The following is a 60948-nucleotide window of genomic DNA, read 5'->3' as shown; positions in this document are numbered from 1 at the left end:
AAATTAACATTCTCATAAAAGTAAAAGTTTTTTGTGTATAAAATATTTCCTAAGTATGATGAATTTTTTTTAAAATATATGTTTCTTTACTTTTAAATATAATAATTATTTTTATTATATTTATATTATTTTTAAAATAAATAAATAAATAGAATATTATAAATAAATTTAATTTGAAATATAAATGAAAATTGTTTTTTAATATTTATTTATTACTATTTTTTACTTTATATATATATATATAACATAATCACATGTTCAACGATAAAAAAATGAAAAGTTTGTAAGTATGATTTTTTTTTTCAACTCCAATTGAATTCAATTCAATTAGTTTTCAAACACACCAAAAAAATACAATAATTGAACATATCAACTTACAATAAAATACAACTTGGCAGCATTTTAACTTATCAATGCAATTATGCAATCTTTATCATCCTTGCATAACATATCATCTTCTCAACTTTTCAACACAACATATGAATTAACACATCAACTCACAACTTAAAAACACAACAACTTAGACAACACTGCTACATGGTAACATAAAAACACAATGTGTTATCACTCATTTCAACTAAGGGGTCTCTTATAACACAGCTACGCAATCTAATTAACTTGACAAACCAACTTAACAACACAATCTTTTTAGACCTGCTAAATCAACAACAAATTTAGATATTAATCTACAACATATCATGATTTCTCAAATTTTGTCACTTAAGTTAGAAAAGTCCAGTACCGATCATCAAGAATAATATAGTTTGGGTATGAATCTATCACGATATTGGCATACATTAACTAGGTCACCTATTGGTACAACCCACTAACATCATCACGATACCACACATCTTTTTAGTAATTAGTTAAGAATATTCACTTTGGAGTCTTTTACCAAGTTTGTTCCTTCATGCACAATTCTTAGCTTCTCCTAATATGTCTTTTGTTGTGGTGTGTTCTCTAACTTTGTCATATTCAGTTATGCTTAGAGCATAAGTTGGATAGAATTTTGTTTTTGCATTTAGAAAGCATCTTGCTTTCTCTTCATCATTTCACTTGTTTTGGCTTGGTTATTATAACTCATGTATCCAATGTTTTTAATGGTATATATGGCCCTTTTTCTACTATTTCTAATAGATCTGCATCTTGTGAGTCCATATATAACTTCATTCTATCTCTCAAATAGTAGTAATCTTTTCCATCAAAGCTAAGAGATATATTTGTTAAGGCTCCTCAAGGAATGAACATGGCTAAGAGTTGCATAACCATCACTTCTTCAAGATCTTTTCTCCTACATTGTTAAGTGTGCTTAATTCTAGGAGTCAAGCTCTAATGCCAATTGAATTGAATATCAAAATACAAGAAGAAGGATTGAATTGTTTCTTTTTAAAAACATTCTTTAGTCGATTTCTCATAAAGCAAGTCATTTGAGTAAAGATAATTTTGATAATAAATGTATTTTATTGAAATAGTTTCTGAATTAACTTGTTTATGATTCAAAATATATATGTAGTGATATAACAGTAAGTGCAATAAGCTTAATAAACAATTAAAGAAATAAGAAAGAAAAGGATAGGCACAAGATTCATACTAGTTCACCCCAACTAAGTTACATTTAGTTCTCACACAATCTTGTGAGATTTTTCACTAAAACCACAACCAATTGTTGCAACAAATTCAGTCACCTACTAATACAACAATTGCTTCACAGCCACCTACTGTTAAAAACAACACTCAACCACCTGCTGAGAAACTTCACTCAACCACTAGTTGAGAAAGACAATCTCACAACCACTTGTTGTGAGACTAAACACAACACTATTGTGATTTTTCTAATCTTTAATACACCATTTTACTTACAGTACTGGCTAGGAAATGTTTCTAAGAAAGGATTCTTGTGTTCTTGTAGAGAGCAAAGATCACAAATCAATCTTCTACAATGGAGCTTCTGCTAATGAAGATATCTCACTTATTTTTCTATTACAAATCAAAATTACAAATATGAAGTGGATTTCTTTAAAAGATCAAAGGATAAAGCAACAAATAGTATAGCTTGTTGAGCTTGAGTGATTATTCTTTTTCTTTGTTCTTGATTACTTCAAAACGAGACCAATGTCTTCTCTTTATAGGCACTCAACAAATAGATTCATTAAAGTTTGCCTTGCTCTTTTCATTTGATGCTAACATCATTATCTATCACTTATATTTGTCAATCTTTACAAATGAAGTGCCTTCTAAATCATTCTTCAAGTCAAGTCTTTTGAACCAGGTCTTCAAGACAAGTCTCTTGAGAATAATTGTTTTAGTTTAAGTATTTTGTTCAACAACTTGGGATGGACATCGTTATTGGTGCTAATTATCATTCCTTAACATAATTTTAATTTCTTCTCAAGATGTCATAAGGATGATCTTGTGAATCTTTCTTTTTGCTTAAGAAGAATACCATAACTTACAACCTTTACAACCTTCTAATCAGCCTCATTAATTTTTTTGTGAAACACTTGAACATAATTATTAGCATACAAATAGGTACTCTTATTTCTAAATTGAAGACTAAGAATTTATTATTATTAAAATCAAGATAAGGTAGGATTGAACAAAAACGAGTGTTTGATCATTCTGGCAAATTAAGAAGTAGAAAATTTAATCAAAATGTGTTAAATGACTTTATATTTATGATGATAATAGAACATGATCTCCTAGACTTTTTTTGCAGAATGTAAGAGATTTAAAGAGTTGATACAATGTTTGCATCCTGATGTTAAGATACCCTTTAGGTGTGTTGCCACATCAAATGTGAATAAAATGTATGATAATGGAAAGAAAAAATTGAAACACATCTTATATAAACTTCTTGGTAGAATAAACTTGACTTTAGATGTGTGGACTTCTTGTACTATAGATGATTATATTTCATTGATTGCACACTTGTTGATCAAAATTGGAAGTTGAATAGCAAATTTCTTAATTTCTCTCATTCCCTTCCTCCACATTCTCGACATGAAATGACTAAAATTATACATGGTTTGTTGGAATATTGGGGGATTGAACGAAAAATATTTTCATTAACTTTAAATAATGTTTCTTCTAATAACAAAATGTAAGACTATTTGAAGGAAATACTTCTTTTGCAAAATGATGGTTTATTATACTATGGTGATATTTTTCATATTCGATATATTGCTCACATTTTAAACCTTATAGTTCAAGAGGGTTGAAAGTTGTTGGTCAAGCTATTCATAAACTTAGATAAAGCATCAAGTATGTTAAGGGGTTAGAGGAAAGAATGAGGTTCTTTAAAGCTTACATCGCTAAAGTTGGTTATATTAATATAAATATAAGTTTGCATTTAGATATTGTTACTAGGTGGATTTATATCTTTTTGATGCTCGAGAGTGCACTTTTGTATTGATGTACTTTTACTAGTCTTACATTTGAAGATATAAGCTATTTAAATTGTTTTACTAAAGAAGAATGGGATACATGAGAAAAAATGTGTGAATTTTTGTGTTCATTCTCTTAATTATTTGAAAAAATGAATGAAAAAATTTACATATTATAACATAAAAACGTCTTCAAAATAATCAAAATGATATATACATATTAATTATTAACCAAAAAAATAATAATAATAAAAATATAAATTAATTGATTTGATTTAGGTTGGTTCGGATTAATAGCAACATGCAACAACAATTAAGATCATCTACCAACTTTTCACCTTTATAACTCAAAACATCAAAACTCAACCTTTCCATTATTCAATATGAAAATCTACCAACCCAATCACATTTGATGGGATTCAAACACATGTAACTCATACAACTCATCAAGGATAGGTTTCTAGCTTCCCTTACCTCCAAAAATCTCCAAATCTAAGTAGAAGAGGAAGGAGGGAAAAGATGGTTTTGAGCTTCATCGAGAGCTCTACACAGCTTAACTCACTTGATTCATGATTCTATTGACTTGTATAAACAAACACAACCAAAAATCAAGACTTTGGGGGAAGAATCGCTCTCTCAAGAGGAAGTTCAAAGAAAAAGAGAACTCACGGGCCTAGAGCCTTCTCCCTAGCTTATCTCTTTAAGGTTATGAAGAACTGAACTTATGAGAGTCAATTCTTAATAGGAACCTTATATATTTCCCCTTAGTGTTAAACTGAACCTCTGCTCAGGTAAATCTTCTAAAACACCTAAAGACTCCTCAAGAGTTCCTTAACTCTGAGAGTCCCTTAACCACACCTCAAAACACTACACACCACATAATTATTGATAAAAATATAATAATTAATGGAAACTTACAGTGTTACACTTATGATTTGAAATAAATCCTAGGGAGGAAAAAGTATTGTGACGGGAACTAGATTAAGCAAATGGCGCATTGGTTGATTATGTTGCATATGGTGTGTGTTTAGGTGTGTTTATATGTATTTTTGATGTCTTACGTGACATGGTTTGGATGTCATACATGTTTGCTTGAAGTGTTGTAGCTTTCATGTATGCTTGTGGTGTGATATAGTATTATATGATTGTTTTCTATATATATACATGTTTTTAGACTCTAACTTACCCTTTATATTTTCATGGTAGTTTGGAATGCGATGATCATACGTTGTATAATAGCATATCAAGATTAGGTATGAGGAGTTGTTATTGGTAGGGGCGTGATTTTTTTGTTGATGGTAGTGCTACTACATGTAGTTTGTATAGTCGTGTACACACGCACACACGCACACACACACGCACACACACACACACGCACACACACACACAGACACACAGACACAGACACACACACACACGCGCGCACACACACACACACAATATATATATGTGTGTATGTATGTATGTGTGTATGGTACACACACACACACAATATATATGTGTGTATGTATGTATGTATGTATGGTGCATTTTTTTTCCTTTAATCTTGTATATGTATGTATGGTGCATTTTTTTTCCTTTAATCTTGTATGTCTAGTAATTTAATTTTCGATTTTAGTAATAATGATTTCATTCGGGGTACACACACACAATATATATGTGTGTGTGTGTATGTATGTATGTATGATGCATTTTTTTTCCTTTAATCTTGTATATGTATGTATGGTGCATTTTTTTTCCTTTAATCTTGTATGTCTAGTAATTTAATTTTCGATTTTAGTAATAATGATTTCATTCAGGGTGGTGACCATAAATATATGGTGCATTACATAAATAAATCTCTATATTGCATGGGAGTGTATTTAGAATTTTTTAAACTCATTATCTAATTCAATTTTTATTTATCATAATTATTTTAGAATTAAATTTTAGTATTTTTAAAATATATTATTAATAAAAAAATAATATTATACTATAATATAAATTATTTATCATAAATCTAAAATATAATTTATATGTTTACAAATATCTATTTATATAATTTTTTAAATATAATTTATATATTTAAATATAATATTTATTTATATATAATTTATTATAAATTTTAGTTATATAATAAATATTTTACCTTTGTATTTATAAAAAAATAAAAATAAAATAGACTCTTGATGTAAAATTTTGTTCATGTCAATATAGGTATGTTAATCAAGTTAACTCTAATTATTTTGACGAAAATAGAAGAACCCATTTTAAACCATTAAATGCCTAAAATCTGCTGGCAATTCACGACTCACCTAACGTATCCATGGTGTAAAAAAAAAAAAATAATAATAAAAACTTATCCAAATATTCTTGACATATAATAAAAAAGTTATTTTAATTAAAAAACAATTAAAAAAATTCTCATTCAGAATAATTATTACCATTTATATATGAGGAGAATGTCCTTATTTGAATTTAATTTTTTAATATATTTTTGAATTGTTGTTTTACCTAATTAAAAATAAAGATGTGAAACCTAAAAATTAATCATTGCTAAAATTTATTTATTTTTAATATATTATTAATTTTACTGATAAAATGTGAAACATAATTAACCTATAAAAGTTTTATATAAAAGTATTACGTGTATTTTTTAATTTTTACCTTTTTTATTCCTTATTTATAGAAATATATATCATTTCCTAAACACATTTTTTGAAATGACGTAAAAGTGACTTTTGCTTTCTTTCTATATTTACAGAATATTTAATCCAATTTTTATTTATTTATTTTTCACACCAAGTTTTGGATTGGTTCAACTTGGAAGAAGACGACGTGGTGTCTGGTCAGGTACCACTTCAATTCTCAACAACTAATCCCTTTTTTTTTTTTTTTTTTTTTTTTTTTTTCTGTTTGGCCACTGAGAAATTTTTTCAACTATTTTCCGTTCGGATTTTCGCCACTTTCCGTAGTGACTTCGAAAAACGTCACAATTCAGAATCGCCGTTTCGCTGATGGTGTTTTCTGTGCTTTCAAACTGAGAGTGAGTTCAATCTCCCTAAGAAAGTCTCCAAGGTGTGAATTCGCGGTAATTGTTCGCAACAGGAATATGTGAGTGTTACTGTGTTTGCATTTGGTTGCTCCATTACACAAACCTGTTGTTGTGTGAGGGTGAGGATGTTGTTGTTTTATAATGTGGACACATCGGTGATGTTTACTTTGGGATTCTGTGTTGTTGTGTGAAAATCAAATCATCTTGTTTGAACATTATTGAATTTTCAGATTGAGGAGTGTCAGAACCACGCTCTCTAATTCACTTGTTTTAACACATTCTCTGCCATTGATTATATCTTTTTGAAAATTATGAAATCACGAGTGGGATTTATTGGATACGAATCAGAAGTGAGACCTATAAAGCTTTTGTTATTCCTAGTAAATTTCAACCAATAATTTTGAGTTCTCTTTTTTATCCTTGAGAATCGAACTCGATATCAAGGGAGTTTACAGCAGCTCAGTTATGTTGCTCAATAGCTAGACCCCTTGTTTTTGTAGTGTGGTTAAAATAGTGATCAATGTAAAAATCTTACACTAGAAATGGATATAACAACTTAAGCAAAGTCTTGTAGAACAAAATAATTAGTTATATATGAGTTTGTGAAACCTTTATTTTAGAATAATGCAAACAAAAGTAAATAGCTAAATAGAGTATATACATTGAATGAGTGAGTGAGTGACAACTCTAGTAATGGAATAATAAATAAGATAAGTTCAAAAGTGTTCTTTCAATTCCTTTTCATTTAACAATTTAAGCTGATATGACTTCTCAAATTTTTCACGAGAATTGGTGAAAGAAAGGTCGAAAAAGAAAAAAAAAATGGATTGTTGAATCGTATGGATCATGTCGATAATACGAAACTGTATAGATTCATCCATATATTGTAAGATATAAAGTCATTTAGATTTATCTCATGATATGTATTGGTAGGTTGCTGAATTGTATTAAATCGTGAATTGTAAGATTCTGAAAACTATGATCCCCGCTTCAATGCTACTCTCTAGATGTAGGTACTTGATATTGTATTTTGTTTGAATTCCTTTCACAAATATACCCTTTTCTCAGCATGAATTGACCTGCAACTAAATGGCTCATTTACGTAAATGATCCCTTCTTTGAGTGCTCAGTATCACCTGTCTACTAGGACCATTTTGAACTGTCATAGGATTTTTTTTAAAAGAACCACATAAACTTAAAAAAAAAAAAAAATTTAATTTTTTATTTTTTATTATTATTTTTTTACTTTAAATGCAATAAAATAAGGATTTGATGCAAAAACATGGCGTATGGGGGAAGTTGAGTTACTTGAGTAGATATAGCTGTTAACGCTTACCACTTTCTTATGCATTGCCTGCTTTGTTCTCTCTGCAATCTGACTATGTTTCTTGCCTGCTTAATTTTTTTGTTTATTGAATGAAGCTTCTATTTCGTGACCTGCTGAGGATGGGGGTGGAATTGTATGTTTTGTTGAGATTGTATATTGATGTTAAAGAATAATAACAAAACTATGTTCTGTATGTAACTAGGTCATAATTGTGGAAATTGTGAAACTTTACCTTTAGCTTTTTGTGTCACACATGGGAAAGAAATAGGGAGAGGGGATAAAATGACCTTTTTTTATTTACGTTTTTTTTGGTAGAACAGCTTTCATTTTCATATTTATTTTCACTGACATATGACATCTGTCAAAAGCAGTCCAAGTTCCTTAATGGAGAGTTCTGAAGAGGAGAATGAAGGAGTCTCTGGTAATCATGTTCCTAAGGAACTGCGTCCTTTAGCATCTGATGGTGTGAAATTTATAGATGAAGTACTCGATGGTCAAAATGAACGTTGTCTAGAGAAGTTCCGCATGGATAAGCATGTATTCTACAAATTGTGTGATATACTGCAAGCCAAGGGTTTATTGCGTCACACAAATCGAGTCAAAATTGAGGAGCAACTGGCCATATTTATGTTCATTATTGGGCATAATCTACGGACAAGAGCTGTTCAAGAGTTATTTCACTTATCTGGAGAAACCATTAGCCGTCACTTTAACAATGTTTTGAATGCTATAATGTCAATTTCACTAGATTTCTTTCAGCCTCCTGGCCCTGGTGTTCCTTCAGAAATATTTGAAGATTCTAGATTCTATCCATATTTTAAAGTAAGAAGGCTAAAAATGAATTTTATTACTACCTTGTATGTGTTGATTCCATCTAACTTTTTGAATATTCCTTAATAGGATTGTGTGGGAGCAATTGATGGTATACATGTACCAGTTACTGTTGGTGTAGATGAGCAAGGACCTTTCCGCAATAAGAATGGTTTACTTTCACAGAATATTCTGGCAGCTTGCTCATTTGACCTCAAGTTCCATTATGTTTTGGCTGGATGGGAAGGATCTGCTACAGACTTACAAATTTTTAATTCAGCAATCACAAGGGGGAATAAATTGCACGTACCTGAAGGTAAAATATTTATCTGAAGGTAAATATTTATTTGTAAAATGCAATTATGATTTGGGTGGTAATACTGTTGGAATTCTTTCTCTTGACAATTGACATCAACTTTTAAGCTCTAACTCTATAAGTAAAAGTGATTATTTGTATGATATGATTGGAAGAACTAAACTTTTGTGCTAAGTTCATATCAAATTTCATTCTTGTACCAAAAGTTTTGTTTGTTTTAACTTTGTCCTAAATAAATGAGACCAAAAAGTTGAAATGTATTTTGGCCAACTCTGTCAACTGGCTAAGAATTTTCTTCTTCTTCTTTTATGTTTTTTTTGGATAAAACTAGTTAATTAAAATTCATTATATATTGCCTATGTAGCAATCCCCTAAAATCTAACTCTTGTTATGGAAAAAAATCACTTCAAATTCCAATTTTTTTTGGGTTCATTATTATGAAATTTCGCATGGTATGATTCATTACTTCTTACTGAGAAAGAAATTTTAAAAGCAAAAGTCTCTTTGTTTTCGTCTCTATTTTGTTTCTCTGACTTCTTGCACTGTTTGTACTAGATTATTCCTTCTCCCCCCAAAAGTGGAGATGCAATTCCCCACCATGAAAATACTAGGCATCAATCTTCAAACTTAATGATATTTCTGCTCAATTTTCCAATTACTCTGGATATTTATCCCTCAAGCTTCTTCAGTCCATTTCTTGCACCCTCTGTGAATCTTTTTGGCTCATTGTTAGCCCCTATAGTTGTCTCTGTCTTTGGCAAAACTCAATTGGAAGTGAGATGATACTGGAGCTGAGCTAAGCTGCCTAGTCAATGAAATTCACCATGGCTCATTTTTGGTTTTTCAGAATTTTATGTTCTCTCTACAAATGTCCATTCATTTGGTTTGAAAAGTAAAAAAAAAAGAAGAAAAAAGAGCATAGTGCATTTGGTCGGAAGGGAATGAAAGGAGGAGAGTTTATTTTAAATTTTACCTTGTTTTATTCAAAAATTTGGAGGGGAGGGGAAATGAGGGGCCAAAATCCCTCTTCTCCTATTTTTGGACTATTAACTAAATTGCCCTCCTCCCATCCCCTGCTTTAATATTTATAAAGATATAACGGTAGTATTATTTATATTTTCCCTCCCCTCCCTGGCTGGCAAACAAGGGGACCTCGACCTTCCCTCCTCTTCCCTGTCCTTATCTTTATCCAACAAAAGAAGGGACTCTCTTCTCTCCTTTTCTCTTTTGAACTAAACACACCCAGGAATTTTTTACTACCTATCCTTTAACTGCATTATTTTTTTATTTTTATTTTATGTTACTGCATTAAATTGAAGTTAATCAAGATAGTACATTTTTCATTATTTAGCTGATGTCAACTTTTATTTAGTGGTATTTGTGAGAGATTGATAGTTAGGACTTCGGAGATGACAATGCCAAATGCCACCTTAGGTGATTGGTGACATATTTCTATTTTGAAGTAGTAACTAAAGGAAAATATTTCAGCTTCCTTTCTAGTATTCAAGACTTTACTGATGCAAGTAAAACTTGTACAACGAAAAAATGAAACTTGATTCGAACTTGAAGGAAATGATTGATTATTCCCTACGATTAACCACACGCTTATATGTTATAATGTTTGCTTCAAATATTAGATTGAAACACTCGCTTATGATACAGGTAAATACTACATAGTAGACAGCAAGTATCCAAATGTGCCAGGTTTCGTTGCCCCATATTCAAGTACTCCCTACTACTCCAAGGAATTTCCCAACGATTACCACCCACAAAATGCAACTGAACTGTTCAATCAACGACACTCATTATTAAGAAATGTCACTGATAGAACTTTTGGGGCCTTAAAGGCACGATTCCCTATATTGATGTCTGCTCCATCTTACCCATTACAAACACAAGTGAAGTTAGTGGTGGCAGCATGTGTATTACACAATTACATTCGCAGGGAGAAACCAGATGATTGGATTTTCAAGATGTATGAAAACGCCTCATTTCCAATGGAGGAATCACAACCCCCACTAGAGATGGAAGTACCACCAAAGATGAATGTGGAGACCCAGACCCAGTCATCAGATCACACTTTTGATGCTGAAGAGATTGCATTTGCTTCACAGTTAAGGGACTCCATTACTACTGAAATGTGGAATGATTTTATCAATGATTTTGGCCGCATGTAAATTTCTTTAGTTAAGCATATAAGATTAGGTTAGGTTTGATTTTTTCTCAGGATCCAAGGTATGAGATGTTGTCAGTTTACATTGACATTTTGTTCATAAAACAGAAATATGCCTGTCGATCACATCTCATCATATAAATTTTTGCATTTAATTCTCGTAAGATGGATTATACGCTTCAACAATGGTAGATAAAAGAAAGTTAATTTTAATTATGGTTGGAGTATTTTCATTCAGATTTTCAATTGCAGAATTTTCTTTAAATAAGTTACCTTTTACTTTAAATTTTTGCAACTTTTATGATCCAAAATTCACAAAATTGTTTGGAAGGTGCTTCTTTGCTTTGTGTACATCCTCTTGTCACCCACCATGTGAGAGGTCTTGTGGGAAACCATCATATTAAATGTTCATACTATGGTTCAAGCCGAAAGGACATACAGTTGGTTCACAGGGTACTCAAATGTTCATGGGACCATACGATTACGGAATACACCGACATGAAGTGAAGGTACATACACAGAGAAGTGACTTGGCTTGAAAGGCGAAATATGTTGTTGTAATGTTATGTTCTCAGGAATAGGATTCAGGAATTTCTGGCACTTGATTTAGTGCATTTTTATTTGGTTTTACATCCAAAATCTCCGTTTAAAAGAATAATCACTTTAATTTTAACTTGCATCTGCGGGATCCTATGGCAACAAATATATTACCAAACAGACGGATATTATAGTATTTCTCATTTTCTTGTTGGATTTTTTCATTGCAAGGTGACAAGCCATGAATTTCAAAACATTTTCGATATGAAATTACCAATGCCAGTTCTATACAAACAACTCAACAGTGTTGCTAAAATTTATTTTCTATATTTTTTATACTTTCTTATAATGCCATTTTTTTTTCCACTCTAAGAAATTCAGTGAACTATTTATTTTTAATCTAACTCGGATTTTTTCTTAAATAGATCCCATGATATGTTGTACACCTTTATATTTTATTATTATTCATTTCTATTTCAGTTTAATGTTTCTATAGTCATTTTAAAATAAAAATTGAATAGATTGTAGTTGAATAGATTCTATTAAAATTTAACATTTCTAACTTAATTTTTTTTAAACTAATTCTTAAATTAAATATTTTTTCAGAACTAATTTCCATCGAAGTGTTTTTTAAGACGTTGCTATAAATATAGGAAGGAGAAACCAAACCTAAGACATTGCACTATTTTTTTTTAAATGGTACTTTAAAACTTAAAATAGTAATGTGTTTTCAAATTACAAAAGGCCTAAACCTTTCAAGAATGAATGAGCCATATTTGTGCCTGAAACTTTTCACATGAATCCCCAATCCCCCAATTGAACTGTAAAGTTAAAGATAACTCATATTCCACGTGAGATTAGTCTGAATTAAAGGGCCACATGAGTGTGAGGTGCTAAACCTCGTGCGCTATGTATAATGGCATACCCTTTTTCCCACTTTATGCAATCTTGTGATCTATGTTATATCTTAAGTACTATGTTGCCAATTCGACAATGTTAAACGAGTTATAAACAACTAACAACATCATAAGACCACTTCACAGGTGAATTTTATTTTATTTAATCTATTCTAGTTTAATCCCAAGGGTGTCTAACCAATGGCTGCATGGAGTTAATTGGGATGATGGTTCTAGAAGGTAATAACATTAAGATTTAATTTACCTTTTAGTTGGGGATATAGATAGATCATAAATATATACTACTAGTTGGGACATTACATCATGTTGGTGTCCCTTTCAAGCTAACTTTGGTTTAAATTGAAGATTTAAAGAATCATTTTCATGTAATTTACTTAGACTTTATGTTTGATTCCATGCCAAATGGATGGTTAGAAAGTTTGGAATGAAAACGAGTCCAAAATAACTTTTAGCTACTAAAAGAAATTGAATTACAATGTCTTTTTTTTTTTATATATATATATAATGATTTTAATCTTGATATTATTAGTATAATTTTTTATACTATGAATATATTATAATTAAATTCTTTAGTATCCTCAAACAAATAACTTTTTTATATTTCATTCTATTTTTACTCTTAATTCTTCATTTTAGTTCCCACTTATTTAAACAAGAGTTATGATATAAAAACACCTTTATATACGAAGCTCTATGGATTTTATTTTTCTATATCATTTATTATATTTATATTTCTCTCACTTTTCCTCTCTAGATAATAAATAACATTTGGTGTACATTGATTATTTTCCGTTAAACCCTTGAGCTTTGTTACAACTTTCAAGCATCATTAGCTACCATACCTACTCCAATTCGAAGTCTTCAACTATTCTACAATAAATCTTAATGTGCTTTAATTATTGTACCTGATTAGTCTTGACATATTTTATTATAAATCAATGTTTTTTGTGGACAAAAGTTAATAGAGTTTAATATTTAATTGATCTCCTTAACCTTTTCCTAAAGCGTAGTATAGTGGTCCATATTATAATTCATTTTTTACAGCTTACAAACATCATTGGGTTATCTCTCTACTTCCATTGAAAACTATACAATATCCTACGAAAGATCTTAATCTTTCGATTATTATTTCTGGTTAATTTTCAACCTTTAATTATAGACAATTTTGGCTGGACAGAAGATCTAACGTTTCAGACTTTAATATTAAATTAATCTGCTTAACCATTTTTAGTGCATTTTTTTTCCTATTATGGATATCTCCTAATTCACTTAGTCATAAACTAATGTTACTTGTAATACTGTGATCGTGGTTAGTCGAATAAATTTTTACATACGACAGAATAAGTGTCTAACCTTGTGACAAATTCATCATGTTAAAATGTTTTCTATTCACCTAAGATTACTGAAGGATATTAAACTATATAAGAGAATAACTTAGATTTATAGGGAATCCCATAAAAAAAATTGATTTGTTTCTCCTTGTTATTTCACAAAGCCAGATAGTTTACTTAGAGTTTGCATCTTCAGCTCAGAAAAGCATCTCAAAATTGTCTGTAAGGAATTCATTTCCTCTATAAGAAATAGTCCTGCAAGAAATCACACGTAGGATACACATTTTCCTTTACCTCACACAGCTACCATACACTGCATTCAACTGTTCTGCACAAAAGAGTAAAGAAAAATTTGTTCTGAATCAGAGCAAAAGAAAACTTGAAAGACAATTACAATAATTGAGGCATCTTACCAATGCATTTTTGACTTTTCCCTCAATCTTTTATCAAATGTAACCCATAAGAATCTAAATAAGTTGGGAGAGAGGGAGAAGGAAACTAAGCAATCAGAAAAAGCATTACTATATTAGGTCTTAGTTTGAGTCATCATCAATTAGGAAATTCTGTAATGCCTTTTGTAACACTTGTTTCTATATAGATTGTATATTCTTGTTAATTACAAGATTATTGTTCTTAATCTCAATCCTGCTACCTAACTCTCTTTTACTTTGACTTCAAAGAACAGTCAAAATTGGAAGGAAAAAAAAAGTGGCAGTGAAGTTTTGCAGGCATTTAACCTTAACCCACCATTGATAGTGATAAACTGATAATCACCCAAAACAACAATCATTTCAAACATACCCCTTTCCTTTTTATTTGATCCCCAGCATGCTTTTTCATCCATTCCTTATAGTGCACATAAACCAACAAATCTCAACCTCAACATATTCTTAGTTGCTATAATCTATTTTTCCCAAAAAACGCCAAAGCGAGTTTCTCAGTCGCAACACAACAATGTTGGATCCAGCCACTGAATTGGTGCCACCACCATCTTCACCCACTATTTCTTCCATTTCTTCCTCTGATCTTGACACTGAGGTATCATCAAATTCACATTCATTGATTCACATTCACACATACACACACTTTCAAATTTCTAAAAAAAATTCCAATTTTTTCAACACCCCAGAATGTCAAATTTCTTTATTTTTACCTTTTTCACGAGAAATTAATTAAAAGTTTTATTTTTTATTTTTGGGGTTTTGAATTCTAGTCCACCGGATCCTTCTTCCATGACAGAAGCACCACATTGGGGACTCTAATGGGAGTCAACTTCCCAACCATTGCATTCAGAGTCCCATCGCAGAACCGGAACCCTAATTCTGCCGCCGAGGCAGCCGGAGGCTCAAGGAGGATCGCCGCCGCAGCCAAGAAGAAGAAAAAGGCTACCTCCACCGTGACGGCGGCGGAGAGACGGCGGAGGTGGTGGCAGCTCTGCCGCGACGGCGATGCTAAGCCGGCTTCGCTGGGCGAGTTTCTGGAGGTGGAGCGGCGGTTCGGCGACGGCGCGTTCTACGGCACGGCGGCGGAGCTCGAGGGGATGGTCGCCGGCCACCAGCAGAGGAACGGCAGCAGGGTGCTATTCGCCGATGGGAGGGTTCTTCCGCCGCCGTCCGACGTCGACGACGGAGCTACGGCGGCGGAGAGTCTCTGCAATATGTTTCCGGTGTCTCTCGCCGGAATCTGCAGCGGCGGTGCGGCTTAGTGTTGCTATATAAAGCTTATTTTTATTTCTATTTTTTAATATTTATTTTTGGAGAAAGAAAGGAAAATTTTTGTGGTTTTATTTTTAATTTTATTAATTTTTTGGGGTTGTTTGGTTGTTAACTAATTGGAAGATTAGGATTCTTTTTGTCCGTGGTTTACATGCAAAACGCATGCTTTTGGCTTTTGGCTTTTGGGCCTTTTACTTTTTTCTCTTTTTCTTCTGCTTTTGATAATTAGGGGTTATGGTGGTCCATGTCATAATTATATATTAATACATAGGCATTAGAGGGTGATTGGTCGTAATCATATGCTTCATTTACGCCAAAAAATCAAAATGATTAGAAGCAATGTGTTTTACAAACAGATTTTGGTTGTTGGTAAAATCAGTGTCCAAGTAAGTTTAGTAACTGAATAATTATATACTCATGAACATATATTTTTGTGTGTTACAAACAAAATGCTTTTGTTACTTTAATCTAATGAATCTATCATTAGCAAGTGTGTCATACAAATAAGAAATAACAAGATTTATTAGACATAAATTAAGTCTTTCACGTATTACTAGAGGAATTAAATATTGAAAAATAGTTACATTTAGCACATGAATATACCTATTGACAATCAGTGTCAATTCTTTACTAAAACCCTAAATCAAAAAATCATATTTCATACTGCACTTTTCTAGTTTCATTTTTGCATAAAACTAACACTTCACTCTTCAAGTGTATAGATCACAAGTCCAAAACTTACTTTGCAAGCATATTTCTACTTCAATTGCATCATTCTATTTTGATCCACCATTTTTGTCTACATTCTTTAATAAACTTGTTCTCTTTTTTGTCTTTAGCTTCCATTATTCCTCTCTCTTTCTCTCTTCCTCCCAGCAGTGGATTACTCACATTTTCTCCAGTCCCCACCATAATCACTCTCTTCCATTACTCCATTGCAGCGCAAACAAAGGGTCACACATCAACTCCAAACTGCAAATAACTTGTTGCAGCAACATCTCGATACACTTTAAGAACAAATTTTGGGTTCAAGTCCTTCCATACTATCTCTTGTATGCTCAACAACATCCCTTTTTCCGCAGTTCATTTTAGCTTCAGTTTCTCAAACAACTTCATTTTCCAACTTCCTCACTTGATCCTGGCCATTCCGCATATTCAAAGGTAGCAAAGGAGAGTCTGCCAGAGAGAAAGCAGTATTAATTATTTCATTGAGAATAAACTGACAATAGGCATCTCCAATGACACACCAGATATTCATTAATATGCTTATACAGGTTATATTTTTTTTATACATACCGATCCAAATTGTTCCTCCAGCAACAAGAAAGTAAAGTTCATTAATTGGTGTAAATATGTACCAATAAGAATAAATTTTATATACATTCGTTATGTATCTTCTCCACCCATAGAAGCCATGACAAGGTTGATTAAATAGAGGACAGCTAGATAAATCAAGGTAGAGGTCTAGAGGAAGACATAGGAAAACTTTTTAAGAGACTACACAAAAGCATACATGCTCAGTCAAATAACAGTACTACTTCCAATCCTAATTATAAACAACACAGAACAAATCATCAAGAGCAAGAAAAGTAATAAGTTGGTTATTTTTTATTAATTATACAATATATTCAAATTTTATTCCAAAAATATACTTTGCTTTTAAGTGGTTGTGTTATATTTAACGTTACTTATAACTTATAAGTGAATACATGCGGAATAGAGTTAACAAATAATTAAGGGTATAAAAAAAAACATATCCTCAAGTAATTTTAAAAACTAATGACTATTGCTTATAATTAAGGGGAAAAAAAGTTAATTTATTGCTTATAATTAGGACCAGAAGTAGAATGTTTTACTAAATTATACAAAAGGGCGGCTAATGCCCAGTTGGAACTGGTTTTTCTGTGATTACCTCTGACTTATGGATCCCATAAACCCAACCTTTAAACGAAGAAAGTGTCAAACGTGAGCTAGAAAAAACCAAGTTTTGCTTTGGGTCTTGAAGTTTGACACCTTGACTTTAAAAACTTCAATTATTTGTTCTAAAATAGTAATTAACCGGAAATAGCCCATAACATAAAAAAAATAAATCTGGCGATACTTAAAAATACTATAGAAGTTAAATTGAGAATTACCATTCTGGTAGTGTCACATCCTTAAGAACAAGATTCTGCCATTTCTGAATTTTGTTCCCATAGATTGTAATGCATTTAGAATTCAAAACCTAACAAGGTATGCTGCATATTTCCTGCAGTAAGAGAATCGGGCAAATTTAACTAAATAAAACACAAATATACAAAAGAAGCAATGGGTTGTGGTCTTGTGGGTATGCTGTATGTTTAGCAACAGGCACATCTCCTCCTCGGAAGACATTCGAGGGGTATTAAAATGTTTAACCTTTCTCAAATAAAGCAAGAGTGTCACTAATAATTTGGAGATCTACAAGAGCTTTATTTAGGATAATGACATTTCACTAGGATCATGTAGTACAACATGACAAAGCAAGATAATCTGACGTAATAATATTTAAGAGCAGGAAAGCAAGAAAACCAAATAAGTATATAAAATCAAGAGACACAATGGCTATTTTCACCATATATGCCTCTAAAGTAAAGGAAGAGTATGATCACTTGCACAATATACCATTACAGCTTGAGAATTTTGTATGCTATGGACATTTGAAAAGCAACCTATGCCAAATCTTATCAATAACATGAGAATTTAGTATGCCAAATCTTGTGCACTACCAGTTTATTGGACAAAATGGGACAGATTTTAAAAATTTCCCGATATGCTTAGCTACTCGAAGGCACAGATGCTCTACTAACAACTAAAATATCATTCAACTTTTGCTAAAGCTAAAATGCAACCCATGCCACTTCATAGAAAGTAGTTAAACCATATCTTAAATTGCTTCACTTGTGCACGCAGGTAGTATATGCATAAAACTAATGTTATTCATTTAGGATATAAAAAACTTATTCAAGAATAAATATATACTACCTAAAATATTCTCACAGAACATTGATTACCTCAGGAAAGCACTACCTTTCACGAACTTTACTTTTGGGGATGACAATCCAAAATTAAATGCATCAATGCATTTTCCATTGGGTTCAACCTATGTGGAAGCTGCAACAGCGACACATAGGGTCTCTCCAGGTCATGAGGGCATGCTAGGTCCAGAATAGATATTCTCCTGATCAAATTTCCTATCCCTACAAAAATTAATACAACTAATTCAATTAGAACCAACCCTGTATAGTTTACATACCAAAAATATTTGGAAGAATGTAACAGAAAACTATAAGTATCCTTTAGAAACCTTAAAAACAGGGGCAATCAATACCTTCACCATTTTACGCCACATGCCTTTTGTTGTTATACTACTTTCCTTCGGACAACCCAAAATGTGGAAAAACAGAGGAAAAGTGAAAGAGAGAAAAGAATAAAAGAAGAATGTTGAAGAAGGAGACTTTAAAATTTTGCCCTAACATGACCAACAAAATGCAGTTTCAAGGACTTTTTTGTAATTTCCTTTGATTCATGGACTAAAGTACCAGCACATTATTCTTGAATGGACCAAGTTGGTAGTTACTCTATGACATGGCATCTCCATTTATTACTTCCACAACATTTCCCTCTTATATCTTGCTAAAACAATAATATAGTTGAATCTATCTTACTCCTGCTTAAGTGAATGACCTTTGGATAACGTAATAAAAAACTATTAACATTTCATCTGATTTGATATTGGAAACACTTAATAGGCAGCGTGTTTGCCAAGAAAGATGGATAATAATCATGTAACGGCAACAAATTTATCATGGTAATTGGCAACAACCAAATCATAAAATTTTAATAACATGAATTGAGCAAAACTTTCCAAGAACTTCTTTGACACAAAAGAAACATGCATTTACCAAACATTTAGCCAAACCCATCTTTAGTATGAGTATGAATTAAGTAGTGTATCTCACCAGGTTTTATCATTTGTTCAGATCTCCAGCAAACATTTCTTGAAGTAGTTCCCCTGCTTTACCATTTGTTATTTCCATATGAAAGCCCACTACTTCATGGAACAAACCTTCTAACCAGACCCCATTGGTAATGGTGTCATATGTGACAACTTTCACAACAGAAAGTTCAAACAAGAATGCTGAAAAATCTCTAGTGCAATCCTCAGTCTTTGATTTATGTAAAAACTATAAATTAGGCAATGGGAACCTATCAAAACAAATTATTTTTTGCACCACTAAATTAAAATAGCCACCTTGTCAAGATACTGGCTATTGCAAAAAGAAGCATCTAACAATATTAGTAACTTGTACGTGATAGATGATCATCCATTATCCTGTATACCACCAGTGAGCTCCCATGCAGATGAGATTCTCATAGATTCCTAAGCCAATTATAGCAAAAATATGAGTTAATATATCAAGAACCAAACTGTTGCAAGACTTATATCTGAAGAGATTTAAGGGGCATCATTCATCCTTTTAACCTTGCAAAATTCATCGATCAAGATGCAATGACTAAAACCACAAGAAGCCAATCCCCAATCAAACATTAGGTTTAATATACAACATGTTGTATTTTGCAAAAAGCATCTAACAATATATTATAAGTTATAACATTAACTGGTGGACCACCATCATGCATCAGTTTGAAAAGCTCCCACGCATGAGAAACTCTCCCTGATTTACACAGGCCATCTATGAGAGAATTATAAGTTACAGAGTCAGGAACCAAATTTCTGTGATGCATTTCTTTGAAAAGGTTCATGGCTTCATCAATCCTCTTACTCTCGCAATATCCATTAATCAATATGTTATAACTCGAAACATTTGGAGTCAATCCCCTTTCAAACATTAGGTTAAATAATTCAATTGCCTTGTCAATATGCTGGATTTTGCAAAGAGCATCTAACATGATATTGTAAGTGATAACATTAGGGGATGGACCACCATCATGAATAGCACTAAAAAGTTCCCATGCATAAGAGAATCTCCCTGATTTGCACAAACCATCAATAAGAGAACTGTATGTTACAATATTAGGAACCAAATTTGTGTAATGCATTTTATTGAAGAGGCTCAAAGCTTCATCAATCCTTTTACTCTTGCAATACCCAATAATCAAGATGTTATAACTCCAAACATCAGGTATAATACCCCAGTCCACAAATGTATCAAACAACTTTCTTGCCTCATCCACAATATTGAGCAAGCAATATCCACTCATCAAAGTATTGAAAGTAACTACATCTGGTCGCTGACCTCTGTAAATCATCAAATTACACATATCACGAGCTTCTACAAGCATTCTTTTTTTACATAATGCATCAATTAATATATTGTATGTATAAACATTTGGGTTGACCTTTTTATCAACCATATCACATAGCAGCCGAGTAATCTCTCCCCACTGCCCCAAACTACAAAAACCATGAATTAGACAAGTGTAAGTAAAAATATCAGGATCTATTCCCCGGCCAACGATCTCCAAATATAAACCATGCGCATCAGTTACAAGTCCATCTTTGCACAAACCATCAATGATCATGTTGTAGATAACTACATTAGGCTTAACCACTTGCCCTTCCATCTTTTGCAGCAACTCAAAGGCATCCCTTGTCAGTCCTATTTTACACAACCCATTGATCAAGGTCCCATAACTAACTTCATCCAACCGAAACCCTTGTGCCACCACACTGTCATGAAAGTCCAATGCTTTCCTAACCTCGCCATTGTTACTAAGCCCTTTCATGAGTGTGGTGAAGGTTATGGCATTGGGCTGATAGCCCCTCTTGAGAACCACACCCAACACAGAAAAAGCAAAACCCATGTGACCCAAGTGGCAGTAACAATTGATCAAAATACTCAAAGTGACTAGAGAAGGGGTGATTCCTCTCAAACCCATTTGTTTAGAAAGTGAAATAGCAGTTGGGTAATGCTTCATTTTCACTATTGACCCTAAAATCATGTTAAATTCTACAATAGATGGAAGAGGGTGCATAGTGATCAAGCGCGTGAATAAGGCCACGGCATCATTCATGGCATAAGACCCAGAATTTGTTTTTGCATTTTGTTTTGGGGAATCAGAGAAGAGCCTCAGAAAGACAATACATTTGGGAATGGCATACCTTAACCTTGTTGTCGTGACAGTGTGCGACATGGAAACCTTCTTTCCAACGATGAAGAAGATTGGATTTCTTCGGTGCTTCCATTCAATGCCTCTTCGCAGACTTTGAACGAAGAATGGGTTCGTGTGAATTTTGCAAACCTTGTTATGGTATTGATTTTTTTTTTCTTCTTAAATCCAGTTTTATTTTTCTTCTCTTTTTAAATCCAGTTTTCACACTGTAGTTACTAGTTTCGGTACTTGTAATTCTGGTCTCTAAAAAAAACAAATTATTACAATTTTTGTCTTCTAATTTTTAAAATTAAACAATTTACATCTCATTTAAAATTAAATAAAAGATATCATGAGTGCATTTCTTAAGAGATCTTGTATGGCACGCATCTAACAATAGCGGATTTATTTGGATTTGAGAAAAAAAAATGGAATTCAAACTAATTAATTGGTTTATTTTAGATTTTTTTTTCTAATTCGAACTAAACTAATGTGATGTTAATTGAACAGGTTAATTTAGTTTTATTATCATATATCAAATGAAAAAAAAAATTGCTTTAGAAAATTATAAATAAGTATAATTTTATCTCAAAATTAATTGAAAATATTGTCATAAACAAATATAAATTCCATATTTAAATGTAATTAGTTTAGACTAATTAAATAAAGTATAAATTATAAAAAACAAATAATAGTTAAATAATTAATTAAATCATACTATTTTATTCATTATACTTGTAAGAGTTTTGTCATATGAGAACTACAAATAAATCTTCTCAACATAACTCTTACATTTATTTTGCAAAGGACATTGCCTTTTTTCTCTTTCTCTAATCATCATTTAAATAAGTAATAGACGCCAAGGTAACAACAAATTGATGGAAGTCAAAGTATTATTAAAGCTTGTATGAAATCATCATTAGATATATGTAAATATTGAAGAAATGACAATTGCATAAATGATGAATAATATTGGAATTTATATTTATGGTAGGACAGGATTTTGGTTTGACAACTTTCCAAAACCCATAAGACTAGTTTGGTGAATAACTCCTCCATAAAACTGTTTAAATTAATTGTGATAGAGTTTTGCATTTCATAAAAAGAAATATCTTCCTCCATCTCCCAAAAACGGCCCCATGAAGTTGAGGAGCTCTTCATCTGTGGCGAACCTTAACATGATCTTTTGTATCAGTCAATTTTGACCGATATATATATATATATATATATATATATATATAACCTACATACTTTTCAAATAATTTATTTATATTTATATGTTTTCCGCAAATAGAAAGAGTTCCGCAAGGATTATCTTTTATTAAAATATAGTAGAACCGTGAGTGGATAACATTGCAGTATACTCATAACTCTCTAACCTTGGAAACAATCCAAACATATTCATATGATATCCACTAACAACTACCAACAGTATTAAATTGCTTTTCCAACAAAAAATTGACCTTCTAGATAATAAATATCCACTATTCCACCCCCTCACATCAAAATTCTAAACATGTTTTGCTGGTATAAAAGATATCCACTAAAGTTGCTTGAAAATTGAGAATGAAGAAAAGATTGGGAAGACAATGCTCCAAGGAAAGAGATGAACTTTTCTGTTAATTTCAACTATAGCAGGAAACAGGCATTGGCTTTGCTATCTCCGCTTGATTTTCTGTCTTATCCTCTTAAAAGCCATAAATGTAACTGCTGCAGAAAGAGAATACCTGACCCATATACAAATGAAAAACTGTTAGAAAGATGCTTGGAACCTCATCATCCGTTATTAGAGTCTGGTTGAATAAACTTTTGAAGAAGTATTTTTAGGGGGTAAAAAAACAGAAGGAAGAAAATAGAAACAAATTTCTCAATAAACTAAAATTGGTTTATGCACAAGTTAAAAATAAGATTTTGAAAAAATTGGTAGAAAAAACTTTTATAAATTAGCTTGTGCAAAAACTAATTTTAACTTATAGAGAAACTTATTTCATTTTTTCTTCTTAATTTTCTCTCTTAAAAGTATTTCTAAAGAAATTTATCTTAGTTCAATAGAAAGATACTTTCTTTCATTGCCTTCACAATGAAAACATCATTTTTAATGATAACTTTAATTTCCACAAGTAAATCCTCCGTTATAAGTAGGTGGACTTAGAAAAAAGGCCTCCAGAAAAATAGAAGAATACAATTACACAATGAAGACTAACATGGAGAGAAAAGTAAGTTGAATACCATGTGAATGTGTAGTTTAGGTGGTCCCCGGGCATGACCGAACTTCGAATCAAGGTATTCACATCCTTGGGCACAGGGTAAGGATTACTTGGATTGACATTTTCGTTAGTATCTTCAATGTAGATAGTATTTTCTGGAAGGCCGCAAGCACGAGCAATGCCGGGAACATCAATATAGAACCACTGGGAAGATCCGGGATCATTTGCTGGAACAAATATGCTTGGTTTCTCACTTCCACGAACCACGCCAACAACTTCTACAGGTGTAACAGGTGGGACCTGATCCTAAAGTTGCACAAAATAAGTTTTAAGTTTGAATTTACAATTCTTCTGGATTAAACAAGATATGGGAAAATGATGGAGAGGCAACCTCAATATTAACAGGAGGCTTTTTAGACCAAATTCTCCACCAAGATCTAGTTCCATCAGCTTGAGAAGGAGAAGGAAGTGCATCTGTCAAATTTTCATCCTGTGAAGCCTCTAAAAATTTGTCTTTCCAACTGCGTGGAACCCACCCTCTGTTGACTAAAATTGGAAAAGCCACACTGGAGGAAACAATACACAACATAAAAATTAAAGAAACTCAGAACAAATAATCCAATTTACTCATTAAACCAGTCGCAGGGAAGTACTCAAAGGTAGCAATTGCTTGCTTATGATAAAGAAAATAAGTAATAACTATAGTTGGTAGTGTGATATAGACATGTTAACTGAGAAACATTGGGACTTAGAAGTCTATGAAATGATGCAAATAAATCCATTATAATCGAAGCCCTAAAAGCTAAGCAATGTTTAGCCAGGCACGGTAGACACGTTGCACCCAACAATAAGTTAATAATCTTTCACCAAAAGGAAAATCTTGAAGTTTAGTTAGGACAAATGAAGACCTGAATGAAAATAATAAAAATCTATTATAACTTATAAGAGAAAGTTGGCATGTAATACATGGTGTAACAACCATCCATTTTAGAAAATCAAGGCAATTATAGCAGTTGATTAGAAAATAAATAGTTGAAATTATGATAAAATACACACCCCTCTTAACAAGAAATAATCAAGGTATTAAAGTCTCAATTATTAATTTTCTAATCAATGGCTATAACTGCACTTTATCCACCAGACTGCATCATCCTTACTTCAGGGAGCCAAGTCCTTAGAATAAATAGTACTATTGAATATTATGAGCAACGTTTTCAATATCAATTGAATTTATTTTAACAAAAAATTATCCTTTAATCAAATGATGTTAAAAACAGGAAGTTTAAATCAGCAAAAGTATCAATCCACTATCTGTAAATAGTCTTACAGTACAAGTGAACAATGCAAAGCCACCTATTCAAAAGGCTTACTGAAAGTCAAAGCCTTAATTACTCTAATGAAGCAGTACCTTCTACTTTAGTGTTGCACTGTATAGAGTTTCCAATTACATTTGACGAAATGTAAGCTCTAATAATAAACAAATCAGGTACCGAAAGAGATTAAAGTTTCTGGTGACTTAATGCATTACTTTCATTGACAAAGCTATTAATATTATGTTGTACCTGTCAGGATAATTGGGAACTGGCATAAGAGGTGTTATAAGATAGTAGCCATTTTCAGTGACTCCTGAAATACTTCTTGAACGTGGTCCCACATAGATAGAATTTTTATCATCAAAATATCCCTTGCACGCCACCTTTCTAAATTCCAAAGAATCTAATTCCTCATTTGATGAATAATCACTACTGAATTTTAATGGTTCCATTTGCAACCTCTTCTCTCGATATTCCAACATTTTAATCTGTAACATTGAAAGACAGCAGGAATTTTCAATGAATCTCATGAGATCATGTAAAATAAACTCAACCCCCAAAACTTTTTTCTAAATATTTACAATAGAAAACTACATCATCCAATATATGCCACCTATTACTAAACTATTTTGATTGTAATGAAATTCTTATAACTTCATGTATTCAAGCCATGATCATAGAGATAGAAACAAAGAAGGCAATAATCCACAATATAAGCCTATAATTAGAAATCTCCTCAGTGGATTAAGACTTGAAAGATGAGTAAGATACACGGGTGAAATAGTAGTATATTCAAAACATGAATAGGAAAATGACAAAATATTATATAATATAGCCTTGATGCATCAAATTTATTGAAGTTACCTAGATCATGAATATCAACAGAAATTGATTCAAAAATGAATGCATCAAATTTATTTGTTGTCAAGCTCACACAACCAACGATAGTTGATACACATTTTCAGCTGCAATAGTTTGGAGAAAGTTCACAAATTGGAACATATGTCAAATTACAATGTACCACAAAGCACACTTTTAGACCATTGTTATACCCCTATTCAGTTACAAACATTTCATTGCAAAAACAATGCAAGTATAATTATTGGGATGGTATTACTCTTCACATTTCACACAATCTTCTCTTAGCCCCGTTCACTTACAAACATGATCCCTTTCCCTCCCCCTTCAACAAAACCAATGGTTCAAAAATCTATGAGTAAGATTATGAGAAGAAAACATTATGTGCAAACAAAACAGATTCCTAACTATTCTGAATCCAATTCCAAAAGGGCACATACCTTTTCTTCTCTTCTAATAATCTGCCAAGTCCCAAGGCCAAATGTGATTGCCCCAGGTAGAAACAGCAACCATCTAGATGCTTTTCCTTTCATATACCAGAAAGAAGAAATCAATGACAATAAAATAAAAAGCTTGAATTTTTATGAAGAGGGACTTAAGAATTGCAAAAACCAAGAATGACCCACGTGAAGAATCGATCGGGGGAACAGAAATCAACACATACTCTGTGATTCAGAAGAAGAGGAAAGTGTTGGGTCGGAACCCGGCACAGAGGAAACAGCGGCGGCGGAGCAGAACGGCCTAACGGCGAGGAAGTGTTCGGAGGTGGCACCGCCGCGTGCGGCGGCGGTGCGGCGGAGATGAGCTAGCATCCCGGCGAGGAAAGGCGACGAAGGCACTGGAACATGCGATGTGAGAGTGAGAGAAGCAAAGAGAGAGGAAGAAGAGAGAAGTTTTTTTTTTTTTTTTTTTTGATACCGAAGAGCGAAGGGTTTATGAAGGTACAATCTGCTGCGCGTGGAGTCATTTTTAGCTTCGGTGGACCTCTATGCATTTGGTTTAATTCTTGCATTGTAAATATTTTTTTTAACGGCAAGAATTACAGCAACTGGATTCGAATGTGTTTTAATCTAATTCACAACACTGGTATATTTATTTGAAATTTTTTATGTAAACATCTTTTTTTTTTAGATTCCAACAGCAATGACTAATCTCCTCGCTACGTTAAGACACCTTAAAAGGTGAGATAACTCTTTATTTATTATTTATTATGATGATAATTGTACGCTCCTTTTTTTTCCAAGTATAAGATAATAATAATTCAGTAATTTTATTTTATTAATTTAAATAAAATTAGCCTTATTTGTCCAAAACTATTTTGTTCTTTGATAAATTACAGTCTTCACGTTTTTTACTTTCACATACTCACATTTTTAACTTTTACATATTACATGCAATTTTAGTGAGTTGTAATCTATTTTTATTTTATGATTCAAATAGCATTTTAAAGCTGAGATTAATTTCTACTGTGACTTCCATTAAATAATTATTATTTTAACATAAATATAATCTTGAGAGCACTAAATCAACTTTTGTGTCTTAGATAAATCTCATTTATATTTATATCAATAGATAAAAAAAAATATTTGTTTTTAATTGTTTTTACTCTCTTCATTATTGAGAATTGAAATCATTTTACTCTTGAACTAAATTTTTTTCTTCACTTTTACATATTATTTTTTATAACAATTATTTGTAAATCAACTACCTATTTATTTTTATAAAGAACACAAATCACCCAAATCTAAAAATTTAGGAATATAAATCATGATAAAAAATTATCTTGAAATAAAATTTGTATAAAATAAGGTCTCATGTGCCATTTATTCACTTCTAATCAAAGATTACTACAAAGCCACTAAAAAAGTGATATATAGATGGCACTGAGATGCGTCATCTCATTTCACAAAACACAAACACATAATACATGGATGGGAAGCCATCTTCACCTAGTTTGTTCTATTAGAAAATTTCTCTCCCTTCATGCTCCTTCTTCACACTTTCATTCTACAACACATATACACATGACACGCATGGGTGAAAGGAGTCATCTTCACTTATTTTGTCCCACTAGAAAACTTTTCCCTTATACTTCTTCTTCACACTTTATCAGGTGGCAAAAAAAACCTATATCAATAAAAAAAAAATTTATTTTATGTATTTTTATTTATTTTTAGTTTATTTATGCGAAAAAACCATATAATTTATGGAAAAGGAAAGTTTGAGAGTAAAACCGAAAAAATAATATCATAACTAAGGAAGCAAGCACTGTTCTCACAATTGAAACGGAAGAGGATCAACGACTTTTTTTTAATATATCAAAAAAAATTTATTTATTAAAATAACTTGGAGCGATTATTATTTACCCAAATAACCTATTTTAAGGTAATGAGTTGTCTCTTCCTCCACTATATTCATCCTAACTAACTACTTGTGATTCAATCTTAAAAATAAGGTAGTGAGTTGTGTTGTGTGATTTTCCCTTTGAGTTTTCACAACAAAATGTCATTGGCAGTGCTAGGTTTAAGGCTTAGGTTTGCTCTCTCTCACTCTCACTTTCTTTCCATTCACAAGTTTCCTCCTTTTTATACCGCAACCCTACACTCTCACGTTCACAATCCCGATGATGCAGTTGTATCTTTCAATCGCATGCTCTTTGTGCGTCAAACACCACCCATAGTTGAATTCAACAAGATTTTAGGGTCCCTTGTGAAGATGAATCACTACCCCACTGCTATTTCCCTTGCTAACAAATTGGAATTAAGGGGAATTATGCCTAGCATTGTTACTTTGAACATCGTCATTAATTGTTTCTGCCACCTCCGTCAAATGTCATCTGTCTTTTCTGTACTCGCTAAGATTCTCAAGCTGGGTTATCAGCCTGATACCTTTACCTTCAATACCCTCATCAATGGCATGTGCCTTAATGGTGAGGTTAAAAGGGCATTGCTCTTTCATGACAAAGTTTTAGCTCAAGGATTTCACTTGGATCAAGTTACTTACGGGACCTTGATCAAGGGCTTATGTAAAATAGGAGAAACAAGGGCTGCTCTGGAGTTGCTTAGAAAGATTGAAGGCCATTCAATTAAACCCAGTTTAGTAATGTACAATACAATCCTCGATAGTATGTGCAGAGATAAAAATCTTGCGGAGGCTAATGATTTGTATTCTGAAATGGTTGTCAAGGGAATTTCTCCGGATCTCATCGCTTACACCACTTTAATATATGGTTTTTGCATAGCGGATCAATTTCAGCAGGCGATTGATTTGTATAATGAAATGATACTTAGAAACATCAGCCCAAATGTCTATACTTTTAATATATTGGTCTATGCCTTTTGCAAGGAAGGAAAGGTGAAAAAAGCTAAAAATGTGGTTGCAGTGATGATGTTGTTTAGTACAATTCTTTAACGGATGGTCATTGCTTAGTTGAAGAAGTGAATACGGCCAAGAATATATTCAACAGAATGGCTGAAAGGGGAGTGAATGCAATGTTCGGAGCTACACCATCATTATCAATGGATTCTGTAAGATTAAAATGGTGGATGAAGCCCTGAATCTCTTGAAAGAAATGCATCACAAAAACATTGGTAACCTACAATTCTCTTATTCATGGTTTGTGCAAATCAGGAAAGATGTCTTATGTATGGGAGCTCATTGATGAAATGTATGATAGAGTTGTACCTGCCGATATATTCACCTACAATTCTTTATTAGATGCATTATGTAAAAACCATCATCTAGATTGGGAATTGCTTTATTCAAGATAATTAGAGATAAGCGGATTCAGCCAGATGGGTACACATACACGATACTTATTGATGGATTGTGTAAAGGTGGAAGACTTAAGAACGCACAAGAGGTTTTTCAGAATCTCTTGATTAAAGGCTATGATCTAAAGGTCATCACATATAATGCCATGATCACTGGGCTTTGTAAAGAGAACTTGTTTGGTGAAGCTTTGGCTATGCTGTCGATAATGGAAGATGGCCGTTGCCTTCCTGATGTTGCAACTTACGAAATAATTATCTGCGCTCTCTTTAAAGAAAATGAGAATGATATGGCAGAGAAACTTCTTCATAGAATGATTGCTAGAGGCTTATTGTAGGAGTAAAACTTGGCGAGGAACTTTCTATTTACACCTCAAGTTATTTTGAATTTTGGTGATAACCAGCCAATGTTTATTTCTTTTGGTAGTTAAATTAAATGTGAAAAAGAAGATGGGTATGTAATGGGCTCACTGTGACTTTACTTTTCATTAAAAATCATATCAGTTGTCGGTTCATTTTGATATTGTAACCATATTAGTGGTAAACTTTTTCGAGACTTGCCATAACTATCCTTTTTCTTTCCAACGTATGTAAGGAAAATGGATGCAAAGGCCTAGTAGGTTGACTCGCGTGTGGGACTAGAGGGAATAATCACAGATAGACACGTGGCAGAAGACATGGAAAGCATGATGAGAGGCAAAGACACACGATTCAAGAATGTAAGCACAAGGCTGAGGGACTATGAGAGGGTTATTCGCTAGTATAAATGCAATAATTGTTTAGTGAGAGGAGGATGGTGTTGTTGGAATTTCTTTTCTCTCTGAGTCAATTTCTCTATCCCAATTGGTCTCTCATTTTGAGAACCATTTCCATTTCTGTATTGCAGAGTTATGCTTTTATGAAATTTCATTGTCTCTGTACTTTCATTCATTTCCATTAATAGAGAACAAATATTCTGGCTCCGTTTACTGCTTCCCTTTTGAGTGCCTCATTATTATGATGAGGTTGTTTTATAATGTTTGTTTGAGGGGATATTTTTATAAGGTTATTATACAAACATACTCTACAATGATAAGATATTGTCCGCTTTGAGATTAAGCCCTCACGGTTTTATTTTTTGGTCATCACCTAAAAGAGCTCTTAATCATTAAAGTATATTTGTGTTATATAAGTTGTTATTTCTTATCTTATTTTATCGATGTGAGACTTGTTTGTATCCCAACACATTACAATGTACTGTAGATCTGCTTTATTTATTTTCAAGGATTTGTATCATGTTATTGCTTCAGATGTCAAAAAAAGCTAGAAAATGTCACGATTATTTGGAATAGGAATACATTATCTCTTTTAGAGTTACAGATATGTTGGGCTTGCCAATGAATGAAGAGTCAGGGGTTGAAGGTTGGCATTTGAATGCATGGTGATTGAGGGCTGGATTTTATATGTTCAATAGAATGTTGGCTGTAAATTTTGTAATTTTGTTGCCAATTTTCTCTTCTCTCTGTCCAATTGGATAGAGAATTTTATAAGTGGACTGCAATTTTGAAGGGATTCAAAATTCAATATCTTAAAATATTTTGTTTGAATATTTTATTGAAGGAAATATGAAATTCTTGGCATTTTAACCAGGTGTTTTTTTTAACCAAAATGACAGATTGAGAATTTCACCACTACAGAAAGAATTTCTAAAATATTTTGTTTTTCTTCTTTACCAGAAAATCCAACTCGAACTTCTTCCTTCTCTGCAAGGATCCATCTTCACTAGGCTTTTGCAGTAACCTTGAACTGAAACCACTATCTTCTCTGCAATGGATTCAATTTTGTTGCTTCATCTTCACAATGTTCATGGCTTCATTTTTGCAGTGCTAGTGGCATCATTTTTGTAGTCTTAATACCTTCATCTTTGTATATTCCTACATCGTGATTTCTTTCATCCTGGTTTGTCCTGTTCCTTGATTATTGGCTTGGTTCAATTTTTCTAATTTTTGTTTGTGTATAATTTGCAAGAGATATGTTATAAATTTTTAGTGTGTAATATTTCCCCTTTATTCTGGTTGTCTGTCAGCTGTTTGGTAAATTGCTGCAGTGGAATCATGTTTTATCATTGGGTGCTGTGAAGATTAAGGTCTATGAATTACATTTAATTCGTGAGTGATTTTCCTTCTGGATTATGATTTTGGTATGCGAGAGTGCTTCTTCAGTTTTGGTGACTAAAAGTTTAAAAGCATCCAGTTGTGGGTACTCCAGGGTTGCCTGTGTACCTTTATTTTAAATAAATATAAACGAGCCTAAAATTTTCTGAACCGATCGAAAAGATGCATCAGAGCATTTCAACAATATAATATTCATATATACACCAACTCATCAAGTCATCATATGTGGCCATTTGCTTATTCCTTTGTTTCTCTAGCTTGATTGCTTCTTTTCTATTGTAATTGCCATGGAAAGTTTTTGATGTTTTAGAAATTTGTAAAAATTTGTCATTCTTACCTGTGTTTTGATAACTATTATCACTTTCTACTCCAATTGTGAGCTTCATTTGTTTATCTCAAAACTTAGGAGATGAACATTATTGAATATAGTATGATATTGAAAATCATTGTGATTTTAAATTTTTCTAAGCTTTTGGAGAAGTTTGCTTGACCAAGGAAAACTAAAATAATTTTTATAAACATATATTTATCTCTTATTATTCTTTTAAAGTTCTAAATTTAATTTTTAAAATAATAAAGAAAATATTACTCTATTCTTTGGGCATTGAGCTAGTATACACACTAATTAAACTATACAATACCATAATAGATTTTTTTCTTTATAGAAAAGAGTTAATTACTTATAAACTGTTAGTGTAAAGATTTTTTATACTGATAACCAATTAAATCTTTTAATTGTGTCATGTCACTGTTAAAAGTAAATGTGTTTATAGTGACATGGCACAATTAAAAGATCTAAATGGTTGTCAGTGTAAAAAAAATTTACACTAATAGTGTATAAGTGATTATCTCTAAAGAAAATATGTGATTTGACTCGGTAGGCTGCCCCACTATCAGTTTAAAAATCACCACATTCAACTCGGATGCGGGGTAAAATAAAAATAAAAAGGATATATGTGTAGAGACGTAAGAATGAACAACCTTCCAAAAGTAATTTATTTATTATAAATTGAATTTGATGATGGCACTAAGTATCCCTGCCACTGCAAAATTAAAATTCAACGTGCGTTGCACTGTAGAGAGTTCTGGGAACATGTACTTCTTTACTCATTCAGTAATATTCATGACATGAAAATTCACAGAACCATATATTAAGGCTCAAGACCCAAATTGTGAACAGTGGACAAACTCGTGCATAAGCCTAGTATGCATAAAATATCAGAGCAGTCAACAATGCAACAAAGCCATATGTAGTAATCATTTTTGTTGAATGTGAATTTTTGGCCTCAGCAGTGTCTTCTTCAGGCACAGCACCTTCACCTATAAACAGTAAATATAGTATTAGTTAATAATTACCATGCAGATGCAAGCACACTTGTTCATAAAAATATATATTACTCTAGCTGAACAAACTTTTTTATTTGAATCTCAAGCAGTGACAAATAGTTCGCAGTTTCTTATTAATAGATGAATTTAATTACTCCGAAATAATTTGTTTAACTTATTCAATGAAATCTAATTTTCAATGTTTTATTTGTTCATATTAAATATAAGCACATATGGGTGGACGGTGGATGATGATTTATACCATCTGCTGCTGGTGAGGGTGCTCCTACAATGAAAAGAAACAAAACAAGTTGAAAGTTAGAACCAGATCTGATAAAGACATTAAATGAGATATGATTTTTAAGATAACTATTATAAAAATTAATAAAATTATTTTATATTATGGAATATTATTTATTCATATAAAAATAGGTCATTAACAACCTAAACTTCACCCGATATATGTGTGTAATTACAAGACAATTCAATAAACATAACTAAATATAAGGAGGAGAAATTAGCACATTAGCTGGGATCATCGATTATCGTGATCTCGATCTATCTTTACGAGACATAATTGAACTTTATTAATTCTTCATAAATTGCAACAACTTTGTGTCATGTAGAAACTGGTCGAATCATTAACTGGTTGAGGACTATATATAAAGAATTCTCATTGGGTAGGGAAACTATAGACAAATTCCATCTCCATATTTTGTAAAAGAAACTTATATTATAGCCCTTAACAGTGCACCAATATTTGATTTAGATTTCTGCAAGTCCTCAGCAAGATACGATGGAAAATGCAACATCTGAGTTTAGTAGAATACCATGCATGCAATGAAATGAAAGAATAATTTCAAAAGATTCCTAAACCAAACAAAAGGTATCTATAATAATGAAAAACTTGACAACCTAACTTAATTTCAATTCCAATTTCCAACAAATAAAAAGTTTTCTCCCCTATGGGAAAAAGAAAAGGACTAACAAACATCAATCATGACATGAAATATAGAGACATGCATACATTCCATATTACAAATACCATTGCAAGTTGAAAAACAATATTATTAATGAAAACCAGCACATGCAAGGCACAAAAAATAAAAGAATCATGAAATGAATATATAGCAACCTGTGAAGTTGCAGTTGGCAACGTTAATTTCGATGCCACAAGCTTGGGGGAGCTTCAAGAAATCCTCCTGAGAGGCCCTGACAGACTGGAGAAACGTAGGGTTTTTAAGGAAATTGCAAAGGCATCCTTTTTGATTATCATGTATCTCCTTCAAGGGCTCACAACAGGACTCAGGAGGGTTGCTTGGATTCTTCACATATGCCTGGCAAGGAAGGAGCTTCTGCATGCATTGTGCATCTTGTAGGATTGCAGCACCTTGTCCATTGATGCCAGGTAGAATCTGGTCAAGACTACTCTGACACAAACCAACATGAACACATGATGAAGAGAACAATGTGATGAGGAGGAATGAGAGGATGACCTTGGAAGACATGTTCAAAGAAAAAAAAAATATTGAGAAAAAGAGGGAAAGAGAGAGAGATAGGGAGAGAAAAACTGAAATGGTTTTGTCGGTGGTTTTCCTCTATTCCCCTAGTGCATCATTGTGGTGCATGTTGGTTATATAAATCCGAGGTAAACTCTATTTTTAAAGGGTTGCTTTTATGGGAAGTTAAATTGAGCCAGCCATCTCTTCATACCCCATTTTTATGCATGCCACCAAGCTGTTCTATTTATTTAGCAATTACACCTTTTTTCTCTACTTCTATCTTTCTTGCTAGTTTGGGATGTGTATTAATTTGTGATGTTTGACTCTTCTTTTTCTCTACAATATACGAATTTGCAAATTCAAGGTTTATTTCGTTGTTTTTAGGTAATGTTTTCTCCATTTTTTCGGAAAAATTATGCTATATATTAGGCAAGTATTTTGCACTACCTGATTTAAGATTCCACGTGTTTGTGTCTTGTTAGACAAATATTAAATTAAATATATGAAACATAGCAAACTTTGGAAGAAATTAAAAGCACTTGTTCTTATATATTTGGTACATTTGACAAAACTAACCGAATACTACGAGAACTTATAAATTATAAGTTAAGAGTTGAAATTCTGCAACTTATAATCTAGTTGATTTGAATTGAAAATATTCGATAAAATCAATTAATAAATATAACATGACATAAATAATTCATATAACGATAGTGAGAGAATGACTTACGCATGCATGTAAGAATATTTCTAAATTAAAAAGATAAAAAAAATGATTTTAAATAAATTAATGAGAATGTAAAAGAAAACTTTAAAATGATTAATTATAAGTTACTTTATGAGAATAAATTATAAGTTTCTAAAATAAATTTTTAAATTTAGCAAATTTATCTTAGTAAAAACTAACTTATAAATTAGTCAAAAGATTTTTTTAGTTTCTTATGAATCTTACCAAATACACCCATTATTTTTGTGCCAGACAATATTTTTCTTTTTCCAAATACTAATAATAATAATGTGATTTTTTTTTTTTTGCGTTATGTGATTCTCACTTTTTGTCTTGTGAAATCTCCCACATAAATTTTATTTTATAATGAATTTTGTAAATAATTTGAGATTATTCAAAATATAATATGATTTGATTCTCCGGTTACAACTACGCTTATTTCTTAGTTTAAAAAGATTGATTAGTTCAGTTGTTTAAATAAGCTAGTTATTTCTTATTTTATCCATACTTATTCTATAAGAGTGAAATCATAGTTATACATTTCCAAATATTTGCTACAGTTTGCAAAAGCTCAATGAGCTTCAAAAGGATCGATTACAATCCAATTTCAAAAGGATTTGTAAACAATAATTTTTTTTGTGAAACTTCTTTGATGTTTTACCATCCATCCATATATATATACAAAGGTAGAACATATAATCCAAGCTAAAAAGTACCAACAACTTCAAATGATAAGGAATCAAATGCTCTTTTGTTCTGTCCTCTCATTTGTGGGACAAATGTTATTCCTTAAAAATATGCACGTTTATATGTTCGTTTTGAAATTGAGTAGCAATACATATGTACTCCTTATGTCATGTGTATGTGTCTCACTCTTGATCAGCCAAACATATTTTGAAGTTCAACAATTATTGAGACATATTCTAAACAAGTATATATATTATCTATCACCTAAATGTTAATAATTATTATACACTACAAGAAAGTTGTCATATAGTGACACACATGCTATAGTGACACAATATGTGTCACTAAAAATTACTTTCACTTACGCAATAAATATAATATATGTTGATATATTGTTAAAAAGTGTGAGTATAAGTTATAGTGACACACAAAATATGTTGTTAAATCTTATTCAAAATTAACACTAAAATTGTATGTAGTTATATACCAAATGAATGTATACCTATATATATTATACTTATAGTAACACTTTTTGTATGTTACTATATGTAACATTTATTGTAGTGATAGGTGTCACTCAACATTTGGAATTTCATCCTTGTTATACTCTACAAATGACAAAACATGTGTAATATAGTTGACACATAATTATATTCATCCTGATGATAGAGATTAAGATAATATATACATAGTATTAAATTTAAGCTTTGTTATTGTATTGTAATTATTAAAGATAAAAAAAATACTCTTTAAATATATGATCAAGGATTCAATCTCCAAGTTTGTATGTATGCAAGAAAATTTGTTGTGAGAAATCAAATCTTTAATGGATTTTCATTCAAGAAATTAGCCTCTAACTTTTTGTTAGAAAATATCTTGAAAGATAGATAGACACATTTTTTTCTTAGTAGATTCATAAACTTAGGACAAACGCTACAAAATTTGGCCAAATAGATATTTCAACTAAGTACCAAAACATAATATACATTTACTTTACGGGTAACAAAACAATTCATTTATCTATTATCTATTCGGTCCATCCATAACTAAATTCATCAAATCCAATGACTATACAAATATAATAATGATGGATTGAATCTAATCTATCTATTTAATTTTATGGATGGATTGTGATTTATCCACTATTTTTCAAAATTCATTGAATTACAATAAAAAGAATGGAATTAAAATTTTAAAAAATTATTTTGACATAAAAAAAAATTTAAATTTTTTTTAAGATTATATAATAATATAATCACTTATAGCATTTTTTTAAAAAAATTTACAAAAAAAATTAATTTTTAAAACTTATTTTCTTAAATGAATTAAATATCTATCCATTAAAAGTCTGTTAATTGATGGGTTAAAATAGATCAAATAGACTAAATTTTTAAACGAATTTAAATTAATTAATGAATTATTTTCATTCAATCAATTATAATATAACTTAAAAATTATTTGATTCATCTTTTTTTCACCTTAAATCTATTTTAATAGAAGTTGAAGAATGCTTTTGTGATATAATGAGGGGTTTTATACATTTGCCATTAGGTGTAAAATCTGTCTTACGGTATTTAAGCTGTGTTTGGATTAACTGTGGAGATAGAATAAAATATAATCAGTTGAAATTATACAAGATTTCATAATTTTGCACATGTAAAATAGAATGGAATAAAGTGAATTTCATTCAATTTCATCTCATCTATGTTCTTCTTTTTCCCTTCAATTAAAAAGAGAATGAAATGGAAACCATTTTCCCCCATTCTGTTGTAAGAATATTCAAACAGCAGAATACTACCTTTATTCCATATAAATCCATTATAAATCCAAAGTCCAAATATAAGGAAATCTTCCGGTTGTCCATAGAAACTAAGACCATTTTATAGTTGGCCATGTAATTAGACATGTAACAGATGAAAATATATTAATCATTGATCAATGATCAATCCAATAACCATAATGAATCAGAAGATTATTCACTGTAGTATGTATAAAAGAAATAATTATACATTATGATGAAAGTTTAAAAAATCATATATGACAACTTGCAGGATCCTCATAGTGGAGTAAACTACTACAAAAAAAAAGTAATAATTATGAAAAGCTCGGGGTGCAAAAGAAAATACTTAGGACAAAAATGCCTAGAAAATTTCTCTACCAATGACCAAAAAAATTGATCTTCTTACAATTACAGAAGTATATAATCTAAACTTTCATTCATTCAGGGCTAGTTGGTGGTTGGTAAAGAGCAGGAACCAGAGAAATTCAAGGAGAAACTGACACTGTCTGATCCAGAAGAGCTGCATTCAGGTGATTTCTTGCTCATATAAAAGTATGGTGATATGTTCATCATCCTGAGTCAGTACAAAAGCATGCTTCAGACTCATAAGCTCCCATTAATAAGAGAATTGAATAACATAATGCTATTATAGTATTATATGTCACATGGAAACAAGTATTCAATGAAAGAAATATGTTTACAACTTACAAGTGTTTTAAGAATAAACTCTCCAAAAAAACACTTACTGTGAAGAAAAAATGAAATAAGTTTTTCTATAAAATATAAATTAGTTTATGCATAAACTAATTTGTGGAAACTTTTGTATTATCTCCTCCAAAAAGTTTTTGTAACTTGTGCATTAGGTAAGTATAAGTTAATTTCATTTTTGCTTTCTTATTTTCTTCTCTTATAAGTGCTTCTGATAAGTTTATCCAAACAAATTTATATTTTTTTAATGTAAAATTAGGACTCCCTCTCATCAGGTCTTTCATCAAGTATTTTACCCTTACAGTGCCAATTTAACTCTGTAATCAAAACAAAAAGTGATGCATCAATTACCTTTCTTTTCTCTTCTCCATAAACCGAGCCAAGGATGCTTTACGTGCCTGAGGCAAGCATACTGTAAACACAACAAACTTTTCAGCTCATCACAGTGCCTTACATAAACTAGTGAAAGATACTAGCTACTAAAAGTTGAGGAATGCTAGCAAGTAGGTACACCTTTTTATTAGGTGAAATCCATGCTAGCTTCTCTAAGTATAATGGATCCACTCAATATTAGTGGAGCCAACACGGATTTATCTCAATAATAGAAAAAGTATTAAAATGTAGAAAGAGACTAGGCAAGAATAAACATACCTGGTTGAGCCCTTTCTTTAGCTACAGAACCAACAATAATAGGTGATTCTAAATGGTTAGTAGGGGCAGTTGAAGGTCCTACTGGTCTTAATATGGCAAGTTCATTGTTGCTAGAAGATCCTCCTGGCTGAGAATTAGCTTGAGAGGGAGGATAGGATTGGCTTATAATGAAACCATCATCTTTGGAGGGAATTGAGATTGCTGGATGCAATTTATTTGTGGAAACTGCCATTTTGTGAGTTGGATTAGACCCATTTCCAGCCATTAACATGATAGCCTTGGCCTGATGGTCATGGAAAGTGAAAATCAGAAAACTATAAATATAAATATTGAGCACGGTGGTTAGCAAATTTTGATTGAAAAACACCATTTAATGTACTGATAACATTAAATGTTGCAAACTTCTAATACAACCTTTTCACTTTGGTTCCTTAATAATGGTTAGAAAAAGTGATATACAAAAAGGAGCAATTTGATATTTTAACAGAATTAAGACAACAGCAAAAACGTCTTGGCTGAAGGGACTGATACATGGATCATTCAGCGTCATTCGACTCAATTAAAAGGTTTGTTTGGATGATTTTTTTCAAAAGTAATAATAGGAGAAAAAAGCAGGAAAGAAATTTGAAATAAGCTTCTACATAATCTAAAACTAGCTTTTGAATAAGTTAAAACTAGGATTTTGGTTAAGTTAAATAAGAGAGAATTTTTACAAATTTGCTTATGCATTTTAGTTTATGGAGAAACTAATTTCATTTTTCCTTCTTATTTTTTCCTTATAGAAGTGCTTCTACAAAAGTTATCGAAACAGGTCCTGAGAACAAATCATTATAGTTTAATAGAATTAAGACAAAATTAGAACAATATACCTTCTCAGGAGATATGTCATCATAAACACATACAGAACCGCCATAGAAAATGGTCAGCTGAGTAGACATGCCAGAGGATTTGGAACAATTCCTGCAGGAAAAAAAAATATTGTGAGCTCCCTTACATATTGCTCATCTAGATCATAATCACATCACACATCAATATATCTTTAGCAAGTAATTTCAGTGAACTTGAAAAATACAACTTTTTTAGACGTTTAAAGTTATGATACCTTAAGTCAGTAGATCCAACAATGGAACCTATTGATGGAAGAACAGATAGAGGTGTGCCAGAGGATTTGGAACCAAGAGGTTGTGGTTTTATGACTGAATTGGTCATGTTCAGTCCGCTAGTAGCAAGATTAGATTGAAGAACAGGACTAACTTGATTTGATTGGTTGGAAACTGAAAATATTCTTGCTTCCTGAAGGCACGCTGATTGTGCATCACTACATTGCATAGGATAAACTGCCATTCCATGTTTGGTTCCTGCAGCATGCTTGCTTATGGACAAATTTTTCTACAAAATGATAAGGAAAAATTAGTTTCAGAAATTTTTTTCAAAAACCACTAGGAATTCATACAAGTGAAAAATACCTTTCACAACAATAAGATAAAGGATACAGCATTCAAATGTTTATACTTCAAGGTGAAATTTCTTTAGCTACATGGACTAGCCTTGTTTGAATAAACTTCTCCGTAAGCAGTTAAGGCAAAATGATTGAACTTCTCTTATATGTAAGATAAAAATCAACTTACACGCTTCATCTTTTGGAGAAGTTAGATAAGAAAGTTTTAAAAAATGTTAAACCTGCAAGCTGATTTTAACTTATGGGAGAAGCTCAATTCATTTTACCTTCCTATTTTCTTCTCTTGTAATTGCTTATAGAAAACTTTATCCAAATAGGGTTTAGGCCTTTTGTAGAAGTTTAAAGCATTTCTTGATTAGAAGAAAAAGCAAACCTGGGTGGCACCAAAGAATGGTTTCTGGTTAGAGTCAAAAGCATCTTTAGTTGCCATGGTCATATATCCAGATGAAGCTAGTGGATCAAGAATATTCATCCTAGGCCTGTCTTCCTGATTGGTCTTGAAGGACAGGAACTGAGGAAGGACTGAGACCTTGTGTGGGAATGACCACTGCATTCCTGAACTCGTCACTGCAACAAATTAAGAACAGAAGGGTGACGAACATCAGATCAAGCTCATGAGTTATGAAAACATGTAAAAGAAAATTCACATGCGAATAAAGATGATAACACATTCATAGATACCTCAAAATTAAACAAGTTTAGCCCTTTGATTGATATATACAATACAAGCAACTGATAAAAATAAAAATAAAAAAACATAAAAACAGGTTAATTGGTTTCCAAATCCAAACTATGGAACAGAAGAATGACGATGATGGTCTTGAGGGTGATTTAAACTATTGAGAAAGGTATTCTTATCATGCTCACTAGAACCTCAAAGTTAACTAAGCAAAGACAGATCATATCTACAAGAAAAACTCTCAGCCTATTGCAAAGTGAGAAAATGTCCCACAAACTGTATTATAAGTCTGTTAATCCCACGGATTGGTATAGTGATTAACACTATGCTTTCATACGTTGTGAAAATTATCTATTTAACTCTGGAAACTGAATTCAATCTGTTGTGTGCGAAAATTCGTCAGGTCACTGGTGGTGGCGATACTACAATCGGGATTAGGATACACATGGCGGGACAAACAAAAATATATTATAACTTGTTACCCCCATCAAAAAAAATAAGCTAGGAAATAAAGAAGGTGCAACTAAGAACCTGAATGGCTCAGAACAGCTTCAGCAACAGCAAAGAAATACTTGAAAGTTGAAACAATTAGTCAATTGCTCTGCAACAAACCTATTTCATAGAAGCTATGGCAGCACTTTCATCATAAAAAGCCAGAGTCCTTCAATTATTATCACATAGTTTAATTACATCACATGTGAGTATGTGACCATCTTATTTTATCATAAATGTCGGCAGCATCAGGAGTAACATCTTATGAAGTATAGCATTACTTAATCATAGTCCATCGTTTAATAAAAAGATTATTGTATTTTTAAAATAATGAATTTGAGTCTAACTCAATCTTATAAAATCGACTTAAAAAGTAAAAATTATTTTCTACTTATATATTATTTAATTATCTAATTTTTAACCGATCTAGAATTTGAATTTTTTCCAATATATATTAAATGCTTCTATTATATTGTTACAATATTTTATGCTGTGGCTCTGTTTATTTTATTAAAATGTTTCCTTCCGTGAGTATATTTTATGCAAACCTCGTTGCTCACAGCTAGTCACTACCATCGAAGATAGTTGTTTATTTCTCAAGGCTATTCAATATTGTAGCATCACGCATGCCCATGTTAACTTAGGATATATAATATTAAAAGATGATTAATATATAAAAAAAGTTATACACATGTTTATCCTTTTTAAATGTTTTTCATACATCAGAATCCATGATATTAATATTAAAGTACATCTGATTTGTCTTGACTATTTAAATAACGCACATCGTTACATCCATATGAAAGCGAGAAAAAGAAGTAGCACATTGTAGAATAAAATATAGAAGAAAATAGCAACAGAGACAACCAAAGCCACGTCTAATAAATGAATAATGTTTGTTTGATGATGTCCCTTTTACTTTACATTACTTCGCATTCTTTGTAAAATGTGAAATAAGAGAAGCTTGCTTCTAGTGAATATAAAAGTAAGTATTAAAATAAGGGAAAATTTTAAATTTTTTTGTGTATAATTATGGCATTGATGTTCGAACTTAGGACCTCATCCAACGTAATATATGTGTTTTTTTTAAAAACATAAAAGACAACATTATATCATAGACAATTTGTTATTAGATTGAGTTACAAAACTTTTACACTTATAATTAAATTCAATTTATTATACTTTTGTATTTATAATATTATAAAAAAAAATCAATTTTGTTGTTCATTTATATTTATAATATTATAAAGGGACCTACTTTTGACCATCTCACAAGGGAAAGAGTGCACCAATACACAAGTTGCCATTCTCCCATTCCCCCCATTACCATTCATCAATATCAACTTTGAAAAATAAATGCCAAATGGGCCCAGGGACCGGGCCCATGTCCAGTTCTTGGCCCACTTATGAGGATTTATCTTGCATAGTAGCCGCATATATAATGAATAATTCACCTACTTCATGCCTTATACTAGTTAGGTTGCAACTTGCAGGTAAAATGCCCCCACTTTATATCCTCATGTTTCAATGGGTTATCTTCACCCTTAGAAACCTTAGAATTGAAATTTTAGTTCTTATCCATTTAAAGCTTAAAGGCTAAAAACAAAACCCAAAAGCAAACCAGCACAGTCCCCAACAATATTTTCTGTGGCATATGGCTGCTAAAGCATTCTTCTTTTATTTTTTCATCCATATCTTGTCCTTTTTCTTAGAAGGAATTCAATTTCTTTTTATTATTATTCTAAGAAGAAAAAAAAAACAATTCATTTATCGCATATCTAATTAAAAGGGGTGCCAAAATATCCAAAACTGAAACTGAAAAATATTGCCATCATAGAATCACAACTCACACCACTCAAAAGCTCTCAGTTTTGTTTTGTTTTTTTTTTTGGTTTATCTCATCTTGTATATCATAACAATCCAAAAATTAATAATGATAATAATTAAATTACTTTTAAGCTAATGCAAAAGTTTCAAGTTCATATGAACGTGAGAAGTGCAAAGCTTTTTTATGTATAAATATAAACAAAATAATAATAATAATTAAAAAAAATGGTGGAAAGTGCTACCTGGGTCTTTTGGTTTGATAGCAGCATCACCTTTCATAGTAGTCCATGCACCATTTTTGGAACTCAAGCTAAAAAATTCCCTCTCCATGTGGTGAAAAAATCAGAGACCCTCAAGAGTTTTTCTGTTCCTAGTTACGCAAAGAATAAGACTTTGAGAAAATAAGAATAATAATAATAATAAAATCTGAAGTGCGTGCAGTGAATGGAGAGAAGAGAGTAAAAGAAGAAGCAACAGAGAGAGAGAGAAAGAAGAAATGAGAGATATAAAGAAGAAGAAAAAATGAATGCAAGGAAAAAATAAAAGCCTCGTGTACTCAGTTCGAATCATTAAATCTGGACCGTTGGATTTATGAGATTCGGTTTAACTTTAAGCTTGACCGGTCGGACCGGTATGAAAACCGGTCTTGGTATTCGGTGAGACACTGACCACGTGGGCAACTACGGGTGCCAATTAAAGTCAAACCTAACAAGTTCAAATAAAAATTATTTATAACCATTACAATACAGCATTTATTCATTAAATGAGTTTAGATTATAGTGCGAGCTAATAAATTGTATAATTACGTGGATTTCAAACAACATATTTTTAATATATAATATTTAGTAACTTTTATTAAAACATTATACAACTAAGCATAGAATTTATTAAATGATAAGTAAACCAACAAAGTGTAGCATGTCATTAAGAGTTTAATAACAATCATTTTGTATAAATATATATATATATATATATATATATATATTTATCAAAAAATAATAACTTCTCAAATAAATTTGTCTACCTCAACGTATTAATTCTTAATTTTTGACTAAAAGATATCTTGGTTTACAAAAAAGATATGATAAATAAATAAAATTTATAATTTTAATAAATTTTGACCTACAATACAAAAAGAAATACAGGAAAATATATTCCTACCAAGGAAGATGGAAAAAGTATCGGTAGCATATTAGGAATATTAAATAAAAAATTATAAGCAAAAATTTCATGTTTAATATATATATATATTCAACTCTAAAATGTGAATATATTAATTTCTTATATAAAGGTAAACGTAAAAACTAATTTTAATAATAAATTTGAGGTAATAAGTTAAGGTTAAATAATTCATTTACTTCTTTCTCTTTTTTTTTTAAGTTGTAATTCATATACGAAGAAACTGCAAATTTTAATTTCATGGATAAAAATTAAGTTTTTCTCTCTTTTTTTTTTTAATATTAGTTTGGGTCTCTTATTGCTAACATCATTAAAAAAATTGTAAATGTAAAACTGCTATAAAAAAAACTTCTAACAAAATCGAACCATTCTATAAAAAACAGTAAGGAGTCGCGTGATAGTATAAAAATTAAATGATCAATTTTAATTTTTTAGTCAATTCAAATTTTTATAAAATTTATAATTTTGGGGAATAAAAAAAAGTCATTTTCATTTTTTGCAATAAATATAGGATATTAAAGATAAACAAAAATATATTATTGTTTATTTAATGATAAACAGCCGCAATTTTTTTTATAAGAACTAAAAATTATAATTTTCTTATATGTTGAGGCTAAAACTTAAAATGACGATAAATAATGGAATCACTTGGATAATTTAACCATAAATTAAAGACATGATTATTGATTATAGTTTAATTTCGTACTTGAGTTTGTGATCGAATCTAGTTTTTAGATTTAGAACTTGCTTGAAAAATATATCTATTTTTTTTCTTATGAAACTCTCGAAAAATGCACACAACACCGAGTTATTGTTTCAAAGCTTTTATCAATTTAGGACATTATAATATAAAATCATTAAACTAAAAGGAATCTGGTAGATGTCATAGAAGATTTAATTGATTAATTTTATATTCAATAAAAATAATTTTAAGCAAGGTCCATTCGACACGTGGTGCCTCTGCTCCCCATCTTTTGCAAAAATCTATTCATAGGAAAGATTAATTAAGTATTGTACTTTATTTTCTGACTTTGGACTCACATGTTTGGATATTTATTAATGTTTTATTCTATAGAACTTTTTGTTTTAATTTAACGGGTAAACGTTTCACGAGAAAAAAGTTCATGGATTCGATTTGTCTGTGGGCTGGGTGATCATATAATAACATTTTATTTGGTTGGTCGAGGTTGTTTTTTTTATCATCAAATCATGCAAACATTTACGTTGGTTTAATGTAATTTTGTGTGTGTGTTTTTTTCTTGGCTAATATATATATATATAGCTTCCTACTTTAATCACGAGTCATGACAATCATTTTAAGTCATTATCTGTTTTTGTTGTCAACAAAGAAAAAGACAAAATCAGCTTTTAATGGTAGGTTTTAAAATTAAATTAAAAAAGTCAATAATGCGTATTTAAATTTCAAACCATTTATGGTTGAATAAAAAAAAACGGTTAAATTTTTATACTCTTAAAAGTTTATACTATATACATGATAATTATGTATTTGATATAAGTAAAATTATAACCTATAAAATAATTTTATTTTATATATTGTATTATAATTAAATTTTGTAATGAATAATTAATTTTAAATTAAATATGTGAATTATTTAAAATCTATGATAAATAACATATTTTTTATGTAAATTATTTTAATTATTGATAATCTTTTAAAAATATTGAAATAAATATAATAATGATATATTTAAAGAGATAAGTTAAAAAAGATGTTGAAATAAGTATGAAAATCATATATTCAAAGAGATGAGAAGTTAAAACTAATCCTTCATCCGTGCATATACACGAATTTGCTCTCACTTCCATCGAAATGTATGTGTTTTTTAGTATTGATTTAATATATAAGGTAAAGGATTTAATTAATATGATTATTAATATAAAATAAATAGGAAAAATCATTAATAATTTTAAACTTACAACATGAAATCTAAACTGAGTAAAAAAGATTGAAGTTTTCTCTATGATTGCATAATATGTTGCATGGGCACAGTATGGGACGGACATGTTCCTAAGTCCGACACTCTTATGGAGCAAACACATCACAGCTACGTCTTAGACATTTTGATGAGTCGTGTCCATACAAATCGGATATGTCTTTATCACGGAGAGCTACAAAGCTGATATGTCTTCATTGTGGACACTTGCAAATTAACACATCTTTATCTCGATGCACTATCCGATATACAGATTCAAGATTTTAAAAAAATAAATAAATAAATATCAATAAAAAATTAAAAAATTAAAAAATTAAAAAATTAAAAAAAATAAAAAGGGAGAATTTGATAAACTTTTTTTTTAAAAGAAGAAGAATAAACATCAATAAAAAAAACATAAACAGAAAAAGGAGAATTTGAGGATTTTTAAATAAATAAAAATAATTAATTAATTAAAAAAAAACAGATGCATGTACCAAAGATTTTAAAATAGGTCTTACTAGAAAATAGATAAGACTAAACAACAATCATATATATGTTAGAACAATGTTAAGCAGTACTCTACTATATTATGTTGATGTTCTCTACCTTTAAGTTCTTTTTTTTCAAAAAAGAAAATATTTAACGGACTAAGTAAATTAAACTTTGTACAATGTAACATTTGCTTTTGAGGTTATGTGAGTGTTAAGTTTATTAGTCTAGTTCTAATAAATGAAGAAAGTTCACGAGTGCAAAGGTTAGCTTGTTCTTTGTCCTTATTTTGTCTGTCTTTGAGAGTGCAAATATTATCTTATTATATGTAAATTTACATTATGAGATGTGAACTTCTGCCTAAAATATTAGAACTTATTGATAAAACTTTGGCTTGCATGATGCATTTTATGTTAATCCTGATAGTAGGTAGACTTTCTAAATATGTGTTCCAAAAAATACTGTAATCAAAAACAAAAGTTATAGTCTCTTTGCAAGAAAATATAATAAACAGTATAATGATAATAAGATAATTGATATTATACCCAAAATTCTGGATTGGCCTCCAAAATGAACAAAAAATCTTGTATATTGATACAAATTCTATAAAAATAGAACATTATAGAGTAAATGATAGTAATATTGTCATAACGACAGTAATAGAAGTGTATGGTAAAGTGTAGTAAATTACCATATATTTTGGAAAATTTCTTTGAATATAATCACAAATACATTTTTCGTCTTTGTCATGAATTAAAATCTTGACTCTTTTTTTAGTGTGAACTCAAGAAAAAACTACATACAGTTAGTCATGATAAAACACAAGTTTAAACAAGTATAAAGCAATTTTATTTAAACATTGTTCCTGATTGTTAGTAGTCATAGCATAGAAAACAATTATAAGAAAATGCCCTCTGATTAATTTGAAAGGTTGTGAAGATTGAGAAGGTGCGAAGCATGCGAGGAATATAAACTAATTTTTCAATGTTCTTTCCATATATGATTTTAGTTTCAATGACATGATTAGCCAACCTTGTTACGATTAATCAATCTTGTACCATTATACAAACCTTCAAATTGGTTTAGACTCCTTATTAACATGATTGAAATTCCAAATTCAAGTTTAATTCTATGATTTGGAAGACCAGATGTTTTCAATGTGCTTAGAAATTTTGGTGTAATGGACTGAAATATAATTCTGTCTACTACATCTAGCATCAAGAGAATCATAACTTAAATATTCCTTTTCTTCATCAGGAATTAAGGATACAATATATTTATTGATTTGGTCAATTAGAGTCAATATTTGATGCTAGAATTTCTCTAACCTATGAGAAATCTTCATTATTGAACAAATTGGGCAGAACTAGGTAAGTACTTTCCACTGTAGTAGCAATTGGATTATCAAACTAGGTGATAAGAAATTCTTGAGGAATTTCTATTTTTGCATAGCAATCATTTGGTTCAACAACTTTTCCATCACCTACCTGTAGTAGCCACTCAATTTTCTATGTTGCTCCAAATTGACTGTATCACTTTGAAGACACATGTTCTTAGTCAACCTTAGGACCTTACAATATTCCCATAGATAAGAGAAATTGATTGAAGCATTTACAATATCAAATATACTTCCTTGTGGGATAACTAGTAGGCATTGTCTAAACTCACCACCAAATACAACTACTTTGCCACCAATCGGACTATTTCTACGGATTGAATAGTTCATTATGTCTTTCAAGCTTTTGTCTAAAGCCTCAGCAGAACTTATGAGCCATTGGTGCTTCATCTCAAATAATAAGTCTTGTCATCTTTAAAGATTTGCTAGCTCACTATCTTGAACAATATTGCAAGTTGAATTTCGCAATGTAGGAATCGGGATTGCAAACTTGGAATGAGCAGTTCTACCACTTGGTAATAATAAAGATGTTATATTACCTGGTGCTACTGTTAGCACAATTTGTCCCTTGGATGGTAAGGATGTTGCTAATGTTTTTCACATAAAACTTTTGCTTATACCTCCATAACTATAAAGGAAAAAACTCCACCTTGATCATTGATAGCATTCATGATTGTTTCAAAAATATTCCTTTGCTCATCTATATTAAGTAGAAAAGATTCAATGTTATTACAATGTTTGTTGAATTTTGATAATAAATTAAATTACACAATATAGATGAGTTAGATAACCTATTAAAGTACTAAATAAGTGTTGGAAATTAGTTTTCAAGTCGTCTATATTATAATTTCTCTATACATGGATTAGCCTATTTCTTAAGATGCTCCTATCTAACCTTTTTGGAAATAGCATAGAAGGGAAGTCCCTGAAGGTTCTATGATTAGATTGAAGGAACTCTTCAATTTATAACAGTGCTAGATTTTTTTTTAATATTGAGTCACCAGCTGGTTCATTAATCAATTTGAAAACTTCTTGGTCCCACAAAATAAAGATAGTATTTTGTTTGTGGTATGCTACTTTAACCTCAATTCTAATGCTAGATAGAACAAAGTTAAGATCATTACATATATGAATATATGAAATCATCATTTGATTAACTCTCTATAAGACATGTTGTGGAACAATTGAATTAATCTCACTATGGCATTCTATACAACTTTTAACAGACTCATCATTCCTCCTTTTACAGATTGGACAAGCTTCATAGCTCCAACCATTAGTAGCACACACTTTCATTATCTCAGCTACAGTCAAACAAATAAAATCCTTCAGAGGTAATTTTAGTCCTTTAAATCATAATTTACATTTAGATAACATAGCAAAACATATATTCCATTATACCTGCTTGACTTGACAAATTTCATTTAAACTCAATGCATTCGCATTGTTTAGAAACTTCTCTTCTACACTAAGCTGAGAAGTGGATGATGGTTATGTCATCTTTTGAGTATAAGACACAGTTTCACCCTCACTTAATTCTAAATTGAAATCTTAATTAATAGAAAAAATTAAGCCATAGTTTGTATCCAATACACAATACTTTCTTTTTTATTTAATTATAAAAACCATTAAAGTATACATAAAATAAAAATATGACATGGTAAACATAGTGTACATAATAAAATAATTTATATTTTACAAACAAATTCAAAATAATTACTTACGAACATAATATCTTTTTATTTACATATCAATTTGATTTTTTAATAGTACAAACACAATATCTATTTTATGAATTCCTAAATCTCACCAAATCGTCATTTATGAAAAGTTTTGATCCATACTTGGTATTCTGAATTGAAATCTTAAAGGCACCTAAAAACCTCAACAAACAAATCATTGAATCAGTCTATGACACCAGAAATTGTTAGAATTGCAGTGTTTGATATTGAAGTAAAAGTAATTAGAGCTTCAGGATGCTTGACCTTTGCTAATGTCACTAGCAAAATAACTAGACCATATTCATGCTTGTCCAAAAAAGTCCCTCAATTGTTGAGCATAACTTTCCCACGAAGTACACAAGACCATATATATTACCATTGGAATATTAGAAATAAACACTTAAATAAATATAACACATTAATCAATAAAATGAAATAAAATAAAATAAAAACTCAACAGATTTAAGTTTATTGGATATCTTTCATATTCAGAGCAACTATTGTTTTCCCTACATAACTCCATTGCACCACCTCTATCAACTCACTAATCACATCTGTATGAATCGAAAAATAATTTAAGTGAATATATGAATTGAAACACTTAACATAATTTATTATATATAAAATACCTATGAGAAAATCCATATGAGCTTTCGTACTATTGATGTCTTCAAACTTAACAAAATGATAAACATTTTTAGGGATATCTAATAATCTTGATCTTTTATCTTTGTACCTTTGACAAAATGCAACCTATACATATAAGACGTTGATTTATATGGTCCATCATCTTTATCCACCTCAAAATTCTAAACCACATAAATAGCATCCTCTTTGAGAACATCTTTCCACTTTTCTACATCCATGTGCTTCACTTGAACAAAAATTTTATCACCCTATTAGGTAGAAATATTATAATAAAACACAATTAAAAAAAGTCCAATGACACAAATGAAATATATAGACATTATTATGCATACATGTTTATCCATGAAAACTACTTTCATATTTGGTCTAGGACTATTATCATTACTCCACATATTCACAATTTTCACATCCAACTTCCATGTCTCCCCACTATGCTTTATCCTCTAAATGCAATTGACTTTTTGAGACACTTTGACTCTGTATGCACCAGAAAATGAGGTCTCTAATAGCTTAGAATATACTTAGAATAATCACGTAGCAAGTGAAAAACCAACCTTCCATAGATTGCATTTTCAAAGAAAATGTACAAATTTACAACTTAAAAAAGTAAACTTAACCATTTATGACTTTCATATTGTTGGGATACAAATAAATCTCACATCAATAAAATAAGACAAGAAATAATAATTTATATAACACAAAACATACTTCAATGATTGAGAGGCCTTTTGGGTGATGACCAAAAGTAAAATCGTGAGGGCTAAGGCCTAAAGCGAACAATATCTCACCATTGTGAAGTATGTTTGTGTAATAATCTTATAAAAATAACTCTCATAAAATATCCCCTCAGACAAATATCATAAAATAACCCGATATATAAAGACAGATTTCGCTGCATAAAAAATTAAGTCCCTTGTTTGAGGGAAGGATTGTTGAGATATAAACAAGTCTCACATCTTATAAAATAAGACAGTCATTGTGGAGTATGCTTGTGTAATAACCTTATAAAAATAATACTTATAAAATATTTCATCAGACAAATACCATAAAATAATCCCAACACATATGTAAAAAAAAAATATATATATTACAATGCAAAACAAACAATCGTCTTTTAAAAAGTAGACATAATAGTTGAGACATTAGAATATGCAAATCATGTGTACAAATAACTAAAATGCAATACAAACAACAACTTCAACAAACTATGAATAATCATTGTTCAATATGGCATTTGGAAATCAAGTCTACAAACAACAACTTAAACCTAGGCACTTCAAACCTAAGGATCCAACACATTTTCCTAAAATATTGGGAAAAAGAAAAGAGTTGAGAGTTGAGAAAATAGAGTTAAGAAGAAGAACGTTAACGCACATGGGAGAAGAGAGAAGGAAAATGCTTATACACTGTTTCAGAGTCTTGTTTTGGTAGATGTTTAAATTGGATTGAAATATTGATATGGCTAATACTAAAACAATGAGTAGGTTAGTATGTCAGAGTATAAGCCATTGGAAATTATTTTTTTGTCAAGTAAGACTTCTCAAAAGATCTTATTAAGAGAACCAGAAAATTTTTGGCAAAAAATGCCACGTGTCCAAGATGAGCACTCTTTTATTAAGATATAAAGATTAAAGGAAAAAAAATGTTATCATGATCATAATAATCCATTAACAGTTTTGTAAATACCATAATAATTATACGTATCAATCAAATAACATAATAATTGTACATAATAATATTTCGATATCTATCATTTCAATTTTAGCAGTGCCCAGTTGGCCGTAATCAATTAACGATTTTTATCAAAATTAAAGAAAAAAGATATTATTGTTTTAATTTCAATAATTGTACAAATATTAAAATAGGTAATAATTGTACAAATATTTTGATTAAAGTTAAACAAATATTAACGATTTTATATCAAAATTAAAAGAAAAAACTTTGAATAAATTAACGATTCCAAATTTATTACACTGAATAATATTTTAATTAATATATTTATTATGGATTTGACTAATATTTTAATTAATACTTATTATGGATTTAAAACATTAATTTTGGTTGATATACGTTAGTAATTATATATATTACCATTAAATTTTGAATAGATTGCGCGAATAACATTAATTTTGGTTGATATTATTGGCATTTAGTTAATAAAATTAAAACAAAATTTTTAACATTTTCATTTAAACTTTTCAACATATAACTGCTACTATAAAATAATTTGATAGTAAAAGTTATTAAAAACAAGTAAATATATGAAAATATGAAGAAAAAAAATATATTTTATTTTTCAAAAGTAAAAAAATAAGAATAATATGGGGAAAAAATATTTTATAGCCAATATATATGATCAACGATTCCTTTAATAATGATCGGCTCACTGGAAATGATAAGTTTTATCGATAGATATTTTCGTTTTATTATGATATCATTATATATTACACTGTTTAATAATTTTATGTGAATTTTATAAATCTAACAGTTAGATTAAAAGTTTTTTATTCTTAGATTATATATACAAAATTTACAAAATTCACAATTAATATAAAGTTATTGAACGGTGTAATCCTTAATAAAAGTTACATCGGTGTAATTATAATCCCCTCATATATATGAACTTGCAATCTAACGGTTGGATTTACAAAATTCACAATTAATATAAAGTTATTGAGCAGTGTAATACTTAGTAAAAGTTATACCGATGTAGTTATAATATAATATATATATATATATATATATAATATAATATAATATAAAAATCCCCTTTGTAATTTTATTTATAAATAATTGAATAAATATATATATACATCTCAATGTCCTGATCAGACTAATTTGTTTATTCAAACCAAATTAATTTACTTTATTAGTTCAATTTTGCCGAGTTCAACTTAATCTATCCAAACTCTATTAATTAGTTTGGACAATTTTTTCCAAAATCGACCCACCCCAATCAATGCATAAACCTAATAATAAGACATTTTGACATTAAATTTATTGACAATTGAAAAAGGAATCCCCAATGGTTTTTAATGTATTAGTTAATGTAAAATATAACAAGTAAAAGTTTAAGTGTAACTCGCCCCATTTAGATCTAAACACAAAGAAATAACTTGTTAAAAACATTAGCAATACACTCTTTGAAATATATTACTTATTTAATATGATTTGTTAAATTAAAATATCCACGTTCAACATATTCAATATCATATTATACTCCTTTACATATTCAATGTCATTTAAGTATAATGGTAATGTAGCTTAACAAAACGCAAACTCTTCTTACCGTTGAATATCGAATAACTTTAATGTGTGGGATGTAAATAAATATAGAAACTTCTTGTTACTTTGGAATATAGGGGTAGCATGTTGTCTAAACTTTAAATGATGTATTAGATCTTATATTGATCCTTAATCTTAAAAAATATGCTTTAGTGTATCTAATCATCTTTAACTTGCTTGGTGTATACAATAACTTATTTAGAGTAATCTTTACTTCAATCCTTGGATCTCTTTTTTCCTACAAAGTCATAAACATAAAATATCTAATAGTTTTATTATTGACTAATTTTTGTTGAAAATTGATATTTTTTTAATCTTAATTACATGTTTTTTTTATCTATAATATTAAAAATTAAAATTTTAGGTATGAAACCTTAGTCCAATTTTTTTTTCATACTAATGTCTTGTTAGTAAATTTTTATTACCTTTGTTTCTATATAAGTATTTTTTTTTTTCATTTTGTTGTCTCTTTAATAGCTAGTTGCATTAATTATATCTTCTCTCATATACCCTTATTTAATTAACAACTTTTTTTAGATAAAAGATAATAAATAATTAAAATTAATTAGATAAAAACCCTCTTTCTTATTAAGATTAGAGAAGATAAATAAATACATAATATCTCTTTTTCAAACATTAATTAATTAGAGGAAAAATAATTAAGTTGAAAGAGAAGGTTAGTTTAAGAGATGTTAAATATAATTTTGAAAAAATTATTTAAATTATTGACAAATTTAATGTTCTTAATTAAACTAAATAATTTTCTTAAAAGATATAATTTAATTTAAAAAGTCTTATAATTAAGGAGAGTATTTGATATATAGCTTTATATTTAAGACATGAAATATTATTTTTAATGGAAACATGCATTGTTATAACTTAAACTCGTGTAATTTAACTAATTAACTCATGAAGTAGGAGACGTTGAATAGCAAATTTTAGCAAGCACAAGTGTAATTATTTGTACAAAAGAAGGACAAAATCGAATGTGAAAGTTGTTGGTACTAAATTAAATGAAGAAAAAGAAAGGAGGTATGAAATATGAATTGGGAAGTAGATAATATAGAATTGAAAGGAACTAATAATAAAAATTTTATAAAAAAAATGGCACATGGATGATGAGAAAATTGGGAAAAGAAAGAGAGAAGAAGCATGTGGAGTGGGGACCACAGGAGAGAGAGCATGTGATTGGTGAGTTTATTTGGCACGCGATGTGAAAGTCCTTGGTCCCCACGTGCAAACAAATAATATTATTATATTATTATTATAATTATAATAATACAACACAACAATACGTTGTTCTCATACATTATTATTGTTACTAATAATTTTATATTCTATGACCCTTCATTGTTGTCCCAACCATCCCCATTGTTCTATTTGCCATTAGGGTTTTGGCACCCACTCACGTACCCAACATGAAAATTCATAAGGAATGGTTCCACCCACTAAGGTTACTGAATTTAAAAGTAATTCTCATGAAATGAATTAAACTAAATATTAGTTCAGACAAATTGAATTGAACTATTTTTTTGTGTCATTGAACTGAACTTAACTATACTATAAAAATTTAAACTGAACTGTAATTTAAACTGCACTGAATTGTTATGATAATTTGAATTGAAAAATTTTGACTCATTGATCTATCAAAATATGACACATTTGCCAACTTTACTTTATTTTTCATTTTATTTAAATTTTTCAAAGAAAAAATATATAAAATTAAGTCAAACAAACTCAGTGAATTTTAAGCCTAAAAATAAGTAGTCCAACATAGCTCAATTGATCCGTTAGGTTCGATAACATTGATACAATTTTTTTTATCACTTTTTTTTCTAAAGTTTTGGTTATTAGACTATCGAGTTAATCTATTAAGACATAACATGTTAGACACATTTAATTTTTATCCTTTTATAAAAATAGTTCAATTTTTATAATTCAGTTCAGTTTTATAGTTCAGTACAGTTAACTTTCCAATAGTTCAGTTCAGTTCAGTTTTTCTTTAAACAGTTCAGTTTTTTATAGTACAGTTCAGTTCACCACCAGTTCAGTTCACCACTAGTTCAGTTCAGTACAGTTTTTTTTGCCCACCCCTAACTAAGGTTCTCGTGCTATGACAAAAAGATGCTACTCACTTAACGTGTGTTTGGATACACGTTTTAGTAGGACAACGCACATTTTTTCCTTCAAAAACGTGATTCTTCATCTTTATACATGTTTGAAAATTTTTATTTTCACATGATTCCACAGATAAAAATCAATTTTGACCAACGCTGGTAAAGATTACTTCTACGTTTTGAAGAATTGATTTTGGTCAATATTAGTGAATGATAAAAATTAATTTTACAAACACGTACTCAATCACATCACTCAATTTCTTACTCATCAAAATAATCAAGACTCAATTAAATTTTTAAGATAATAATAATATTTAATTTTCTATTTATACTTCTAATACCATTATTTAGAAAATTATTATTGTGTTGCATATTTTTAATAATCAAGACATGGCAATATATAATACAATAAACATTTTGGATTATTGGCTACCAATTATTTGACGTTGTTCACACCATCGATAACCCAAAATCTGTGTCACATAAGTACTTTTGTACAACTAGTTTCCTCACTCGTATAGTTGCGTAACAGCAATTTACACACGACGCCATCAAACTAATTTAAGTTTATTCGGATCAACTTAATTTAATTTAGTTAAGTTTTGTTTAGTTCAACTTAAATTACTTAATCCAAAAAGCGTAATGGTTAATGAATTCTTTGTCGATAACATTTTCTACAATATTCAAATTGAGACACGAAATTCTTTCCATCAAAATTAATTTGTCTACATCAAAAAAATAAAGTAACACGTGTTTTCTCTTTTTCTCTTATAAAGTTTAAAAATAAAAATAAAAATGACGGATTTGTTATTAAGAGTGAAAACAGAATTATCATATTGTAATGATTTGACAAATCTATACATTTTACAACTTAGCAACATACATTTTACAACTTAACAATTTAAGTAGTGAAAACATAAATATATTTACTTAAGGTTAAGATCCAAACAGTTATTTAATATACATGCAACAATATATAGATACATGTATAAAGACTTATCAACCGAAATTATGAATATAAATCTTTCAATGAGATTATAACTGAAAATTATATATATATATATATATATATATATATATATATATATATATATATAAAGTTCAAATTGAAAACATAAACTTCGGTTGTCAATCAAATAACTATTATAAATTAGCTATATCAGAGTAGTCCAAACAACAACACCATCTCTAGTATGACCCTAAAAAAATGCTCATCTTCTAGCCTATTCATACCTTGCTCTCATAATACGTATGATCATCTCAGTTTAACAACAAGAAAAATGTAAGGATAATTAAGCTTAAAGACAACAAGATAACACACAACATAAGAATGTACAACGATATCATCACTCCATCATATCAACACCCTAATGTATAAAATCATCTTATCATAAATATGGCTTAATGCCTGACTTAACAATGCATATCAATCTGCCACATAAAATTATCATGAATACAATTTTACAACACAATAGGTGATTAACACAACTTGAACCACACTACAACATATATAACAACACATGTCAATTTTTTTAACACACATCAACTTCATAACATATCAACACAACAATATGATGTATCATCACACATATCAACTAAGAGATTTCTTATAATGCAGTGAGTAATCTAAGTAACTTGACCTTATCGAATCAACTTAGTAACACAATCTTTTTGGACTTGCTAAATCTATAACAAATTTGGATATCAAATTCACAACACAACATGATTTTTTTATATTTCACCACTAACACTAGGAAAATTCAGTATTTATGTAAAGGATAAAACAACCTGAGTGTGAGTCTACTACGATCTTGACATGTATAACTAAGCCAATATGAAATTAGTTTGTCGACTATCCTCCAAATACTATGCCCCTAGCAATACCTAGTTACGGATTTTGGCCCTTAACCTTGTACCTAACTCAGTTGGTCACTTTTAAACAAGTATAGCTCAACCTTTCCCCCATGCGATATCAACTAAGGATATAAAGAAAACTCAACACTTAACTTTAAGAGCAACTATACTCAATAAGGGTTTTCCTACAACTAGACTCTCAGCGCATCATAACGCCACATCCTCACAACGAGATATTCATATTTTAAAATAATACATCTCCTTTAATCTTAAGTCAATCAACATAGTGCAACTACATACATCAAGCATTCAAAACACAACTTCTTTTAACACCACATCTTATCAACCTATGACTTTACTACTACTTAACTTTCAACATACTCAACTCAGAACATCACTGTATGACACAACTATCATCATGAAATCAAAATTTAAATTAGTTAAGGTTTTCACTCATTAGAATCACACTTGGTGACATTTAGCTACGCCCGACGTTGGTGAGATAGAGAGCCTCTGGCTCACCTATATTCGGCGCCATTCCACTTATGTTCGACATGAATGAAACAAGGAGTCTCCGAGTACACCACATCTGGTGTCCCAAAACATACGCTCGACATCATTCAAGTAAAGAACATTTGCATGACTCATGCTTGACACGACAAAACCTACATCTGATATTGTCCACGCAAACAACTATATTGCCTTGATCACGCATGATGCCACTCAATCAGGGTCTAAGATCACCAAGTCAGAGAGCTCTCGAGGTAACCACATCTAACACCCCCTCAATCCACACTTAGTGTAACCAAGTTAGAGAACCTCCTTATCTCATGATTGATGCTACCAATCTCACGTCCAACATCAACAAGGTATGGATTATTTGACCAACATCATGCTTGACGTAATGGCCATTTCTGCACTTGGTTGAATTACATTTTTGGCTCAATCCACCTGAAAATCAATCCAAAACCAGCATGTAAGGCATAATAACACAAGTATACATTTCAAACAACTCAAATTGAGCATTAGAGTCAACATGTAACCATCAATCACTCCAAATCATTAATTGCTTTCAAAATGTCCAAATGAACCAAAACACAAAATAAGCAACTCTCAATCTTGAATTCAATCAAAATAGCCATTAAGAGATTCATCTAGACAAAAAATCAACATAATCAACTCAATAAACATCAATCATAAACTCCTCTTACCTCATATCACTTATGATAAATGTAGAAGAAGGAAGAACGGGACCTCTCAAGCTAACTCCGCACAACACCACTAACTTTCTAATCTTTAACTTCCAAAATGATATTGTGGAAGATGAAAAAGAAGAAGAAAAATTAATTACCTAACTACAATTAATATAAGATTTAATTATATTAATTAAAGATTCACATTAATTAGGTCAGACAAAGGTTAAAGAACGATAAATACATTTTATTTAATATTTTTTAACTACATTAAAAAAAATAAAAATATAAAATATAAAATCGATAAATATTGACTCGTAAAGTTGAATAATAAATAACTGTAACGACCCGGCTGGTCACTACACACAACACAGCACACCAGAAACACCAGACAGAAAAGAACGAATATATAATATAGGATCTAGAATATATGTATATACATGGTCCTAATCCGACTAGAGTTAGAGTGTACAAAAACAAAATACATCCAGCACAGTGCTAACAAAGTAGCCAAATACATCAAAAGAAATAAACTTCATCTGCCAACTGCAGTCCTTCGTCAGCCAACACCAACCTAACCCTGCCCTGCTCCCATACATAGTATGATCATAGCAGTCCAAACCACATGGAAACAACAAAGGGTAAGCTAGTGAAAAGAATCAGCATACATATGTGAAATATGAGAATTGAACAACTACAACTATTAGCACATCAACCAGCCTAAGATATAACAACATTCAGCAATAACAGCACCGACATAGAGGCTATAACAACACCACAATAGTGGCTATAACAGCACCGACATAGCGGCTATAACAACACCACAATAATGGCTATAACAACACCGACATAGCAGCTATAACAGCACCACAATAGTGGCTATAACAGCACCGACATAGCGGCTATAACAACATATAGTTCAGCACAGCACAACAATTCATCATACAACAATACGGCTCACAGCACAGCTCGACACAACAATATACATCTATTTCAGCTTAACATCATATTTCAACATTTTCATCTAAACACAGCTCACAACACAACCTAAACATCCTTAATCAGCAATAACATCTAACAGCACGACATATTCATCAATTTTCAACTCAATTAAGCTTAAAACAACTTTTATCAACATCTAGTCAATCACCACATCCGCGCCCGGCACCCTCCTGGTCGCGCCCAGCGCGACACAACTAGAGAGCACCAGGGACCAGCGCGCCCAGCGCAGGTATGCCCGCGCTTGGCGTGACCCAACCATAGAGCCCAAGGCTCACACGCGCCTGGCGCAATACCAATTGCGCCCAGCGCC

General features: G+C 30.6%; 6 protein-coding genes and 1 pseudogene across 13 annotated transcripts; 3 read left to right on the top strand and 4 right to left on the bottom strand.

Moving 5' to 3' along the window:
* The first annotated feature begins 6103 nt into the window (after positions 1-6103).
* On the top strand, positions 6104-11207 carry LOC109804504 (nuclease). 6 transcript variants are annotated; one of them, XM_020366347.3, is made up of 5 exons: positions 6104-6215; positions 6338-6408; positions 8116-8566; positions 8645-8870; positions 10533-11207. In XM_020366347.3, the coding sequence occupies exons 3-5, from the start codon at positions 8129-8131 to the stop codon at positions 11045-11047; spliced, it is 1179 nt and encodes a 392-aa protein (XP_020221936.1). In that variant the 5' UTR covers positions 6104-6215; positions 6338-6408; positions 8116-8128; the 3' UTR covers positions 11048-11207. The 6 variants fall into 6 exon arrangements, with proteins under 6 accessions (XP_020221936.1, XP_082930974.1, XP_020221934.1 ...); XM_083074848.1 differs by having other exon boundaries at positions 6338-6440; XM_020366345.3 differs by having other exon boundaries at positions 6338-6453.
* A 3200-nt stretch (positions 11208-14407) lies between these two features.
* On the top strand, positions 14408-15737 carry LOC109804463 (uncharacterized protein At3g17950). The gene is made up of 2 exons (XM_020366291.3): positions 14408-14866; positions 15042-15737. The coding sequence occupies exons 1-2, from the start codon at positions 14783-14785 to the stop codon at positions 15531-15533; spliced, it is 576 nt and encodes a 191-aa protein (XP_020221880.2). The 5' UTR covers positions 14408-14782; the 3' UTR covers positions 15534-15737.
* Positions 15738-16040: 303 nt separating this feature from the next.
* On the bottom strand, positions 16041-22043 carry LOC109803654 (uncharacterized). 2 transcript variants are annotated; one of them, XM_020365328.3, is made up of 4 exons: positions 19524-22043; positions 18576-18761; positions 17679-17791; positions 16041-16719 (listed from the first exon to the last, which is right to left on the bottom strand). In XM_020365328.3, exon 1 carries the CDS (start codon positions 21718-21720, stop codon positions 20119-20121), a length of 1602 nt encoding a protein of 533 aa, XP_020220917.2. In that variant the 5' UTR covers positions 21721-22043; the 3' UTR covers positions 16041-16719; positions 17679-17791; positions 18576-18761; positions 19524-20118. The 2 variants fall into 2 exon arrangements, with proteins under 2 accessions (XP_020220917.2, XP_020220918.2); XM_020365329.3 differs by having other exon boundaries at positions 18592-18761.
* Positions 22044-22978: 935 nt separating this feature from the next.
* On the bottom strand, positions 22979-26979 carry SURF1 (Surfeit locus 1 cytochrome c oxidase biogenesis protein). The gene is made up of 6 exons (XM_083074861.1): positions 26721-26979; positions 26497-26582; positions 25448-25686; positions 24277-24451; positions 23908-24191; positions 22979-23405 (listed from the first exon to the last, which is right to left on the bottom strand). Exons 1-6 carry the CDS (start codon positions 26866-26868, stop codon positions 23336-23338), a joined length of 1002 nt encoding a protein of 333 aa, XP_082930987.1. The 5' UTR covers positions 26869-26979; the 3' UTR covers positions 22979-23335.
* Positions 26980-28489: 1510 nt separating this feature from the next.
* LOC109804377 (uncharacterized) lies at positions 28490-31863 on the top strand (annotated as a pseudogene).
* Positions 31864-32952: 1089 nt separating this feature from the next.
* Positions 32953-34934, bottom strand: LOC109804578 (non-specific lipid transfer protein GPI-anchored 9). Its single transcript, XM_020366432.3, has 3 exons — positions 34441-34934; positions 33568-33591; positions 32953-33299 (listed from the first exon to the last, which is right to left on the bottom strand). The coding sequence occupies exons 1-3, from the start codon at positions 34811-34813 to the stop codon at positions 33181-33183; spliced, it is 516 nt and encodes a 171-aa protein (XP_020222021.1). The 5' UTR covers positions 34814-34934; the 3' UTR covers positions 32953-33180.
* A 3274-nt stretch (positions 34935-38208) lies between these two features.
* LOC109803671 (protein TIFY 6B) lies at positions 38209-44320 on the bottom strand. Of its 2 annotated transcripts, none has more exons than XM_020365347.3 (7): positions 44060-44320; positions 41193-41386; positions 40463-40749; positions 40230-40320; positions 39361-39643; positions 39061-39121; positions 38209-38575 (listed from the first exon to the last, which is right to left on the bottom strand). In XM_020365347.3, the coding sequence occupies exons 1-7, from the start codon at positions 44145-44147 to the stop codon at positions 38449-38451; spliced, it is 1131 nt and encodes a 376-aa protein (XP_020220936.1). In that variant the 5' UTR covers positions 44148-44320; the 3' UTR covers positions 38209-38448. The 2 variants fall into 2 exon arrangements, with proteins under 2 accessions (XP_020220936.1, XP_020220937.1); XM_020365348.3 differs by lacking the exon at positions 44060-44320 and adding an exon at positions 42030-42189.
* Positions 44321-60948: the final 16628 nt, after the last annotated feature.

Source organism: Cajanus cajan, chromosome 1 (genome assembly GCF_000230855.2).
Source record: "Cajanus cajan strain Asha chromosome 1, NIPB_CcT2T_4, whole genome shotgun sequence".
Lineage (NCBI taxonomy): Eukaryota > Viridiplantae > Streptophyta > Magnoliopsida > Fabales > Fabaceae > Cajanus > Cajanus cajan.
The sequence above is the reverse complement of the archived record's forward strand: the minus strand, read 5'-3'. Positions and strand labels throughout refer to the sequence as shown.

What these genes read in the sequence shown, in the direction of transcription:
- LOC109804504 (XM_020366347.3), top strand. Translation starts at nt 8,129, where the DNA reads ATGGAGAGTTCTGAAGAGGAGAATGAAGGAGTCTCTGGTAATCATGTT. An exon ending in GATTCTATCCATATTTTAAA is followed by an intron (nt 8,567 to 8,644) that starts GTAAGAAGGCTA and finishes ATTCCTTAATAG; the next exon opens with GATTGTGTGGGAGCAATTGA. An exon ending in TAAATTGCACGTACCTGAAG is followed by an intron (nt 8,871 to 10,532) that starts GTAAAATATTTA and finishes CTTATGATACAG; the next exon opens with GTAAATACTACATAGTAGAC.
- LOC109804463 (XM_020366291.3), top strand. Translation starts at nt 14,783, where the DNA reads ATGTTGGATCCAGCCACTGAATTGGTGCCACCACCATCTTCACCCACT. An exon ending in CCTCTGATCTTGACACTGAG is followed by an intron (nt 14,867 to 15,041) that starts GTATCATCAAAT and finishes TTTGAATTCTAG; the next exon opens with TCCACCGGATCCTTCTTCCA.
- LOC109803671 (XM_020365347.3), bottom strand. Translation starts at nt 44,147, where the DNA reads ATGGAGAGGGAATTTTTTAGCTTGAGTTCCAAAAATGGTGCATGGACT. An exon ending in TATCAAACCAAAAGACCCAG is followed by an intron (nt 41,387 to 44,059) that starts GTAGCACTTTCC and finishes AATTTGTTGCAG; the next exon opens with TGACGAGTTCAGGAATGCAG. An exon ending in ATGACATATCTCCTGAGAAG is followed by an intron (nt 39,644 to 40,229) that starts GTATATTGTTCT and finishes CATGACCATCAG; the next exon opens with GCCAAGGCTATCATGTTAAT.
- LOC109804578 (XM_020366432.3), bottom strand. Translation starts at nt 34,813, where the DNA reads ATGTCTTCCAAGGTCATCCTCTCATTCCTCCTCATCACATTGTTCTCT. An exon ending in TGCCAACTGCAACTTCACAG is followed by an intron (nt 33,592 to 34,440) that starts GTTGCTATATAT and finishes TTTTCATTGTAG; the next exon opens with GAGCACCCTCACCAGCAGCA. An exon ending in ACCCTCACCAGCAGCAGATG is followed by an intron (nt 33,300 to 33,567) that starts GTATAAATCATC and finishes TACTGTTTATAG; the next exon opens with GTGAAGGTGCTGTGCCTGAA.
- SURF1 (XM_083074861.1), bottom strand. Translation starts at nt 26,868, where the DNA reads ATGCTAGCTCATCTCCGCCGCACCGCCGCCGCACGCGGCGGTGCCACC. An exon ending in CTCTTCTTCTGAATCACAGA is followed by an intron (nt 26,583 to 26,720) that starts GTATGTGTTGAT and finishes GGTATATGAAAG; the next exon opens with GAAAAGCATCTAGATGGTTG. An exon ending in CTAAACTACACATTCACATG is followed by an intron (nt 23,406 to 23,907) that starts GTATTCAACTTA and finishes TATATGGGTCAG; the next exon opens with GTATTCTCTTTCTGCAGCAG.
- LOC109803654 (XM_020365328.3), bottom strand. Translation starts at nt 21,720, where the DNA reads ATGTCGCACACTGTCACGACAACAAGGTTAAGGTATGCCATTCCCAAA.